This window comes from Macaca mulatta, chromosome 6 (genome assembly GCF_049350105.2).
Source record: "Macaca mulatta isolate MMU2019108-1 chromosome 6, T2T-MMU8v2.0, whole genome shotgun sequence".
Classification (NCBI taxonomy): Eukaryota; Metazoa; Chordata; class Mammalia; order Primates; family Cercopithecidae; genus Macaca; species Macaca mulatta.
This window is the reverse complement of record NC_133411.1, coordinates 186,503,110-186,574,040: the sequence shown is the minus strand read 5'-3', so window position 1 is coordinate 186,574,040 and position 70,931 is coordinate 186,503,110. Positions and strand designations below refer to the sequence as shown.

At 48.8% G+C, this 70,931-nt stretch overlaps 1 protein-coding gene across 18 annotated transcripts; it reads left to right on the top strand.

Annotated features, from left to right (window-relative positions):
• The first annotated feature begins 33,890 nt into the window (after positions 1-33,890).
• FAM193B (family with sequence similarity 193 member B) lies at positions 33,891-69,401 on the top strand. 18 transcript variants are annotated; one of them, XM_015141472.3, is made up of 12 exons: positions 34,012-34,198; positions 35,101-35,283; positions 41,481-41,541; positions 50,095-50,337; positions 51,136-51,370; positions 52,492-52,879; positions 56,545-56,743; positions 57,666-57,905; positions 63,962-64,982; positions 65,134-65,209; positions 67,080-67,177; positions 69,010-69,398. In XM_015141472.3, exons 4-11 carry the CDS (start codon positions 50,224-50,226, stop codon positions 67,174-67,176), a joined length of 2,370 nt encoding a protein of 789 aa, XP_014996958.1. In that variant the 5' UTR covers positions 34,012-34,198; positions 35,101-35,283; positions 41,481-41,541; positions 50,095-50,223; the 3' UTR covers position 67,177; positions 69,010-69,398.
• The last annotated feature ends 1,530 nt before the right edge of the window (positions 69,402-70,931 follow it).

Here is a 70,931-nt window from a genome sequence, read left to right as displayed (position 1 = left end):
AAATTATGGACCAGGCGCAGTGGCTCATGCCTGTAATCCCAACACTTTGGGAGGCCAAGGTGGGTGGATCATCTGAGATCAGGAGTTCGAAACCAGGCTGGCCAACATGGTAAAACCCAGTCTCTACTACAAATGCAAAAAGAAAATTAGCCAGGCATGGTGGCACACACCTGCAATCCCAGCTACTTGGGAGCCTGAGGCAGGAGAATCGCTTGAACCTGGGAGGCGGAGGTTGCAGTGAGCTGAGATTGTGCCACTGCACTCCAACCTGGGCAACAGAGTGAGACTCTGTCCCAAAAAAATAAAATAAAATAAATTATGGCACACTTCTATAATTAAATATCTTATAGTCATGAAAAAAGAATGGGCAGGTTTATAGGTGCTAATTTGGCAGATCTCCATAATAAATTATTACATTAAAAAATAATATAAATGCAAACGTATGTAATTGTGCATAATGCAGTGTTCCATTTATGGAGTAAACAAAGGGGCAGATATATGCATATGCACATACTTGTATAGACAGAATATTTCTGATTAGCAGCAAGAACTGGTGACTGTGCTTGCCTATATAAAAGAGGAACATGGGTTTGGGGATTTATAGTGGGAGAGGAACCTGCTTTGTAAATGTTTTACTGAAGCATAAAACAAATGCAGAAAAGTGCATAAGCTAAATGTTTACATCTCAGTGCATTTTCATAAACTGAATACAATTTGTGAAAATACCAGTACCAATACCAGATGCCATGAATTTTTTTTCTTTTTTCTTTTTTTTTTTTTTGAGACGGAGTCTCGCTCTGTCGCCCAGGCTGGAGTGCAGTGGCGCGATCTCGGCTCACTGCAAGCTCTGCCTCCCGGGTTCACGCCATTCTCCCGCCTCAGCCTCCGAGTAGCTGGGACTACAGGCGCCCGCCACCACGCCCGGCTAGTTTTTTGTATTTTTAGTAGAGACGGGGTTTCACTGTGTTAGCCAGGATGGTCTCGATCTCCTGACCTCGTGATCCACCCGTCTCGGCCTCCCAAAGTGCTGGGATTACAGGCTTGAGCCACCGCGCCCGGCCATGAATTTGTTCAGTTGCTGCCTCTGCATCTATTTTTAGGTCTGACATAAGTTGTCTGAAACCCAGCCATACTCTTTCACCTTTGGCCTAGTTAAAACTTCCTGTCCCCATGTAGTTGCTTGTGATATAATTCACTCATTCCTCTTCCCACTGACTCAAAACCCAACACACCCATAGCTGCTGACCATGATAAAACCTAATGGTCATCACCAGGGTCATGTAAATGTTTCCCCTTTCATGCATGCTTTCTTTAAAATGCTCAACATCACTAATGATCAGGGAACTGCAAATCTTAACCACAATGCAATACTATCTTACTCCTGCAAGGATGGCCACGATCAAAAAATAATAGATGTTGGGAGGATGCAGTGAACAGGGAACACCTCTACACTACTGGTGGAAATGTAAACTAGTACAACCACTATGGAAAACAGTGTGGAGATTCCTTAAAGAACTACAAGTAGAACTACCATTTGATCCAGAAATCCCACTACTGGGTATCTACCTAGAGGAAAAGAAGTCATAATACCAAAAAGATACTTGCACATGCATGTTTACAGCAGTACAATTCACAGTTCCAAAAATGTGGAACCAACTCAAATGCCCATCAATAAAAGAGAGGATAGAGAAACTGTGATTGATATATATATATACACACACACACACACACATACACACACACACACACACACGATGGAATACTACTCAGCCATAAAAAGGAATGAATTCATGGCATTTGCAGCATCCTGGATGGAACTGGAGACTATTATTCTAAGTGAAGTAACTCGGGAAGGGAAAACCAAACGTCATATGTTCTCACTTATAAGTGGGAGCTGGCCGGGCGCGGTGGCTCAAGCCTGTAATCCCAGTACTTTGGGAGGCCGAGACGGGTGGATCACGAGGTCAGGAGATCGAGACCATCCTGGCTAACACAGTGAAACCCCGTCTCTACTAAAAAAAATACAAAAAACTAGCCGGGCGTGGTGGCGGGTGCCTGTAGTCCCAGCTACTCGGGAGGCTGAGGCAGGAGAATGGCATAAACCCGGGAGGCAAAGCCTGCAGTGAGCTGAGATCCAGCCACTGCACTCCAGCCTAGGCGACAGAGCGAGACTCCGTCTCAAAAAAAAAAAAAAAAAAAAAAAGTGGGAGCTAGGCTATGAGGCTGCAAAGGTGTAAGAACGACACAATAGACTCTAGGGACTCAAGGGGAAAGGGTCCGAAGGGGGTGAGGAATAAGAGTCTACAAATTGGGTTCAATGTATACTGCTTGGGTGATGGGTGCACCAAAACCAAAATCTCACAAATCACCACTAAAGAACTTACTCATGTAACCACCTGTTCCCCAAAATCTTATGGAAATTTTAAAAAAAAGAAACTTTTTAAAAATAGCCAATTCACACTGCCTGCAGGAAAGCCTAAAGAATAAAGTCCAGGCCGGGCGCGGTGGCTCAAGCCTGTAATCCCAGCACTTTGGGAGGCCGAGACGGGCGAATCACGAGTTCAGGAGATCGAGACCATCCTGGCTAACACGGTGAAACCCCGTCTCTACTAAAATACAAAAAAAAATTAGCCGGGCGAGGTGGCAGGCGCCTGTACTCCCAGCTACTCGGGAGGCTGAGGCAGGAGAATGGCGTGAACCCGGGAGGCGGAGCTTGCAGTGAGCTGAGATCCGGCCACTGCACTCCAGCCTGGGCAACAGAGCCAGACTCCGTCTCAAAAAAAAAAAAAAAAAAAAAAAAGAATAAAGTCCATTTACTTAATAAAGGCAGGTCCACAAGTCCTGTCTCATGCACCCCCACCCCACCCACTGGGTGCGTTCTCCACTGTCTCTGGACTTCCCAAAGGACTTCATGGCACCCCTCTTCTCTCTGGGGTCTGTGAGTAATCAGGTGCCACTGCTATTTCATGTGTTTCATTGTGCTGTCCCTGCTGTGTCTCATCCGACTGACACACCCAAACCCAACTCTCCTGACTAACTTGCTAGGAATAAGCTGGACACAGTTCAGACAAGAGCCACAAGGGTGTGTGCCAGTATAGACAAGTTTCCTGTGACAGGGACACCAGTCGCAGGCTGGACACTTGAGTGTCCATCTGCCAGGATAAAAAAAAGTACCCTGGCTGGGCACAGTGGCTCACGCCTGTAATCCCAGCACTTTGGGAGGCCGAGGTGGGCGGATCATGAGGTCAGGAGATCGAGACCATCCTGGCTAACACGGTGAAACTTCATCTCTACTAAAAATACAAAAAACTAGCCAGATGTGGTGGTGGGCGCCTGTAGTCCCAGCTACTCGGGAGCCTGAGGCAGGAGAATGGCGTGAACCCCAGAGGCAGAGCTTGCAGTGAGCCGAGATCATGCCACTGCACTCCAGCCTGGGCAACAGAGTGAGACTCCATCTCAAAAATAAAAATAAAAATAAAAAATAAAGTGTCCTGTGAGTCTGGCTGCAGTGGTTCATGCCTGTAATCCCACCACTTTGGGAGGCAAAGGCAGGAGGATTGCTTGAGATCAGGAGTTTGAGACCAGCCTGGGCAACACAGTGAGACCCTATCTGTACAAAAAATAAAATTAGCTGGGCATGGTGGAATGCACCTGTGGTCCCATCTGCTTGGGAGGCTGAGATGGGAGGAGGGCTTGAGCCCAGTAGGTTGAAGCTGCAGTGAATTGTGATCATGCCACTGGGCAACAGAGCAGACCTTGCCAGAAAGAAAAGAAAGAAAGGAAGGAAGGGAGGGAGGGAAAGGAGGGAGGGGAGGGAGGGAGGGAGGGAGAGAGAATCTTGTGAAAGGTACACTGTAAACAGCTCCCCCAGATTCCCATCAGGGCAGGGCTAGAACTTACAGCCACTTCCCAGAGAGAGACCTCAAGACCAAATTCCAAATTGGAAGAAAATATAACATCAGATCAGGAGAGATCTTTGTTTTTAAGCACATACTCTTTTTTGCTGTGTAAGGATTTTTTTTTTTTTTTTTTTTTTTTGCCATGGGCATCTTTTCTCTCTTTTCTCTACTAGGGTCTTGCTGTATCACCCAGGCTGGAATCCAGTGGCTCAATCATCACTCACTGCTGTCTCAACCTCCCAAGTTCAAGCAATCCTTCCCCCTCCGCCTCCCAAGCAACTGGGACTACAGGCATGCACCACCATGCCCAGCTAATTTTTGTATTTTTTTTAGAGATGGAGCCTCGCTATGTTGCCCAGGCTGGTCTTGAACTCCTGGGCTCAAGCAATCCTCCCACCTCGGCCTCCCAAAATGCTGGGATTACAGGCGTGAGCCACTGCACCTGGCCATCTTTCACATTTTCGATGAAAAAAGAAGTTAATTTTTAAAAATCAAAGTTATCAGTGGCTATTGTAAAAAATATAGACAAGTTGGCTCATGCCTGTAACCCCAACACTTTGGGAGGCCAAGGCAGGCAGATCACGAGGTCAGGAGATTGAGACCATCCTGGCTAACATGGTGAAATCTCGTCTCTACTAAAAACACATACACAAAAAATTAGCCAGCCTTGGTGGTGGGCGCCTGTAGTCCCAGCTACTCGGGAGGCTGAGGCAGGAGAATGGCGTGAACCCGGGAGGTGCAGCTTGCAGTGTGCCAAGATCGCACCTCTGCACTCCAGCCTAGGCAACAGAGCGAGACTCCGTCTTTGAAAAAAAAAAAAACACGTATAGACCAGTCTTTGAATATCCCAAACCTCAGAGACAGACATTGTTTATAGAATTATGTCAGAAAGACAGGTCCTAACTTGAGTTTCTGGCCTTCGTATCTCAAGCATGTCCCTGCAGAGACTTGGTATAATACGTGCAAAGGCAGACTTCCTGGCTGTGCATGGAACTCTCTGTTGGTCCTTTCAGAAACCTCTCTCCTTTCTTTGGTCAGGATGATTTTCAGTGAAGAACTTCTGACCTCCAGGTGGCTGCCCCCCAGATTGGTCAGGAGACAGTAACCCTTCCTGTACTCACCCTCAACTATGAAGAGCAGGAATCAAAAGGGTTTGTGGTTTCTGGGATACAGTACAATGCATGCATGAACGTGGGCTACAAGGCTGAATGTCCCGACTTGCCCTACTACACAACAGGTTGATGTCTTAGCAATAGTAACATTTAACTGTGACTTTTTGAGCTCAGATACGAGATTGAACTTGTTATCATTGAGAAGAACTGTCCTCAAGCACTGTTACTGAAAACGGAATGGCTTTTGAAATTAGCTTTTGCTGAAGACTTGATCATGTTTCCTTTTTTGACATAGGGTCTGGCTCTGTCACCCAGGCTGGAGTGCAGCGGTGTGATCACAGCTCATTGCAGCCTCAACTTAAGGAGTTCAAGCAATCCTCCCACCTCAGCCTCCTGAGTAGCTGAAACTACAGGTATGCAACACGATGCCCAGCTAATATTTTTGAAAATATTTTGTAGAGATAGGGTCTCACTATGTCACCCGGGCTTGTCTCAACTCCTGGACTCAAAAGATCCTTCCACGGCAGCCTCCCAAAGTGTTAGGATTACAGGCATGAGCCACCACACCTGGCCATATTTCTTTATCGATTCAACCTAAACTGACAAGGCAAAACAGATCTTCCATTTGAAACTGTGTTGGGGGTCCCCGAGACCACTCTCAAGTTCAGTGATTCACTAGAAGTATTCATAGAATTCAGAAAAGTTGTGGTACTCATGGCTATGGTTTATCACAGCAAAAGGATACAGATGAAGATCGGGAAGAAGGGCAGAGATCAGGAGAGACTGCGTGCAAGCTTCTCGTGGGCCTCTCCCACTGGCGTTACATAGACAGCACTAGTTCACTTAGTAATGATGTCTGACATGTATGAGTATTGTCAGCCAGGGAAGCTCGCTTGAGCCTTGGTGTCCAAGGATTTGACCTCATGGGCAATGTGGCTAATTCCCCAGAGGTCAAAACTGATACAGGCCAGGTGCAGTCGCTCATACCTGTAATTCCAGCACTTTGGGAGGCCAAGGCAGGCAGATCACTTGAGACCAGGAGTTCAAGACCAGCCTGGCCACCATGGTGAAACCCCATCTCTATTAAAAATATAAAAATTGACTGGGCGCGGTGGCTTATGCCTGTAATCCCAGCACTTTGGCAGGCCGACGCGGGCGGATCACAAGGTCAGGAGATCAAGACCATCCTGGCTAACACGGTGAAATCCCGTCTCTACTAAAAATACAAAAAAAAGGTAGCCAGGCGAGGTGGGGGGTGCCTGTAGTCCCAGCTACTTGGGAGGCTGAGAATGGCGTGAACCTGGCAGGCGGGGCTTGCAGTGAGCTGAGATCATGCCACTGCACTCCAGCCTGGGCGACAGAGTGAGACTCCATCTCAAAAAAAAATTAAATTAAAAAAAAGAAAAAATTAGCCAGGCATGGCCAGGTGCAGTGGCTCACGCCTGTAATCCCAACATTTTGGGAGGCCAAGGTGAGCTGATCACTTGAGGTCAAGAGTTCAAGACCAGCCTGGCCAACATGGTGAAACCCTGTCTCTACCAAAAAATACAAAAATTAGGCAGACGTGGTAGCTACTTGGGAGACTGAGACAGTAGAATCACTTGAACCCGGGAGGCGGAGGGTGCATTGAGCTGAGCTCATGCCAGTGCACTCCAGCCTGGAGAAAGAGTGAGACCCTGTCTCAAAAAAAAAAAAAATAAATTTAATTAAATTTAAAAGAAAACCTGATCATGTGCTTGGATGTCATACCAATGTCAAATGTCTATAAAAATTTCCTAAACAATTACTTCCAACCTCCCCTCCCCTTCCCTTCCATTCCCTTTCTTGAGTCAAGGTGCCGCTCTGTTGCCCAGGCTGGAGTGCAGTGGCACAATCATGGCTTTCTGCAGCTTCGATCTCCCAGGCTCAGGAGATCCTCCCATCTCAGCCTCCTGAGTAGCTGGGACTACAGGCACATGCCACCATGCCCGGATATTATTATTATTATTATTATTATTATTATTATTATTATTGTTATTATTTGTAGAGATGGAATTTTTCTGTATTGCCCAGGCTGCTCTCAAGCTTCCGGGCTCAAGCAATTTTCCTCAACCTCCTGAAGTGCTGTACTGCAGGCGTGAGCCACTGAACCTGGCTCAAATTTCTATACTTAGCTTGTTGCAGACCTGTAACAAACTTGAGAGACCAGGGCTGGCCTGCAGATCACACTGTGTTTTGCACAGTGCCATGGCAGTGGTCCAGTGGTCAGACTGCCCATAGAAATACCCTAAAGGGATAAAAAAGAAAAATTCTTTTTTTTTTTTTTTTTTTTTTGAGACGGAGTCTCGCTCTGTCGCCCAGGCTGGAGTGCAGTGGCCGGATCTCAGCTCACTGCAAGCTCCGCCTCGCGGGTTCACGCCATTCTCCTGCCTCAGCCTCTCCAGTAGCTGGGACTACAGGCGCCCGCCACCTTGCCCGGCTAGTTTTTTTTTGTATTTTTTAGTAGAGACGGGGTTTCACTGTGTTAGCCAGGATGGTCTCGATCTCCTGACCTCGTGATCCACACGCCTCGGCCTCCCAAAGTGCTGGGATTACAGGCGTGAGCCACCGCGCCCAGCTGGCATTTTTTTTTTAAATTTAATTTCAGGGATACATATGCAGGATTATTCTGATTTGTTACATAGGTGAACATGTCCCATGGCGGTTTGCTGCACCTATTAACCCTAGGTATTAAGCCGTGCATACATTAGTTACCTTTCCTGAAGCTCTCTCTCCCCACTCCCCTGCCCCGATCAGTTTTATTTTTTATTAGATTTTACAAAAATACTCGTTTGTGAGGGGTTGGGAATTTAAACAACCATGGCTGGGCGCCGTGGCTCACTAAAAAGACAAAAATTAGCTGGGCGTGTTTACAGATGCCTGTAATCCCAGCCCCTCAGGAGGCTGAGGCAGAAGAATCTCTGGAACCCGGGAGGCAGAGGTTGCAGTGAGCTGAGATCACGCTACCGTGTTCCAGCCTAGGTGACAGCGAGACGCCGTCTCAAAAAAGAAAGAAAGAAAGAAAGAGAGAGAGAGAGAGAGAGAGAGAGAGAGAGAGAGAGAGAGAGAGAGAGAGAAAGAAAGAAAGAAAGAAAGAAAGAAAGAAAGAAAGAAAGAAAGAAAGAAAGAAAGAAAGAAAGAAAGAAAACAAAAAACACGCCACCCCACCCCCCACCCCCCACCCCCACACACAGGTTTTTTATACAGTTGATAGTACCAGTTTAGAATGATTCAGAACCATGGACAGCGCCTCATTCTCCCTCCCAAACCCTATCGTCATTGCCTCTGCTGTTTCCAGCTCCAGTGAATACCACTGGTGAGCTCCTAGCTACCAAATCCTATGGGTGCTTTTCAGCACGTGCCTTAATTGACGTTTCTAAAGCGTTTGACTTTTAACAACATCTGCATCTGTCATTTTTGTTTAACAATAATTCCCAATGAAATAATAGAAAACGTTCCCCTAGGATTATCAAGATGCCATGCCGCTAGAATGAGCAGACAGGTTTTGTAGCTGAAACATATTATTAATCTTAAGACACCGTATTAACAGTTTCCATGTACTTTTTAGCGGGTTCTTGGAGGCGGGAGACAGATTTTATTCAATATTGTATTCAACATGTATCATAAGGCCTGGCCCAGAGTTTGTGTGAGCAAATGCCTGCCACTTATCAGCGGGATGACCTTGGACAAAATATTACTAAACTTCTTTTTGATGCTGTTTGCCCCGTTATAAAATTATTATGATAATAAAGTCTATCTCATGGCATTGTATTTAAGATTAAATTAGTTAATACCCTTAAAAGTGCTTAGAACGGTGACTGAAACAGAAAGATAAAAGATATTATAATTTTAAGCCAGCCACGGTGGCTCATGCCTGTAATCCCAGCACTTTGGGAGGCCGAGGTGGGCAGATCACCTGAGGTCAGGAGTTCAAGACCAGCCCGGCCAACATGGTGAAACCCCAACTCTAATAAAAACACAAAAATTAACCGGACGTGCTGATAGGCACCTGTAATCCCAGCTACTCGGGAGGCTGAGGCAGGAGAATCACTTGAACCCAGGAAGCAGAGGTTGCAGTGAGCAGAGATGGTACCACTGCACTCCAGCCTGGGTGATACAGTGAGACTCTGTCTCAAAAATAAATAAATAAATAAACAAATAAAATAAAATAAAACCTGGGAAATTTGACTCAACTTTTGGCATTCTTTTCTATCCTCCAAATACTTTTCTCCAGGTAAAGGAAAGGCCGCATACAAAGAGGTAAGACTCACTGCCTCTGTCTTTAAAGAGCTGGCCATATCAGGGGGAGTATGTTCATTCTTATGGCTTCTGTAACAAATTGCCACAAACTCTATGGCTTTTCCATTATTCTCTCACAGTTCCGGAGGTCAGAAGTCCAAAATCAAGGTGACAGCAGGGCTGTGCTCCCTCCAGAGGTTCTAGGGGAGAATCCTTCCTTGCTTCTCCCAGCTTCTGGTGGCTCCAGGCACTCCTTGGCTTGTGGTTGCATCACTCTCGTCAGTCTCTGTCTCCATCTTCACACGGATTTCTCTTCTGATGTCTCTTCTACTCTTCTGACTCTTATGAAGATTCATGTCACCTGGATTTAGGGGCCACCCAGGTAATCCCGGGTAATTCACCCAGAATGATCTCATCTCAAAATCTTTATATTAGTCATATTTGCATCTAGGTGCAGTGGCTCATGTCTGTAATCCCAGAACTTTTGGGAGGCTGAGGTGGGAGGATCACTTGAACCCAGGAGTTGGAGATCAGCCTGGGCAACACAGTGAGATCAAATCTCTACAAAAAAAATTTAAAAATTGGCTAGGCATGGTGATGCATACCTGTACTCCCAGCTACTTAGAGGCTGAGGTGGGAGGATCACTTGAGCCCAGGGGGTCAAAGCTGCAGTGAGCTGTGATCTTGCCACTGCACTCCAGCCTGGGTGACAGAGAGGGACCCTGTCTCAAGAAAAAATTATTATTATATTTGTAAAGACTCTTTTTCCAAATAAGGTCATATTCAAAGGTTCTGGGGGTTGAAGCATGGCCATATCTTTTTTGTAATCACTAGTCAACCCATTACGGAGAGCAAGAAGTATACACACGATAAGGTACCCAGTGACATTAAAAAATGGAACAATTGGCTGGGCGCAGTGGCTCATGCCTGTAATTCCAGCACTTTGGGAGGCTGAGGCAGGTGGATCATTTGAGGTCAGAAGTTCAAGACCAGCCTGACCAACATAGTGAAACCCCATTCTACTAAAAATACAAAAAAAAAAAAAAAATTAGCTGGGCATGGTGACGCATGCCTGTAGTCCCAGCTACTCGGGAGGCTGAGGCAGAAGAATCACTTGAACCCGGGAGGGAGAGGCTGCAGTGAGCCGAGTTTGCGTCACTGCACTCCAGCCTGGGTGTCAGAGCGAGATTCTGTCTCAAAAAAAAAAAAAAAAAAAAAAAAAGCAGGGCAGGGGGGCAGCAATAAGAACTCACAGAATTCAGGATGGGGTGAGACTCAGATGGATGGATGGATGGATGGATGGATGGATGGATGGATGGATGGATGGAAAACGAATGTGAGTAGAGCACTGAAACTTGGGAGGGTTTGAATCTGAAGAGAGGGAAAGGAATTCCAGGTGGGGATAAAGAAGCCTGCAGAGACACAAAGGCAGGAAGGATCTTAAGAGCACTTGAAGTGGCTTAACCCTTAATTACATAACATGTTAAGGTTAGAGGCTTTTTCTGAGACAATTGCAGCCTCAGCCTCCCAGGCTCAAGCCGTCCTCCCACCTTAGCCTCCAGAGTAGCTGGGACTATAGGTGCATGCCACCACATTCTGGCCAATTTTTCATACTTTTTTTGTAGGGACAGGGTTTCCCTATGTTGCCCAGGCTGGCCTCCAACTCCTAGACTCAAGCGATCCTCCCACCTTGGCGTCCTAAAGAGCTGGGATTACAGGTGAGGGCTATCATGCCTGGCCAAGATAGAGGCTTTTTATTTTTCTTTTTTTCTTTCTTTTTTTTTTTTTTTTTTGGAGAGTCTCTCTGTCATCCAGGCTGGAGTGAGGTGGCATGATCTTGGCTCACTGCAACCTCTACCACCCAGGTTCAAGCGATTTCCTGCATCAGCCTCCTGAGTAGCTGGGACTACAGCCACCTGCCACCACTCCTGACTAATTTTTGTGCTTTTAGCAGAAATGGGGTTTCACCACGTTGGCCACGCTGGTCTCGAACTCCTGACCTCAGCTGATCCACCTGCCTTGGCCTCCCAAAGCGCTGGGATTACAGGAGTGAGCCACCGCGCCTGGCCAATAGAGGCTTTGAAAAGGAATGGTTCAGCCAGGCGTGGTGAATCCTAGCACTTTGGGAGGCCAAGGCGGGCAGATCACGAGGTCAGGAGATCAAGACCATCCTGGCCAACATGGTGAAACCCCATCTCTACTAAAAATACAAAAATTTATCTGGGTGTGGTGGCACGCACCTGTAGTCCCAGCTACTCAGAAGGCTGAGGCACAAGAATCACTTGAGCCCAGGAGACGGAGGTTGCAGTGAGTCAAGATCACGCCACTGCACTCCAGCCTAGCGACAGAGTGAGACCCTGTCTCAAAACAAAACAAAACAAAAAGTAAAATTAGCTGGGTGTGGTGTCACATGCCTGTAAGCCTGTAGTCCCAGCTACTTGGGAGGCTGAGGCAGGAGGATCACTTGAGCCCAGGAGGTCAAGGCTGCAATGAGCTATGATTGTGCCACTGCACTCCAGCCTGGGTGACAGAGCAAAACCTGTCTTTAAAGAGAAAAGTACACGTGGCCGGGCGCAGTGGCTCACACCTGTAATCCCAACACTTTGGGAGGCTGAGGTGGGTGGATCACCTGAGGTCAGGAGTTCGAGACCAGCCTGGCCAACATGGTAAAACTCCGTTTCTACTGAAAATACAAAAAATTAGCCGGGGATGGTGGCAGGCTCCTGCAATCCCAGCTACTTGGCAGGCTAATGGAGGAGAATCACTTGAACCCGGGAGGCGGAGGTTGAACTAAGACTGCACCACTGCACTCCAGCCTGGGCAACAAGAGTGAAACTCTGTCTCAAAAACAAAAAAATAAATACAATAAAATACCACATGTTGAAATGATAATATTTGGAATACATTTAGATAAATAAATTATATTAATAAAATTAACTTCACCTGTTTCTTTATATTTTTTTAATGTGGCTACTGGAAAATCTTAAATTAATATATACATCTTATTCTGTTCGAGTTGAATAGTGTTGCTCTAGCTCTCCAGCCATCTCCTGAGGTCTCTCCTCTGAGCTTTGGGAGCTAGAAAGTTGACAACATGATTAAAATGAGCCTTAAGGCAGCTGGGATAGGGAACAGAGTAAGGGTTTGGATCAGACCCTGGACTGACTTCCAGGCTCTGCAAGTCTCTAGCAGCATGCCTTCCAGTGAGACACTTACCATTCCTGACCTCGTAAATATAGTCTAAAGGTTCCATGGGACACGAAAGGCAAAGCACCGGGCACAAGACCTGGCACGTAGTAGGGACTCAATCAGCAGGAGCTACTTTCCATCACAGAGGGCACTGCTCCAGTATCCGTTACTGTGCAAATATAACTAGACTGCAAATACAGGTCTAGACATGCAAATTTAACGGGGATCTGAGACTTAAGAAATCCATTCCCTGGCCGGGCACGGTGGCTCACGCCTGTAATCCCAGCACCTTGGGAGGCTGAGGCAGGCAGATCGCCTGAGGTCAGGAGTTTGAGACCAGCCTGGTCAACATGGCGAAATCCCATCTCTACTAAAAAATACAAAAATTAGCTGGGAGTGGTGGCAGACACCTGTAATCCCAGCTACTTGGGATGCTGAGGCAGGATAATTGCTTGTACCCAGGAAGTGGAGGTTGCAGTGAGCCGAGATCACGCCATTGCACTGGAGCCTGGGTGACAGAGTGAGACTCCATCTCAAAAAGGAAGAAAAAAGGCCGGGCGCGGTGGCTCACGTCTGTAATCCCAGCACTTTGGGAGGCCGAGGTGGGTGGATCACGAGGTCAGGAGTTCGAGACCATCCTGGCTAACATGGTGAACCCTCGTCTCTACTAAAATTACAAAAAATTAGCCGGGCGTGGTGGCGGGTGCCTGTGGTCCCAGCTACTCGGGAGGCTGAGGCAGGAGAATGGCGTAAACCCGGGAGGCGGAGCGGAGCTTGCAGTGAGCCGAGATTGTGCCACTGCACTCCAGCCTGGGTGACAGAGCGAGACTCCGTCTCAAAAAAAAAAAAAAAAAAAAAAAAAGGAAGAAAAAAGAAAAAAAGAATTCTGTTTCCTAAACTGGGACAGCTTCCAAACCCCACTGGAGTGGGCCCGGGAACATCCTGCAGGAAATTGGGCAGCAATTCATGTTTCAAGTTTCCTGTGGCCTCAAGTGAACAAAAGATGAGTTCACAGGTGGGGCACTGGCTTTGGGCAGGTGAGAAGCAGGCAAAGATGTGTGAGGTCAGTCCGCCTTGGGAGAGGTGACATATCCCTCTGATATGGCCCGCTAAGAATAAGGGGGAGCAGTTTAGGGATCTTAGGCAGAATGATGTCTTCAAGTAGCCACTGAAGAGAATGATACCTGAGAAGAGAAAAATAGGACTGCTGGGTAGGGCTTGTAAAAAGTAAAGTAGAGGTTCCTCTTCAAAGACTTTCCTTCCCATCTAATTAGGAATAAATAGTAACTTCTCTTAGAAGCAAAATTTATTCAAAGACCTGTGCTAACATTCTTAAATATCTGCTAGCCGTAATAGAGAAATCAATGGACTTTATGTTCTTAGCTCCCACAATTTAGCCTGAATATTTGCCCTGGCATGCTTATACTAGTCCAAGCAAGCATTAGGTCATAGCCTGTTCCTCTTCCTTATCTGAAGGTATTTTTACCTTTCTCAGCATCCCACAAGTTACTTCCTCCTTCCTTTGTTCTCCTCTGTCTTTGCCTCTTTTAAAAAGTTCTAAGTTACTAGCCAATCAGGACAAATGCAAAATGTGAGGTCCCGTTTCAGCCAATAAAAACTGGACACAGTAGGAAGGTGGACGCGTCAGGTTATAAATGACCCTGTCTCCTTTGTTCAGTGTACTCTTGTGGCTAAACTGCTGGCGAGTGTACCCTTTCTGCAAAAAGTAAAAATGGCCTTGCTGAAGAAATTCAATTCATATTAAAGTGCTATTTCTTTACAGCACCAAAGGACAAGCATTTCTAACAGGCTGAAGGTCAAAGGAGAGACTGACCTTCTAGATCTCTCCTCGGAGCTAGATCTGCAATGTGGCCAACCCACAGATTGCCTGCAAAGTCAGGGGAATAGAGCAAGCGGGATGCGGAGGTGGGCAGAATCCTGGGGAATAGAGCGAGCTGGGTGAGGAAGTGGGCAGAATCCTGGGGAGGAAGGATGATTAGGGAGAGCTCAAAAGAGGAATGGCAATCAGGAGAGTGGTGCCATGGCCTCCAGGAGATGTGGGTACATGAAGGCAGCATGTGTCAGCCTTGGTGCCATTGAGAGGGCTGATCCAGTGAAGGCTGAAGTTTCCAAGGCCCCCAAGACCTTACTGTCATGCTGATCCAGAGTAACTTCTTGGTGTGAGGAAAACCGGAGCCAAGAGTGAAAGGGAAGTGAAAATGCGTCTTCTGCTTTTTGGAAGGCAGGGAGAAACGAAGGGCTATCCCTAGAGGATGGCCACATAGTCCATCCTCATTGTTGTCATTGTTAAAAATAGGATTAATAGGCCAGGCGCGGTGGCTTACACCTGTAATCCCAGCACTTTGGGAGGTCAAGGTGGTGGATCACCTGAGGTCAGGAGTTCGAGATCAGCCTGGCCAACATGGTGAAATCCCGTCTCTACTAAAAATACAAAAATTAGCCGGGTGTGGTGGCGCACGCCTGTAGTCCCAGCTACTCAGGAGGCTGAGGCAGGAGAATCACTTGAACCTGGGAGGTGGAGCTTGCAGCGAGCCGAGATCTCGCCACTGAACTTCAGCCTGGGCGACAAGAGTGGAACTCTGTCTAAAAAAAAAAAAAAAAAAGTTGATAGGTCGTTTATATTCTTAGGAAGAAAATGTAGCAGAAACAGGATTTAAGATAACAGAAGAGAAAATAGAAGAAGCCAGGTCCTCAGAAAGGCAGGAGGAAGTGGAATGAGAACCCAGGTGGAGAGATTTATCTAGGATGGAAGGGAGTCGTTGACACCTGGGACAGAAGGGCCACAGAAAGAGAGCAGTTTTATGTCTTCTATTCATGGCTCCACAGACATACTGTGAAGAATCTGCTATATTGAGGAAGTCTGTAGGCAGGGATCGGGGTGTCCCACCTCTATTCTTGCCACTTGAGGAAAGAACGAGGATAGGGAACTTTTTTTTTTTTTGAGACAGAGTCTTGCTCTGTCACCCAGGCTGGAGTGCAGTGGCGAGATTTCGGCTCCCTGCAACTTCTGCCTCCAAAGCTCAAGCGGTTCTTATGCCTCAGCCTCCTGAGTAGCTGGAAAAATAGGCATGAACCACCATGCCTGGCTAATTTTTGTATTTCTTGTAGAAATGGGGTTTAGCCATGTCGCCTAGGCTGGTGTCAAACTCCTGGGCTCAAATGATCTCCCCATCTCAGCCTCCCAAAGTGTTGGGATTACAAGCATGAGCCACTGTTCCCAGCTGGATGGGGAAAACTAAGAACCTGAAGGGGATCAGAACATGCCACCTAAAATATGCCACTTTGACATATCAATTATTTTAAGCTAAAGGTAACTGAGACACAGCAGATGCAGGAAGAGCTCTTTGACCTCCCCCTTTCTACCTAAAAGAAGAGTATACATTTCCCAAGAGAAAGGTGCCCTTCTAATAACAGGAAGTGAAGAACATTATAATCACTGGAGATGAGGAGTCAATGCTGAGATGAATCTGGACAAAACAAGCCTTATTCAAATAGCCCTTATCAAGCTGAGCACAGTAGCTCACACCTGTAATCCCAGCACTTTGGGAGGCTGAGGTGGGTGGACTGCTTGATGCCAGGAGTTTGACACCAACCCGGGCAACATGGCAAAACCCCATCTCTACAAAAAATTAGCCAGGTGTTCTGGCATGCACCTGTAGTCCCAGGTACCCGGGAGGCTGAGGTGGAAGGATCACTTGAGCCCAGGAAGTCAAGGCCGTAGTGGGCCATAATCACACCACTGCACTCCAGCCTGGACAACAGAGTGAGACTCTGTCTCAAAAAATAATAATAATAGCCCTATTAGCTGGGCATAGTGGCACACATCTATAGTCCTAGCTACACAGAAGACAGAGGTGGGAGGATCACTTGAGTCTAGGAGTTCAAGACCAGCCTGAGCAACATAGAAAGACCCCGTCTCTTAAAAAGAAAAGAATTCATCTTTAATTAGCTTCCCCCATATATTTCCTAGTCACTTTCCCACAATTTTTCAGTCCCAGCTCAACCGCCCTTTTCCCTTTGTCTTGTCATGTGTCCACAATTTATAATTCATTGTTAAAATGGTTTATAAGCTGTTTCTTTGGATCTTTATTTCTTTTTAAATTTACTTTTCTTTTTAATTTAATTAGAGACAGGGTCTCACTGTGTTGGCCAGGCTGGTACCAAACTCCTGGGCTCGAGTGATCTTCCTGCCCTGGCCTCCCAAAGTGCTAGGATTACAGGCATAAGCCACTGCACATGGCCTGGGTCTTCATTTCTTTTCTAGGAAGGTCTCCATGTACACATAAAAATTAAAATTTTAACATCAAAATTTGCATGCTTTCCTCCTGCTAATCTTCTTAGATCCGTTCAATTCACAGAACCTAAGACGGGAGAAGAAAAGTCTTTCCTCCCATCCAAGCCTATTACCTCATGGGGTTGCTGTGCCGAGATCAGAATCTCCTCAAAACCTTCACATCTTCATTTCCTTGTAATCACCCTGGTTGTCCAGCATCAATGCTCCGTGTCATAAAGGAATCTAGGGAAGCGCAGAGAGCGTCCATGTTCTCAGCTTGAAGCTCCTTCCACTCCCCTATTTGGCTTCCATCCTTCACTGTTCACAGCCCCTCCCACTGTGGAGGCAAGGGAGATCAGACTGCAAAAGCCACAGTGTGGGCAGAGACCCACATCAGGTTCTTGGGGCAAATTCCTCCCCTCAGGTTAGATGGTGGCTTTCCAAAATTCTCAAATTCCCAAAACCTAGCGTATCTTAGTCCATCCAGGCTGCTATAACAGAATACCATAGACTGCACGGCTTACAAAGAGCATACATTGGTCGGATGTGGTGGCTCACACCTGTAATCCCAGCACTTTGGGAGGCCAAGGCAGGTGGATCACCTGAGGTCAGGAGTTCGAGACCAGCCTGGCCAACACTGTGAAACCCTGCCTCTACTAAAAATACAAAAAATTAGCCAGGTGTGGTGGTGGGCGCCTATAATCCCAGCTACTCGGGAGGCTGAGGCAGGAGAATTGCTTGAACATGGGAGGCAGAGGTTGCAGTAAGCTGAGATCACACCAGCCTGGGTGACAGAGCGAGACTGCCTCAAACAAACAAACAAAATACATTGATTTCTCACTGTTCTAGAGGCTAGGAAGTTCAACATCAATGTGCTGCCAAACTTGTTGTCAATTGAGAACCTACTTCCTGGTTCAAAAACGGCCTTCTATTTTTTTTTTTCACCCGGCCTGGTCTCGGACTCCTGGGCTCACATGACCCATCTGCCTCAGCAATTACAGGTGTGAGCCACTGCACCCCAGGATTTTTTTTTTTTTTTTTTACTTCTTTTTACTACAACCTCACATGGTAGAAGGGGCAAGACGTCTGTCTCAGGCCTCTTTTCTTTTTTTGAGACAGAGTCTTGCTCTGTCGCCCAGGCTGGAGTACAGTGGCACGATCTCGGCTCACTGCAAGCTCCGCCTCCCGGGTTCATGCCATTCTCCTGCCTCAGCCTCCCGAGTAGCTGGGACTACAGGCGCCTGCCACCACGCCCGGCTAATTTTTTGTATTTTTAGTAGAGATGGGGTTTCACCGTGTTAGCCAGGATGATCTCCATCTCCTGACCTCGTGATCCACCCACCTCAGCCTCCCAAAGTGCTGAGATTACAGGCGTGAGCCACCGCGCCCGACCTCAGGCCTCTTTTCTAAGGGCACTAATCCCATTCATAAGGGCTCTGCCCACATGACCTAATCACCTCCCAAAGGCATCATCTCAGGGCCAGGCCAGCTTCAGGTGTCAGGGGCTGCTTTTGCTCTTTCTCACAGTCTGATGTTAACACTATCGTACGTAAATAAATTGTCCAATAACTAATAAGTGAATTTTAATAAAACCAACCCATCTGTTGTATGATTGCTTTTGCATGAGGTTCCTAGAATAGCCGAATTCATAGCGACAGAAAGTAGAAGAGTGACTGCCAGGGGCTGGGGGAGGAGGAACAGGGAGCTGGTGTTTAATGGGTACAGAGTATCCATTTGGGAAGATGGAAAAGTTCTGGAGATGGATGGTGGTGATGGTTGTGCAACGGTATGAATATACTTAATGTCAATGAACTGTGCACTTAAAAATAATTAACATGGTTAAATCTTTTTTTTTTTTTTTTGAGACAGAGTCTCACTCTTGTTGTCCAGGCTGGGGTGCAATGGTGCGATCTCAGCTCACCGAAACCTCCACCTCCCAGGTTCAAGAGATTGTCCTGCCTCAGCCTCCCGAGTAGCTGGGATTACAGGCACCCACCACCACAGCTGGGTAATTTTTTGTATTTTCAGTAGAGATGGGGTTTCACTATGCTGGCCAGGCTGGTCTCAAACTCCTGACCTTGTTATCCACCCGCCTTGGCTTCCCAAAGTGCTGGGCTTACAGGCATGAGCCACCACACCCGACCAAGATGGTAAATCTTAAGTATATTTTACCACAACTTATAAAAGGGAAGTATCTACGAGAAGTACCACTGCGGCGACTACCGAAGTGCACCCCACTAATTTAATGTGTTTTTTATTATTTTTTTACTTTTAAAACAATAAACAATTTTAAAACAAAGATCAATTTTAAAAGATACTATTGAAATTCAATAAAACCACTTCATATATCAATTAAAATCTGCACTTTCCCACTGTTTTACATGCTAAATATAAATAAATGTGGTCACATACGGGATTACAGAAATGAAATAAATTCTGTTTCTTTGTCTTTAAAATCATTATACAGGCCAGGAGTGGTGGCTCTTGCCTCTAATCCCAGCACTTTGGAAGGCCGAGGCAGGAGGACTGCTTGAGCCCAGGAGTTCGAGTTCAGCCTGGGCAACAAAGAGAGACCCTGGCTCTACAAAAAATTAAAAAAAAATAGCCAGGCATGGTAATACACACCTGTAGTCTCAGCTCCTTAGAGGCTGAAGTGGGAGGATCGCTTGAGCCTAGGAGGTCAAGGCTGCAGTGCGTGGTGATCATGCCACTGCACTCCAGCCTGGGTGACAGAGTGAGACCCTGTCTCAAAAAATAAAAAATTAAAAATTGGCCAGGCGCGGTGGCTCAAGCCTGTAATCCCAGCACTTTGGGAGGCCGAGACGGGCGGATCACGAGGTCAGGAGATCGAGACCATCCTGGCGAACACGGTGAAACCCCGTCTCTACTAAAAAAATACAAAAAACTAGCCAGGCGAGGTGGCGGGCGCCTGTAGTCCCAGCTACACAGGAGGCTGAGGCAGGAGAATGGCGTAAACCCGGGAGGCGGAGCTTGCAGTGAGCTGAGATCCGGCCACTGCGCTCCAGCCCCGGCGACAGAGCGAGACTCCGTCTCAAAAAAAAAAAAAATTAAAAATTAACAAAAACATAATTTAAAAAGGAAAAATCATTATACTATCATTTTTTATTTTGAATCTTTAAACACAAGAATATGTACTATCAGGGGGTTGGAGCCACAAACTGCCCTTGACTATAACTCAAACAATTCCAAACAGCAACAATTTTACTTTTTTTTTTTGAGATCGAATTTCGCTCTGTCGTCCAGGCTGGAGTACAGGGGTATAGTCTTGGCTGACTGCAACCTCCACCTCCGGGTTCAAGCAATTCTCCTGCCTCAGCCTCCTAAGGAGCTGGAATTACAGACCCATGCCACCATGCCTGGCTAATTTTCGTGTTTTTAGTAGACATGGGTTTTCACCATCTTGGCCAGGCTGGTCTTGAACTCCTAACCTCGTTATCTACCCTCCTCAGCCTCCCAAAGTACTGGGATTACAAGTGTGAGCCACCACACCTGGCCTTTTTTTTGAGACGGAGTCTCTTGTCTCGCTCTGTCACCCAGGCTGGAGTGCAGTGGCACGATCTCAGCTCACTGCAACCTCCGCCTCCCAGGTTCCAGCGATTCTCCTGCCTCAGCCTCCCAGGTAGCTGGGATTACAGGTGCCCACCACCACTCCCGGCTAATTTTGTATTTTTAATAGAGACAGAGTTTCACCATGTCACCCGCCCCAGCCTCCCAAAGTGCTGGGATTACAGGTGTGAGCCACCCTGCCCAGCCAATTTTACTCTCGAAATGAATGCTTCTCTGCTTTCATTTCAGAAAGCAGTTGCGGGGAGTTGGGGAGGAGATAACTGTATGACTGGAAGTTTTCACAATTAGTTTCCACACAAAACACAATGTTTATTAAAGGGTAAGTAGAAAAAAATAATGATTTGAAGCATACATATATATTATTAAAACTTATCGGCCAGGCATGGTGACTTACACCTGTAATCCCAGCACTTTGGGAGGCCTAGGCGGAAGGATCACCTGAAGTCAGGAGTTCAAGACCAGACTGGCCAACACAGTGAAACTGCATCCCTACTAAAAATACAAAAATTAGCCAGGCATGGTGGTGTGTGCCTGTAGTCCCAGCTACTTGGGAGGCTAAAACAGGAGTATTGCTTGAACCCGGGAGGTGGAGTTTGCAGTGAACTGAGATCGTGCCACTGCACTCCAGCCTGGGTGATACAGTGAGACTCAGTCTCAAATATAAAACAAACAAACAAATAAAAACTTATCAGTAACTCCAGCAACTGTTTATACTAATAACTTAGACCAACAGAAGCTGGTAAAATACTTTCCTGGGGAGAGTATTTCATCAGTGACACTGCTTAGAACTGCCAGCGCTTGGTGATGATAAAAAGAATGCAAACCAAATTTTAGTCAGGGTTCTAATTGTTACGAAATTCTCTGCAGACACATCTCCGACTGCCTGTATGCTGCACAGAAGCCTCACTGCCTGTCCTTGGTCAGCTGCCGCCATCTTTGCAGAGCAAAGAGTACATGCAAAGACCCTGAGGTGGGAGTATGGAGAGCAAGGAAGGCAGGTGCCTGGGATGCAGCGAGAAAGCGGAAAGGAAGAGCTCAGGAGGAGGAGGGCATCCGGTTAGGATTCTGGCTTTCACTCTAGGTGATATGCAGGTCTAGCTAACTCCAATTCTCACAGTCCGATGAATAATTGTCCAACAACTAATAATTGTCCAATAATGATAATATGATTGGCATGTTCCTGGGTGCATCCAAGTAGCTGGAGAGCCAGAGGACTCGCCCCTGGGAGATAAAGGTATCACTGATATAAGGGAGGAATTTGCCAGATGAGACAGTGAGAAAATGCTTCCTCCAAGATCCAGGCTCTCTGAAGAACTATCTTATCTGTGAAAATCCTCAGCACTACAAGGTGCCCTCCAAGCAAGGATTTTTAGAGGGAGGTTGTCACTTTGTAAATAGCTGTGAAGATTTATCTGCAGAGGAAAAGGTAACCAGGTTAGTTTCTTCCCATCTCCCCAAGCAATGCCCCTCTTCTGGGACAGGAAATGAGGGAAGGCTTTGAAATAGGGGAAAGGAAGCTACTCCCAAACTCAAGGCTGCAAATGCGGTCCAGCCCAGCAGCAGAGAACCTCCGGAGGCTGTCACAGAGAAGAACTGCTTTTCCTTTCAAGTAGACAGCCAGGGCAAACCAGATCCTGGGCCCTACTACTGTTTTCTTCCTTCCCAGAGGCACTGACAGTAGCAGAAATGAAGAGGACAGAGCCCCAGCTTCCCAAGGGCACTCCAGCTGCACCAGAAAAGCACCCCCGCCACCCCACTCCACTGTCCTGCTGGACCTCTGACCGCACCGTGGGGCCCCCGCAGCAAAAGCAGCCAGAGAAAAACAGAGTGCTTCCAGAGCTTCTCCAAGCTTTCCGGGGTTCTATCCTGCAAAAGCCTCACCCAACTGGCTGGGCACCTGAGTTGTAGAGAGCACAGGGAGGTGAGGAAAAAAAGACATTCTCGGAATGGTAAGTAGGACTCCAGGCCAATTAATATGAACTTTTTTTTTTTAAAGAGACAAGAAGCCAGGCGCGGTGGCTCACACCTGTAATCCTAGCACTGTGGGAGGCTGAGGCAGGCGGATTGCCTGAGCTTAGGAGTTCGAGACCACCCTGGGCAACATGGTGAAATCCTGTCTCTATTAAAATACAAAAATTACCCAGGCATGGTGATGGGTGTCTGCAATCCCAGCTACTGGGGAGGCTGGGACAGGAGAATCACTTGAACCTAGGAAGTGGAGGTTGTAGTGAGCCAAAATAGTGCCACTGCACTCCAGCATGGACAACAGAGCAAGATACTGTCTCAAAAAAAAAAAAAAAAAAAAGAGAGAGAGAGAGAGACAAGGTCTCACTGTCTTGCCCAGGCTGGTCTTCAACGCCTGGGCTCAAGCGATCCTCCTGCCTCAGTATAGCTTGGACAATAGGCATGAGCCTCTGTGCTCAGCATTAATATGAATGTTAAAAAATACATAACTTTCTCTGTGTGTGTAGGGGGAATCCAAGCTATTCCTGTCAGCATGATGTCATTTGAATAGCAGACCAGCCTGTTATCTGTGGTCAAGATCACTGTACACTGACTTATTGCCCAGAGCCAGAAAATGATACACCCTAGGGCAATGGGCAGTCAGGTGCAAAGCCTGACCCTTGAAGCTCCCTAAATCAAGGTCTGCCACAGGCCTTCAGGGCTTGCTGAAATTATGTGCCTCTTTTTTTTTTTTTTTTTGAGACGAGTCTCGCTCTGTTGCCCAGGCTGGAGTGCAGTGGCACGATCTCAGCTCACTGCGAGCTCTGCCTCTCGGGTTCATGCCATTCTCCTGCCTCAGCCTCCCGAGTAGCTGGGATTGCAGGCACCCGCCACCACGCGCAGCTAATTTTTTGTATCTTTAGCAGAGATGGCATTTCACCACGTTAGCCAGGATGGTCTCTATCTCCTGACCTCATGATCCGCCCGCCTCGGCCTCCCAAAATGCTGGGATTACAGGCGTGAGCCACCGCGCCCGGCCTGATACGCCGCTTTCTCCTGACCCTGAAGATGTCCCTTACTTCTTTTGAAGGTGAACAATGCATCTACATTTTGTATCATATTTTGTGTCTGGAGTGGGGGACTCCTCTTCCCCTCTGTCCTGGCTGAAGACAACCTCCCTTGGGTAACCAGCCTCCGAGGTGGCCCCAATGACTCATATTTCCTGGTGTTCACGCTTCTGTGTTGTCCTCCCTCACACTGAAGAGGGTCAGTCTGTGTAACCAATAGGATGCGGAGAGGCCCACACGGTGAGGACAGGGGCCTCCCACTGACAGCCTGAGTGCACCCTCATGGGCATGGCTCCTCCAGCCCCATCGAGCCTGCAGATAGCTGCAGCCCCGAGTGAAATCTTCCTTTTTATTTTTATTTTATTTTTATTTTTTATTTTTATTTTTATTTATCTATTTTTTTTTTGAGACGGAGTCTTGCTCATTCGCCCAGGCTGGAGTGCGGTGGCGCGATCTCGGCTCACTGCAAGTTCCACCTCCTGAGTTCATGCCATTCTTCTGCCTCAGCCTCCCGAGTAGCTGGGACTACAGGCGCCCGCCACTATGCCCGGCTAGTTTTTTTGTATTTTTAGTAGAGACGGGGTTTCACCGTGTTAGCCAGGATGGTCTCGATCTCCTGACCTCGTGATCCGCACGCCTCGGCCTCCCAAAGTGCTGGGATTACAGGCGTGAGCCACCGTGCCCGGCTATTTTTATTTTTGAGATGGAGTTTCCGCTCTGTCGCCCAGGCTGTAGTGCAGTGATGCAATCTCGGCTCACTGCAACCTCTGTTTCCTGGGTTCGTGTAATTCTTCTGCCTCAGCCTCCCGAGTAGCTGGGATTATAGGTACCTACCACCACGCCCAGGTAATTTTTGTATTTTTAGTAGAGATGGGGTTTCACCATATTGGCTAGGCTGGTTTCAAACTCCTGCCCTCAAGTGATCCACCTGCCTTGGCTTCCCAAAGTGCTGGAATTACAGGCGTGAGCCACCGCACCCAACCTTCGAGCGACATCTTGCCCTCACCTTTCATGAGAGATCCTGAGTCAGATCCACCACCCAGCTAGGCCACTCCCAAATTCCCAGCCCGAAGAAACTACATGAAATAATAAATGCTTATTTTTGTTTTAAGCCACACTACATTTTGGTGTAATCTGTTACTTACACACCCCTTCTCTCCAATTAAGCATCCTTCAAGAAACCACCCCCTCACCTTTTTCCAGACCCCCCTGTCATGGGCACTCTGGGTGTGAGATCCTATGCGGGATCCCCATTCCCTGCAGAATGGGTATGGATTTCAAGCCCATTGGAGTTCATGTCCCTTGCAGACCATGAGAGCTCTTGTCTCCTGGCCCGACTGTAAGCCAAGAGGTATCAGTGGGACCAGGAAGTGAACAGAGGGAGACCACCAGCAGATTTCCTGTCTGCACTCTGCCCTAATCAGAATGACTTCCTGCTGGACCATGCATTTTCAGATGTGTAGGTGAGACCCTTCCTAATGTCCAGTGATGAAGACTAATTGTTCCTATTACTTTGGTTTGCCTATTTCAGTAGGAGCTCAGAAAAGGCTATGCGTCAGAAGCACAGATGTGGAGAGCCACTTCAGAACGGAAACTACTGAAACCCTCGGTTACATTATTACACCTATCAGAAAATTCACTCTGGGGCAGTGCATGGCAGGGCTGGAAGGTATAAATGTCTGGAGACAGGGGGCCCTGAGATGGGGCTGTTATTGTCCAACACAGCGGTGACGACTTCACTATCATTTCCATGATAAGTCATTTTGTTAGCTGACCTTTTTCCTTTCTTTCTTTTCTTTTTTTTTTTTTAAATGGAGTGTTGCTCTTGTCGCCCAGGCTGGAGTGCAATGGCACGATTTCAGCTCACTACAACCTCCACCTCCTGGGTTCAAGCAATTCTCCTGCCTCAGCCTGCCAAAATGCTGGGATTACAGGCATGAGCCACCACTCACACAGCCTTGTTAGCTGACTTCTGACGGGCAGGCTGCATTAGTTATCAGAGGCACTGAGAACCACACACCACATTTCTATTTTTTGAGAGGGAGTCTCACTCTGTCGCCCAGCCTGGAGTGCAGTGGTGGGATCTCGGCGCACTGTAACCTCCACCTCCTAGGTTCAAGCCATTCTCCTGCCTCGGCCTCCTGAGTAGCTGGGATTACAGGCATGAGCCACTGTGCCTGGCTGCACACCACATTTCAAGATGCCTTGGCCTTTAACTCTGTCTGTGTCAGGCTCTTGTTAGGGTGCTCTTGTTTTTGTACACCCTACTGTATGTGCCAGACACTCTGCTAACGTCTCCATTTATATCTCACAATGCCATAAGACACTCTGTTTGTTTTTCAGACAGATTCTCACTCTGTTGCCCAGGCAGGAGTGCAGTGAAGAATTCTTGGCTCACTGCACCCTCCGCCTCCCAGGTTCAAACCATTCTCCTGCCTTAGCCTCCCAGGTAGCTGGGATTACAGGTGCACGCCACCACGCCCAGCTAATTTTTGCATTTTTACTAGAGACAGGGTTTTACCATGTTGGCCAGGCTGGTCTGGAGCTCCCGGCCTCAAGTGATCCACTCACCTCAGCCTCCTCAAGTACTAGGATTATAGGCGTGAGGCATCCCACCTGGCCAAGACACTACTTTTACCCCTATTCTCTAAATGGTGAGACTGAGACCCAGAGAAACTGAGGACTTTCCTGGAGTCATGCAGCTAGCAAGCGGCAGAGCTTTTAACTTAACTGTCTGACTCCCAAGCCTTTCCACTACAATGTACAGCAGAGTGAGTCCACAGATGGTTTCAAAGAAGAAGGCACCCTTGACCTGGTCCTTGAAGGATCAGTATAAGTTTATCAGCCCTGGGAGGCGTAAGGGAGAGAATCCAGAGAGTTGAGCACATCAAAGTTGTAAGATGTGGCTAAAATCCAGGGTTCAAGGTGGAGAGGGATGGGGAAAGACGCTGCTGTCAGACAAAGTCCAGAAGGAAATACCAGGCCTGGGCTGATCATGGTGGCTCATGCCCATAATCCCAGCACTTTGGGAGGCTAGAGGCAAGCGGATCACTGGAGGTCAGGAGTTTGAGACCAGCATGGCAAACATGGCAAAACTCCATCCCTATTAAAAATACAAAAATTAACCGGGTATGGTGGCACATGCCTGTAGTCCCAGCTACTCAGGAGGCTGAGGCAGGAGAATCGCTTGAACCCAGAAGGCGGAGGTTGCAGTGAGCCAAGATCCCGCCATTGCACTCCAGCCTGGGCGAAGAGCGAGACTCTGACTTAAAAAAGAAAAAAAAAAAAAAAAAAAGGCTGGGCGCAGTGGCTCACGCCTATAATCCCAGCATTTTGGGAGGCCGAGGCGGGCAGATCACGAGGTCAGGAGATGGAGACCAGCCTGGCTAACAAGGTGAAATCCTGTCTCTACTAAAAATACAAAAAAAAATTAGCCGGGCGTGGTGGCGGGTGCCTGTAGTCCCAGCTACTCGGGAGGCTGAGGCAGGAGAATGGCGTGAACCCGGGAGGCAGAGCTTGCAGCGAGCCGAGATAGGGCCACTGCACTCCAGCCTGGGCGACAGAGCAAGATTCTGTCTCAAAAAAAAATTCTGGATTTGGTTTCAAAAGGACTTAGGGAAAAGAAGTCTCAGACATAGCTGAAAAGTTCCAAGAAACATCAAGAGCAAGAGGAGGGGGAGGAAAGATTAGGGGAGATGTCTATTCCTCGCTGTTTCCAGGTGGTAGGCCCCACAGGCCTGCTACTTCTGCACCGAGGGGAGAGAATGCGTCCTCTGATCCGTGAGTCTGGAGAGTCAGGCGCATGGTCTGCTCTGTTCTGCCCTTCTTCCTCTTGGGATCTCCCTGCTTGCAAGGGGTCCACACCCACTGCCCCCACAGGGAATCTGAGAGGAAGGCCTACCCAGTCCAGTACTGCCATGACTCAGGGGTCTGGGAGGGTGTCTGCCTAACTTAGGGCTCGGTCATCGGCCCACACCGAACAACATACTCTGACCTGGGGCATGACTAAGTTGGTAATAAGGTGAACATTGAGACTCCATCTGCCTTTCCTTTGCTTCATTTCCCGGTGTGTTTAGAACCCTGGTCAGGGAGACACAGCCATTTCTTGAGGGTCTTCCAGAGACCCCAAAACAGAGGTTGCTGGAGTCTAGAGAAAAGGAAGGAAGGAAGTGAATAAGAGAATGGAGGGAAGTGACAAGAGCATCTGAGGGGCCCAAAGAGGGGGCACAAAATCCAAGAGCAGAGAGAACTTATCCCAGGAAGCAGCAACGGTCAGCATGGAAATGGCTACGAGGTGTGTCCAGGAGAAGACCTTAGATAGCCTCACCCAGATTCCCACAGGCAAGAATGGCTGGAGGAGGAAAGCCAGCTGTGGGGAAAGAACGAGCCAGGTCTCAGCACCAACCAGTGGGGACCCATGACCTCTCCATGAACGCCTGTGGGGACAGATGACACTAAGAACTAGATCCCCCCAACACGCACACACTCACCCCCGACACGCACACACTCATAAGGCTCTGAGCCCTTATGCCCAGAGAACCCTAAGTTAGCGGAGATTAAATTTCTGTCACTCCAGCAGAGTGCAAAGTAGAAAGTAGGTGGAGTTACAGAAAACTTTGTATTTCTTGCACACTTGGGTTTATGAACAGAGATTCATCGTAGCCGGAGTAAATATTTTGGAAGCAGAATCAAGACTCAGAGGTCAGATGATGATGGAGTGGTGAGCAAGAGGAGGTCTCTCCTCCCTTATTTGGGAGGTTTGTTTCCCAAACACCCCAGGCCAATCCAGGTTCCTCGACACTGTCCGTGATGTTTTATTGGTCCCCTGGTGGTGTTCCCTCACAGGGCGTCTAGTATAGGTTTCATTGTTCTTGCCCAGTTAAGTAATGATCAGGAGTAATTACCATTTACCTTAATGATGCAATCTACTTTACTAGCAATTTACTATATACTTCGTAGAAAAACATTATCTGTTAAAAAATATACCATTAAAACTTTCAATAATAGTTACTATAACGTTTAGGCCTGTAGGGCTTGGAGAAGATCAAGGCAAAGTCCAGCATGCTTCACCTCCCCAGAGGGCCTTATCAGGATTTCCCTATTTCCTTCTTCTTCTGTGCCCCAGCTCCATCACCCGTGAGGAAGGTCCAGTCTCATCCTGGGATTCAAGATCCCCGACACCCGACCCCATCCCTCACCCTCTGCAGTCATATTTCCTCTCCTCTAAACTCCTTCTCCCTCTCCATGGAGGTGGGGAAAGTCCACCTCAGGCCTTCCTGCCCAAAGGTACAAGCCCATTCTCAACGTTAGAAGGAGGAGGACTGAGGAAGAGGGGATCAGATCTGGTTTCTTCCCTCAAAAAGTGCTAAGAAATCCCTCTGACTGAGGTCCAACTCCAGAACTCAAGGAGAGGAAGGGGCTTGGATCTGCTTTCCTCTGGGATGAGGGGGATTGGGCAGATGGTGCTCAATGACTTCCCTGGAGCTGGATGAAGCACACACCTGTGAGGCTCATCAGCACGGAACATTACCTGTGCAGATGGAAAACAATGCTGAGATGGTAATCTAGTTCGCATTGCCCTTGCAATTTCCCCTTCCTTCCTCTCCACGCAAGCAACTAGGGATTCCGTGCCTGTTGCCTTGGGAGGGGAGACTAAGTCACAGGGTGGAAAGGAGGAGGCCTTGCAAACCATCCTGGATGTGGGGTTCCAAAAGCCCAAGCGCTTAGTGGCTTTCAAAACTTTAACTTGCACTGGCGCAGTAGCTCACACCTGTAATCCCAGCACTTTGGGAGGCCAAGGTGGGTGGATCACGTGAGGTCAGGAGTTCAAGACCAGCCCAGCAAACATTTTTTCTGCCTTGGCTTCCCAAAGTGCTGAGATTACAGGCATGAGCCACTGCACCCATCCTTTATTTATTTCTTACAGATACAGGGTCTTGCTTTATCATCCAGACTGGACTGCAGTGGCAGTGATCACAGCTCACTACAGCTTTGAATTCCTGGCCTCAAGCAAGCCTCCCAGCTTAGCCTCCTAAGTAGCTGGGACTACAGGCATATACCACCTGCCAGCTTTTTTTTCTTTCTTTCTTTTTTGGAGAGACAGGGTCTTGCTTTGTTGCCCAGGCTGGTCTCAAACTCCTGGCTTTAAGTGGTCCTCCCACAGTGTTGGCAATACAGGCATGAGCCACTGCGCGTTAAATATATTTTCTTCCAGTTCTCAGAGCAGCATAATAAGCTAATTTAATACATGAGAAATGTTTGTCATGACCGCTCATCAGCACTGAATGGATACAAAATGTGATACTTCCGTACAACGGAATACTACTCAGCAGTATAAAGGAATGAGCTATCTAAACACGCTACGGTGTGGGTGAATCAAAATAATTATACTGCAGGAAAGATGCCTGGCAAAGCAGAATACATACTGTATGAAAATGCAAAATATTCTGCAGAAACAGAAAGCAGATCAGTGCTGCCTGGGGAGAGAGGAAAAAGTAAGAGGGAAGGATTATCCTCTGGGGGAACCATGCGGTGGAATTCTCTCCCGATGGCGTGTGAGTAAAAGTGATGTATATTCATTTCTGGGTACAGCTCATAGAAATGTCCCATGCGTGGGAGGCTGAGGCAGGAGAACGGCGTGAACCCAAGAGGCGGAGCTTGCAGTGAGCCAAGATCAAGCCACTGCACTCCAGCCTGGGTGACACAGTGAGACTCCGTCTCAAAAAAAAGAAAGAAAGAAAAGAAAGAAAAGAAAGGAAAGAAAATAAAGAAAGGAAAGAAAGGAAGGAAGAAAGGAAGAAAGAAAGAAAGGAAGAAAGGGGCCGGGCGCGGTGGCTCAAGCCTGTAATCCCAGCACTTTGGGAGGCCGAGACGGGCGGATCACGAGGTCAGGAGATCGAGACCATCCTGGCGAACACGGTGAAACCCCGTCTCTACTAAAAAAATACAAAAAACTAGCCGGGCGAGGCGGCAGGCGCCTGTAGTCCCAGCTACTCGGGAGGCTGAGGCAGGAGAATGGCGTAAACCCAGGGGGGCGGAGCTTGCAGTGAGCTGAGATCCGGCCACTGCACTCCAGCCCGGGCGACAGAGCCAGACTCCGTCTCAAAAAAAAAAAAAAAGAAAGGAAGAAAGGAAGAAAGCAAGCAGGGAGGGAGGGAGGGAGGGAAGGAAGGAAGGAAGGAAGGAAGAAAGAAAGAAAGAAATGTCCCAGGCAACCCTCACTCTATCACCTTTCCTATCCTCTAGATGAATGGAGAGGACTTTGAGAGCCCAGGTGAAGGCAGAACCACAGGATCAAAGGAGACTGGATCCCTGAGTGACTGCAAAGTCCTCTTCAATAGGCATTGGCCTGCGACACGAATAAGACAAGATCTAAGGTGTTAAAACTCTTGCTATGTGAGGTTGGTTTGTTACAGCAGCTAACTAGCCCTAATACATAGTCCAAAGTAATCACCCTGCTAGAAGAGAGCTGGGTGTGCCCCTCAGAGTAAGGTTCCACACAGGGGCTCTGGCTGGTTCCTGCAAATTGGACTCAACACTGAGAGTAGATAGGTCAGCCAGCCTTGGGGAGGAGACAGTCCAAATTGCTGGGCCAGTTTTCTCATGGAGCCATTGAATAAGTTCTTAAATAGTTGGGAAGAGACAATCTGACAGCCACGGAAACGGCCATACTGCCCATTGGGCTTTTAAGAGGTTCTTTTGATGAACGTTCATCTGGGACACAAATAGCCTTATGTTCTTAAGCCATTCTGGGCAATCTTTCCACATCTGTCATCCTCAAAACTTCCTGTCACTAAGGCTGCAGGCTTTTTTTTCCCCCAAGTCCCTCAACAACAGAGTAAATCATGATCCAATGGCCAGGAATTGATGTGTCTTTATTTCAAGGTCTTTGCATGGATTTCCCTTTTCTATGCCCTTGGGCCCTGTCTGAGGAAGGCTAGAACACGCTAGCAATTTGCTTCTGGCTGGAGCCAGCACACCACACAGAGCCATCTGCAAACTGGGCTTTGGATTTTTCTTCCTTGGTCAACTCATCATTAAACTGTTCATGAAACCATTGATCCAGGTTGAGGGATGGAATGGAGAAGAGTGTGGCACCAGAGGAATGTAAGTAACTTGCTCTGGCAACCTACTTGTGCTTTAGGACTTGCGTGGACCCAACCCACACATGTCACTTCTTCATGACAGGGTGTTGCTGAGCACCCCTGATTTTATGGCTGAGTAGATCAGATAACACTCAGTTCAGGTCACGTAGTCACGTGGTATGCCAGGATCAGGCATCCAATTTCACCGGACCCCTGAAGCAAGCCAGGAGCTATTTCTAAAATGGAGTATAACTATTTGCTAAAAGAAAGCGTAACTTTGCTCCAAAATCCAATGTCTAAGTATTAAGGCCAAAGCCAGAACTATTTACTCTGCAGCCTGGTCCAGTAGGAAAACTTTCTCTTTTTGTATGATCCTGCCTTAAAGTTGGCAGCTTTCAAGTGACCCAGTAACTGGTCAAAATAATGTACCTAAATACATCTATGTTTCCCACCAAGTCTAAGGAAGCCCAAGCCCAAGTACTGAATCTCTTCCTTAGCAGGGAGTGTGACCTACTCTTTTCCTTCACTTTACAGGAAATATCTCGACATATCCCAGACTCCTAGATGGCTTACTGACAGGCCCCTATATATTTGTGAGATTTATTATCCATCCTCTGGCACACACATCATGCTTTACCAAATCATCCAGGATATCTGTTATTCCCTTTTCTTAAGGTCCATCAAGATGATGTCATCAGTGCCTTGGTAGATTAGCCTGATATCCATTAGAATGGAGATTTAGTAAAAAAAAAAAAAAAAATCCCTGTAAACTGGCAGGGTGCAGTGGCTCATGCCTGTAATCCTGGCACTTTGGGAGGCTGAGGCAGGCAGATCACCCAAGGTCAAGAATTCGAGACCAGCCAGGGCAACATGGCAAAACCCTTTCTCTACTAAAAATACAAAAAATTAGGGGGCGTGGTAGCATGCGCCTCAAATCCCAGCTACTCTCGAGGCTGAGGCACAAGAATCCCTTGAACCCAGGAGGCAGAGGTTGCAGTGACCTGAGATTTCGCCACTGCACTCCAGCCTGGGAGATAGAGTGAGGCTCTGTCATAAAAAAAAAAAAAAAAAAAAAAAAAAAAAAAAAAAATCCCTGTAAACTAAGTGGCTGGGTCCAGAGAGTGACATACCCTGAAGCCAGACAGTGAGGGTTTACTGCTGCCTCTGCCAGATCAATGCAAGGGAATCCTTGTGTTTGGTACAGAAGAATAACCATTGACCAGACCTCTTGCTGCCTATTAGAGGCCAACAAATGTGCTGATCTCTCCCAAGAAGGACCACATCTGGAAGAGCGCCTGAAGTTGGGGTTCTTACCAGAATAAGTAAGTTTATCATAATGCTCTATTGTTCTTCAAGGCCATCTCTCTCCTATTCTGGACAAACTGAAGAGGTAATGGTGATGTGATGGGACTCACCCTACATCTTTCAAATCTTTGAGAGTGGTATTAATCCCTGGGTAAGATAAGGTACTATTTTTGATTTATTTTCTTGGTAGTTAAGGAGAGCTCTAGGGCCTTCCATGTAGCTCTTCCTTTCAAAATAGCCCTTGCCCCATGGGTTAGGAAGCCAATGTCAGGATTCTGCCCTTCTTGATACCAATAGCAACTCTCCATATAACCACAGTTTCAGAGTACATAGCCCAGGCATGAGACAGACTTCACTCACAACTTTTTTTTAAATCTGTGCCATGTGCATGTATTATACAGTATATTCACAAAAATAAAAGAGGGGGGAAATCCCATTTTTAACAATTAAATACATAATTATTAAGTTTTAAAAATTCTCCTTTGTGTACCATTCCAAAATCCTCTCCTGCATATACTATTTTTTTGGAAACACCTAGTCGTCTCATCGTTATCACACCGGTTGTAACTATGTACCGACGTGTCTACCTTCTCCATCAGACTCTAGAACAAGGAGTCGGATCTGAGTCCCATGCCCCAAGCACAGAACGCTGGACTCCCAGTAGACCGTATGTTGCAAATAAAGACCGTCCCTTTCAACTTAGGCCGTCCACGAGCCCAGCAGTTCCAACAAAATGATGTACAGCAGCCTTTTGCAAGCCTTTATGTTGCCTCAGTATTTCTCCCCTGCAAAATGGGAATGATCCGTATCTGCCTTGCTGTGCTGTTGGAAGGAGTCAGACGACGGGTGTGAAAGTATTATTGTAACACTATAGAAATTAATTCACTCATCCATTTAACAGGCAATTATTAAGTGCTAGGGTGCTGCACCGCGATTACCACCGCGTTACACGCGTTCCTCCAGCAGGTAGCATCCTTCCCGTCCCGCGTAGGGGGAAGGGCGTCTCCCCACCAGGCTTTTCTCCCACGGAACTCCGGGTGGTGACCTTATTCAAAATGGCGCAGGCTGCCTCGGGGGCTAGTGCGGCGGCGCGGACTCCGCGTGCCCTCTGACCTGCTGGCAGCAGGCGGAGGGGGGAGCCGGGCGCCGCCATATTGGCTGTTGTCCTGTGAGGGGAGCGGTAGCGGCGGCGGCGGCGGCGGCGGCGGCGGCGCGGCGTGTGGAGCGAGGGAGCGGCGCGAGCGGCAGCATGACTCGGAGGCGGAGCAGGCCGAGCGGCGGCGCGGGTAGGCGCGAGCGGGCTCGGGCCGCGGGGCCGCAGAAGCCCCAGGCGCCCGAGCCCCCGCCGCCGCCAAGCCTGGAGGCGGGAGCGGGTGCAGGCCCCCCGGAGGCGCCGGCGGAGCCCGATCGCGACGGCTCCAGGGAGGACGACGAACCCAACCTGGTGCCCGGCCCGCAGGTAGGAGCGAGCGAGGCGACTTCGGCGGCCCGGGCGCTTTCACCTCCCCCGAGCGGGAGCGGGAGTGGGGCGGGGTTGGGGATGGGCCATCCTGCCGCGGCTGGGGCAGCAGCCTTCCCCCGGGTCCGGCGCCGAAGCTTTCTCCCCCGGGGCGGGAATGGAGGCCGGACCCCTCTCCCCAAAGCCGAGGCTCGGTACGCGCTCCTGCGACTAGGCTGAAGCTGCTCCCCTCTCCCCGCCGCCTCCGGCCTGGAGCAGAGGCTAACGTCCGGCCGTACACCCACACTGGGACTGGGCTGTGATCCCGAGGCCGCAGCTCCTCTCTCGGCCCGCCACCTCCCCCTGGGCCCACCTGCTCCCTCAGCCACAGGCCATCTCGGGGCTCTGGGACTGGACGGCTGCAGCCTCTTCCCTCTCCCCTCGGGAACGGCTCCACTCCGTCCCCTGCACCGCCTGCAGCCGCGGCCCCTCAGCAGCTGTGTCTCCTGGCACCTCCTCGCCATACCCAGCAGAGCAGTCGGAGCAGACAGCCAGGCTGGCCGGAAGAGTTTTTGGTGGGGTTTCTGCACTGAGGTGGAAACCCAGCAGAACCTGCCCTTTCTCCCTTCCCCTGCCCCGCAAGGCGGCCCACCCCGACCCTGAGATCCCGGGTTTGGAGACTCCTGCTGAGAGTGAACAGTAGGAGGATTCTCCAAAGCTTCCAGCTTGCCACCTGGAAGAAGGTCACTTTCTTTTGAGCAAAGGAGATAATGGGGGGTACCCTGCCAATGTTCACTGAGAGGCGGGGGTGACATGGGCCACGGTTGCTCTGGGAGGGTTGTGGCACTCGGGGCTGGGTGGCTCTCCCTAAGCTTGCTCTGACAAAAGAGTTTTGAGTTGGTCTTTTGGCTGAGCCTGCCCAGGAAGGCAGGCTCCTGCAGGAGTCTTGGAGGGTCGGATGCGGCGCCGGATGAGGATGAGGCGTGGCGGAAGATGCGTTTGGCTCTGCAGACACTGCATCGGGCAGCAGGGGACTCTGGGAGGCTGGTGCAGCCAGAAGGCATGGCTCTTGACAGCCTTCTAGTAGAATCTCTGGAATTGTGCATGTGAGTGGGGTTGCCATTTGGGGTACCTTCCTACAAAGCCTCCCCTGACCTCCCCAGTTGCGTCAGGTGCCCTCTCTGTGCCCACAGCCCTCTGTGCCTCCCTCTGGTAGCACTCCCCTTTCTGTGATGAAACGTTCTGTTGATATGTCTGTTGCCTGCCCTGGACTGTGAACTCCGCAGGGACACAGGCCGTGCCATCTATCTCTGATCCTCCACGCCTGGCCCAGGGCCTTGCTAACACAGAGTAAAAATAACTAGGTGAATGAGAGAGAAAATGAATCAGTCCAGAACCCGTGCTTATTGTAACCCAGTTTTCATGCTGATTTCCTTGTGTCTCAGATCACAATAAGGTTTTTAATTAATGAAAATGTCACCACTTATTGAGTGTCAGAAGCTCCACCTTCATCCCCATCCCCATCTCCTATCCTAGGCTGACACTGCTTCCAGGAGACTCCCCAGGTGGGACCCCAGACCCCTACTGGGTCTAGCTGCCAACCCTGAGGCTGCTTCCCCCACCAGCCTACTCTGGGAACCCCCTGGGAGTGCTGTTACCCAAAAAGGGAGAGTGGGAGAAGGGAGAGCCGGGAAGCTGTTGTCTTCTCTTCTTCTCATTCAGCAGACCATAGAATACTTTAGGGTCTCTGCCACATAGAGATGCCAGAAAGCTTGGATGATGGCTCAACCATTCAGTTTTTATTGAGGATATAACTTTGCCAAGAGCTCTAAGCTTCATCAATTGCTTTGACATCTAGTTTCCTACCATGTTCTTATCTACTCCACTGCTTGACCTACTGATTCATTTATTTGTGCCGGGCACTTTACATACCTTACTTATAATCTTCCCCCCTCCGCTGTATTTCTCCGCAGCATTTAGCACACATATGATGAATTGACCATTGATTTGATTATCTGTTTTTATTTGTGAACTCTGTGAGTTCAGGAGCCATGTCAGTCACCATTGTACCCTTGTGCCTGGTGGTTAACAAATGTTGATCAACAAACTAGAGGATATAAATATTATTACCCCATTTTTCAGATGAAGAAACAGAAACTCAGAGCAACTAAACATTTGCCCAAATGACTCCAGCTATAGGTGTTAGACAAAAGAAAAGAAAAGGACTCTTAGGTAGTTTGGGGGATTTTTAACAAGTCTTTTTTTTTTTTTTTTTAAACTACAGCCCCAAAGAAGGGAAACAAACTGGTAAATTCGGTTCTGATTATGCCCCACTTTGACCGGGGGTGGGGTCTGGAAGCAGGCTTTTGTGCCCTGGTGCAAAGCACCTAGTAGAAAGGTAGGGTTCAGTCATTGCTCTGCGTGCAAGCGTGTCTTTGTTGAGGTTCTCTGGCTCTCACTGCCACTCATAGCCCTGTCTTACATATACAGAGTGGATAAGGAAGATGAAACTCAGTGTCATACACCAAACTGAATCCCAAGGTGGCAAATGAGACCACTCCCAGTCCACAGGCTTGTTGGAATGCCCCAGCTCACACATTGTTTTGTTTCTGTTTGTATTTTCATTTGAGACCATATTTTAAAGATCAAAAGGTTTCCCACACATTTGGATTTGGGGCTCTTTTTAAACTAAAGATATGGTGATGCTGGGTCCACTTTTCCACAAGGCAGTAATCAGTAGTCTCTGAGTAGCATTTGGCCCTTTTAGACAACATGTGCTCCTTAGGCCTCTTCTGGTTTTTCCCAGGCCCCTTCACTCATTTGCATAACCTGTACACATTTAAAGCAGGACCTTGAGTTTAACTGGGATCCCAAATGGCTTAACTCTCAATTGTTTCAGGCCACTAAACCACATTGATCTGTTTCCTAACAACCCAAATCCTTGTTTACAGCACAAGAAGGCTGAAACAGTTACTACCTTATTAGCAAAGGAAAAAACAAACAAACAAGGAACAACTGAAAAAGCAATTGTGGGAGGCAGTGGGGAGTGGTGTTTAGAGACTTGAATTCCCAGCTTAGCCTCCTAGCTTTGTGACTCCGCAAGTTGCTTCTCTCTGACCCCATCAGGAACTTCACAAGAGGCCTTGGTGGCTCACGCCTGTAATCCCAGCACTTTGGGAGGCTGAGGCAGGAGGATCCCTTGAGGCCAGAAGTTTGAGACCAGCCTTGGTGACATAGTAAGCTCTCTGGTTCTACAAAAAAAAGGAAACCAAAACTTAGCTGGGCATGGGTGCACACCTATAATCTCAGCTACTTGGGATGCTGAGGCGGGAGGATTGCTTGAAACCAGAAGTTCAAGTTACCCAGGACTTCAAGTGCACGCCACTGCACCCCAGCCTGGGGGACAGAGGGAAACCCCATCTCCTTCTTCTTAAAAAATAAAAAATAAATAATAGTTCACAAGAGAAGCAACCTATGTAGCAGCTAGTACATAGAGGCGCCTCACCTAAGAGAGGTGGCAGGAGCTGTGCCAGGTGGCCATACAAAGCCTGAGTGTTCTGGCCTATTAGTTCTGCTAGCTGTCTTTCGTCTCTCTTGGACCACTCAGTTTGTAATCCAGGTACACTCAGTAAGCCCCCAGGAGACTTGCTAGGATGTAAACCAGCAGTTGGTGAGGAGAGGTGAGCTCATCCTACCCTTGTCCACCTCTTGTTCCCCTCCACATCGTCCTCTGGGCCTTTGCCCAGTCTAGTTTAAAGGGACTCTAGAGATCCGATTCTCCCACTGCTCCCTCAAGAAATTGATTAGTCAGTATCTTATAGCAGATGATTAGTCAGTATCTTTAATAAAACCATCTCATTATGTTTAGTTCACTCAGCAGATATCAAAACAACCTCTGTGCCAGGACCTTTATTTGGGGTGCACAGATGGATAAGACAGTTCCTATCTTTGGGGACCTCCCCCTTAGAATCACTGCCTGCCCAGCCTGCACAACTTCCATTGTCAGTAGGAGGAAATGATACTGAGGGGATCCCTGCCACCTCTAGTTCTTCTTTGTAAGCCAGTAGAGACTCACTCAGTAAAAATGTCAAAAGACCGGGCCGGGCGTGGTGGCTCACGCCTGTAATCCCAGCACTTTGGGAGGCCGAGGTGGGCGGATCACAAGGTCAGGAGATCGAGACCATGGTGAAACCCCGTCTCTACTAAAAATAGAAAAAATTAGCCGGGCGCAGGGGCGGGCGCCTGTAGTCCCAGCTACTCGGGAGGCTGAGGCAGGAGAATGGCGTGAACCCGGGAGGCGGAGCTTGCAGTGAGCCGAGATTGTGCCACTGCACTCCAGCCTGGGCGACAGAGCGAGACTCCGTCTCAAAAAAAAAAAAAAAAAAAAAAAAAATGTCAAAAGACCTTTGAAAATGAAGACTTACCGACTTAGGATTTTATTTATTTATTTTTATTTAGAGATAGGATCTTGCTATGTTGCTCAGGCTATCCTCAAACTCCTGGACTCAAGTGATACTTCTCCTTAAGCCTCCCAAATAGCTGGGACTACATGTGCATGCCACTGCACCCAGCTGAGTTTTAAATTTTAATTTCTGATATCAGATAGATGATCCTAACACCTTTACTTACCTCATCTAGAAGTTTTTAGAGCAGGGTCTATGTTTTAATTTATTTGGGGGGTATATACTGTGTGTGGTCCTGTGGTCCTTATATACTCAATGCCTGGCTGTTAAACTAAATTCTAATAAGTGAGGATTCTACCACTTCGTTCTTATCTACCCCCAAACTGGGCCAGGTTGGCAGTTATTCGTTCATTTAGGCCAGCCATTCGCATGCTGTGATGCCCAGTCTTATCTCACATGGCATTTATTGTGCAAATATTAACCGATCCCAGCTCTGTGCCAGGCCTGGGCTAGCTGCGCATGCAGAAGTGAATCAGACATAGTCCCTTCCCACAAGGGGCTCATAGTCTAGAGAACGTGTGTATAGTAATTGCAGTGATGCTAGGAGATATAGCATCGGCTTCTTCTGAATAAAGGTTCAAATCCTGGACACTTTTTTTTTTGAGATGGAGTCTCCGTCGCCCAGGCTGGAGCACAGTGGTGCGATCTTGGCTCACTGCAAGCTCCGCCTCCCGGGTTCACACCATTCTGCCTCAGCCTCCTGAGTAGCTGGGACTACAGGTGCCCGCCACCGCTCCCAGCTAATTTTTTGTATTTTTAGTAGAGACGGGGTTTCACTGTGGTCTCGATCTCCTGACCTTGTGATCCATCCGCCTCGGCTTCCCAAAGTGCTGAGGTTACAGGTGTGAGCCACCGTGCCCGGCCATCCTGGACCCTATTAAGTGGCCTTTGGAAGTGTTTCAGCCTCTTGGTTTGTTTTCTTATGTATAAAATGACAATCCAGGCCAGGCGTGGTGGCTCACGCCTGTAATCCCAGCACTTTGGGAGGCTGAGGTGGGCGGATCACAAGGTCAGGAGATGGAGACCATCCTGGCTAACACAGTGAAACCCGTCTCTACTAACAATACAAAAAAATTAGCCGGGCGTGGTGGCGGGCACCTGTAGTCCCAACTACTTGGGAGGCTGAGGCAGGAGAATAGCGTGAACCTGGGAGGTGGAGCTTGCACTGAGCCGAGATCGTGCCACTGCACTCCAGCCTGGGCGACAGAGTGAGACTCCATCTCAAAAGAAAAAACAAGACAATCCAGTTGTACAAGGTTAATGTTAGTGTCCAACAAGTGCTGTGTGCTTAACACGAGAGGCAGCTGGTGTCGGGGTTGCCCAAGACGTAACCTAGAGGAAGATGGGTCAGAGAATGCTTCTCAGAGCTAAGTCTTCAAGGTTCTCCAGAGAACAAGGTGGGAGAAAAGAGTCCAAACAAAGGAAGGAACTTGTACAAAGACCCAGGGCGAACCCCACTCACTTGGAGAGTCGAGAGAGATCTGGCTGAAGGGGCTAGCAGGGTTCTTGAAAACCACACCAAGAGGTTTGGGCTTTATCCTCTAGGTGGTGAGGAATCAATGAAAGGTTTTAAGCAGGAAAGAGAACGTCATGGGCTTCAATACATTCTCTGATAGCACGTGAAGAAGTAATTCTCAGTGGGAGAGACAGCTGTGATTGCTTGATTCCACCTCTCCCTTGCCCCAACCTAATAATCATCAGATCCCCTGTGCTTTGCTGGACCCTATCCCAGACTTACAGAATCAGCCTCCAGGTCTGGATCCCAGGTGTCTATTGTTGAATTGTCCCCAAGTGACTCCGACATGTGGCTGGGTCTGGGAGCTGCTGAATCGAGGGTGCCAGGGGGATCTTTGAGAAGACCTAGGGTATTCAAACAATGAGCTTCCCAGGGAGGAGCTTTTCCATAAGCAAGAATAGAAACCACCTTAGTTCAAAACAGAACAAAAAACCTTCCCCCAGTTCTGATCTATTAATGATATTTGCCAACTGCTAATCTTCCATTGTGTATCCAAACACTTACCTGTGCCTACTCTGTGCTACAGGCTCTGCTGAATGACTGCAATACAGTGACTTGTGGGACACAGGCTGTGCCCTTGAAAAGCTCACAGTATTGTGGAAAGGACAGATTTCAACCAGTAGAATATATTTGATAAGCTCTATTCCTGAGATATGTTTTTAAACAAAAAAGTGTTAGGGTATCCCAGAGCAAAGCCAAGTTCATTCTTCCTGTGGACTTAAGAGGATGTAACACCCAGATCGAGCCTAAAAAAAAAGAGAGAAAAAAGGCAGAAGGAACAGCATGTGTGAAGGTGTGACTACTGTATGTATTTGGTCCTTCTTGGCAGGATGTGCAGAAACAGAGAAGGACTGAGGAGAGGCATGCTATGTCTTGAGAAGGGCCCTGTGTTTGTGCCTTCAGTTCTGTGCCTGTGAGCCTGCCTTCGTCCTTCAAACTCTGGGTGGCTCCCAGCACAGCAGCTGCATGGTTGCGCAGCCTGTGGGCCAACATGCTGCCGTCCATCTCCCCTTCATTCTCCACCAAAGGCCCTTAGCTCCCTTTATTATTTCCCGCTCCATTCTTAGCATGCTTAGCACAAGTGGTAGCTACAAGTAGATCTATCTACTGTGAAAAATGATGTAGGGAAACTAAGGCAGAAAGAAGGGGCTGGTGGAACTGCAAACACTGAAGGTTTTATTAGGAAGTTATAGCCAGAAAACAAGGAGCTGGGGGTTCAAAGAGGCCTTGAAGTCACTTGTCTAGTCCTTCTGTCCTTTGCTTCAAGAAATAAATTTGGTTTGGGCAAGTCTCACTTAGTAAGTTTCCCTGTCATTTCTTCCAGGGCAGAAGAGGAAAGAAACTAACGGGTATTGAGCACCTACTTTGTGCCAGGCCCAGGCCAGGTACTTTACATAATTTATTTCCTTCTGTCCTCACAACTCTGTAAAATATGGTTTTATTCCCATTTCATAAATGAGGAAATTGAGGCTCAAAGAAATTGAGTAATATTCCAAGATCATATTGAAAACGACAATTGGGATTTGAACTCAAAACTGTGTGTCTCATCCCCAAAGTTCATGCTCTTCCTCCTCCATGAGTAACGTGTGCTGGGATTACAGTAGCAGAGTAGCAGTTTGACCTGAGGATTCAGGTAAATCTGCGGCTTTGGCCCTCCTTGTGGCTGATTGCACCCAGGAGGCAGTTCAGCAGATGAGCTAGCCTTGTGGGGATATTAAAACTGAGAAAGTTTTAGGGTTAAGGTCACTAGGATCAGAGAGACTCACTCCCAACCGAGCTTGTACAACCAGAAAGGATTCTCCACTGACTAGTCTTACAGTGTGAAACAGCTGTTCTACCTCCTGGAAGGGCCTGAGCCCACAGCCTGCATGGAAGTTTGGGTAACAGCTCCAGGGCACTGAGGTAGGGTTGTGTCAGCTCTCTTAAGAATTAACTGCAGCTCTGATTGTCAGCATTAGAATGGTCTGAGATTCTTCTCACTGATTGCCCTCTCATCAGTGGCTCAGAGTGACTTATAGCATGTTGGGAAATGCACTGGTTTGACTCTGTTTTACATTCTGCCTTTGTGTTGAAAAGCTGAGACATGAGCCAGGTGGGCTTTATGCTTTCATTTGTTTATTCAGTGAATGCCTGCAATGTGCCAGGCCCAAGCCAAGTTAGGTTCCTGGGCATACTTAAATGACCAAGGTCCACACCCTGCCCCCAGAGAGCTTACATTCTACCAGGAATTTAGGAACAGACAGAATACATCTATGGCACATTTTGATGATGCTGTATTAAATAGAATCAGTTGTGCTTAGCTTGACCAGCAAAAGCTTCACTGACCTTTGACCAGAATCTTAGGGAATGAATAGGAATTGTCAAGGATAGATGTTTCCCAGCACTTAGCACAATTGGCAGGAGATACGGAATTTGAGAATGTTGAATGAGGGAATGAATGGGTGAATGGAAGAGTGAGTGATGTTAACTATGACAATGAGTTTTTCTAGGCTGAGGATTGATCATTTTCTCTGCTTCTGAAAGGGAATTTTAGCTGCTGGTGTTGTCCTCTGCCTGCCTTGGTGACAGAGAGGCTCTTGGAGTTGGGTGCCTCGAGAGTAGAGTGCTCCAGTGGGCCATTTCAAAATAGAATTTGGGATCTGTTGCAGGGCAGCTGGTTAGATACAGCATGTGTCTTGGGGAAATCCTGTACAAACATATACAAACCCTGGAGATGAAAAAGAATCCATGGATGAATGAGGCCAAGTTGAGTGCTGGAAATTCAATCCAGCTTCAGAGTAGTCCTTGACAGCTGTCTGGTCTGGCAATGGGTTATTCCCAAATTGGGGATAGAAAGGCCAAGCCAGAAAACTGAGTCATGCCCCCAAAGAGCTTTTTTTTTTTTTTTTTTTTTTTTTTTTTTTTTGAGACAGGCTCTCACTGTTACCCAGTTTGAAGTACAGTGGTGCAGTCTTGGCTCACTGCAACGTCCGTCACTTGGGCTTGAGCAGTTCTCCAACCTCAGGAGACCCTTATGTATTCCTAAAAATGATTGAGGAACCCAAAGAGCCTTTTTTTTTTTTTTTTTTTTTTTTTTTTGAGAGGATTCTCGCTCTGTCGCCCAGGCTGGAGTGCAGTGGCCGGATCTCAGCTCACTGCAAGCTCCGCCTCCCGGGTTTACACCATTCTCCTGCCTCAGCCTCCCAAGTAGCTGGGACTACAGGCGCCTGCCACCACGCCCGGCTAGTTTTTTGTATTTTTTTAGTAGAGACGGGGTTTCACTGTGTTAGCCAGGATGGTCTCGATCTCCTGACCTCATGATCCGCCTGTCTCGGCCTCCCAAAGTGCTGGGATTACAGGCTTGAGCCACCGTGCCCGGCCTTTGAGCCTTTGTTTATGTTGTTGATATCTATTGATATTTACCAAATTAAATATTAAAGCTGAGAAAGTTTTAAAAGATTTTGTCACTAATTCATTTAAGAAAGACAGTATTGAAGCTATCATGTTAACATAACAATTTTTAATGAAAGCTATATTTTCCAAAACAAAATTAGGAGAATGGCCAGGCGTGGTGGCTCATGCTGTAATGCCAGCACTTTGAGAGGCTAAGGCAGGCGGATCACTTGAGGTCAGGAATTCGAGACCAGCATGGCCAACATGGTGAAACCCTGTCTCTACTGAAAATACAAAAATTAGCCAGGCGCCGGGCGCAGTGGCTCACGCCTGTAATCCCAGCACTCTGGAAGGCTGAGGCAGGCAGATCACAAGGTCAGGAGATCAAGACCATCCTGGCTAACACAGTGAAACCCCATCTCTACTAAAAAATCCAAAAAATTAGCCGGGCGTAGTGGCAGGCACCTGTAGTCCCAGCTACTTGGGAGGCTGAGGCAGGAGAATGGCGTGAACCCAGGAGGCGGAGCTTGCAGTGAGCGGAGATCGCGCGCCACTGCACTCCAGCCTGGGCGACAGAGCGAGGCTCCGTCTCAAAAAAAAAAAAAAAAAATTAGCCAGGCGTATTGGCAGGTGCCTGTAATCCTAGCCACTTGGGAGGCCGAGGCAGGATAATCGCTTGAACCCAGGAGGTGGTGGTTACAGTGAGCTGAGATCATACCACTGCACTCCAGCCTGGGTGACAGAGCGAGATTTCATCTTTAAAAAAAAAAATTAGAAGAATGGTCTTCTTTTCATTTTTGCAAATTACTTTCCATCTGGCTTAATAGACTAAAGCTGGCTTCTCATATATGCTTCTGTATTCAGTCTGTTGCAATACATTGTTTTGGTTGAAGTATATGAAAAAATATCCAACCTCACACAAATATGTAAGTGAAAAAAAGAGGAGTGTTTCAGTAGCCTTGCCAGATAATTTCCAGTATTAAATTTGAGCCCTTATCAATGAAGTCTTCATACTCATTTACACTAAAATCTATTGGTCAAACCAGTGCTTTGAATCCATCATGCTTTGGTCATTTGGAAAATAGGCTCACTGGATTTTGCAGATCTTCCAAATGTTTTCCATTTCATTTTACAGTACCAAAAGATAACATTTGTTAATATCATCACCAATTTCATCAGAAAAGTCTTCAAGTATTTAGCAGCTGTGAAACTCATGGTGGTGGACAAAAGTTTCAGAATTCTAATCTTCACTTGAAAGCTTGCGTTTTATATCATTGACTATAAATACTGTCAGTTGTTTTCCTTGAAATGACAGGCTAATTTTATTCATTGTTCATTTTTTTGAGAAAATGTCTGCCAATTCCCAAGTCTAAATAGTAAGTCATTCTTTCAGTTAAAAAATGGTGTTCCATGAAAAAAAGTGGCTTCCTCTTCCTTGGATTTTATCTCTCTTTTATCCAGGAAAAACTAGAATGCCCTAAGTTAATGCTTCTCAGGTCAAGGCAAAAAAGTCTTGGGCCTGATCTGGTAAGGAAGCAGAGATAATGGTTTTAATGGCTACAGATGCCAGCCCCCTAGGCCCTGGAGTGTACCTAGAGCTCACTTGGCCCCTTCACTGCTCTGGGGCAGTGCATGCTACAGCATGGATCTCCTGTGAGTAATCTCACACTCTCCAGAGATTCTGGTTTTGCTTAGAGTGAAGAAAAATTATCTTGGAGCTTTTTTGAGGAGATCCAAAATCAGTAGAACCCCCAGAATTTTTCTTACCTCATCTTTTGCCTAAGGCTAGACCTGCATCCTCAGAGTCTCTGAAATTTAAACTGAGGTGAGCAAGAACAACGGGCTGCTGGATTCAAGAATCAGTTCCATCAGCCTTTGTGATGAAGAAAAATGGTTGGAGTTTTCATTCATTCGATGAACATTTGCTGATTATGTTCTTTGTGTAGGAATACTGTGCCAGGTGCTAAAAATACAGCTTGGGAGCAGCTGATTGAAAGTCTGGGTTGACTGACTTTTCAGGGCATAAGGGTTCATGAATGCCAGAATTTGGAAAATGGCAGCAGATCACAGTCAAAGGGAACTCTGAACCAAGAGCCATTCTCTGCCAAAGCAAAAATTTGAAGGAACCAGTGGCATTACTGACTAAATATAACATCTCTAGGGCTTGGGATTCTTATCACCCTCTAGCAATTAAAGCGGAAATGAAAATAGCAGAAAAAAGTTCCCAGTTCCACAAGGCATCATACCCAGGGGCAGGCACCAGGCCCTAGAGTTAAGACATCAGCTTTAGGAGTGGCCTTCTCAAACTGCCTGGGCCTGAAAGAAGGACTCAAGTGTACCAAACTCAGAGAGGACAGTGGATAAACTAGTCTTCAATGTAGACTTAGAACAGAACAGCCAAGGGGCTTAGATAGTAGATTGAGTGCCTACTGCCTGGATCCCTTGAGCTAAGTGCTTTGTATCTCTAATGTCCTGGGGGCAGCTTCAATTAGAGCTTAATTAGCTTTTCAGGCCCTGTGTTTCTTGCTTTAACTGGGAAGACAACCTGTCCTGTAAGGTCACTTCCAGTGATGGCTAATCTCATTTATTTTGTGTACCATTTTGGCTCTAGGGAGAGTCACATTATTTCGGTTAACTGGGGGCATCTCATAATCCCTAAAGAATGCAGTCTTTTACTCTAACGCGGTTAAGATTGGAACCATTCTGGAGGTCAGGTGGACAGATGGGCCTTTCTCTGTAGGAAGCAGTAATTTCAAGCAGTGTCTCATTGGACTGCCTGATGGCTGCATTGCCATGGGGACACCTAGCAAACCTGAGTTCTCTACCACATGCCCAGCTGAGCCCATGCCTCAAGCCAGGCCCTGTGCTGCTCCATGAGGGATCCAGACAGGAATCAGGCCTGGCACCTGCCTCTTGTAGAAGGGACAGAAGATACAGGTAAATAAATTAAATAGAAGGCACAACTACTGTAACCAAGGCACAGTGTACGAGGAGGAGATGGGAGAGGAGAAGTGAATTACAAGAGGGACTCTGTAGGAGAAAGCCTGGAGGAGGTTGGACTTAAATTGGGCCTTTCATCTCAGCTACTCATTGGTAAACATGAGAAGAAAGTGGATTTTAAGCAAGGGATCCCCTTTAGCAAAAGCATGACATAGAAAAAGGCAGAGATTATTTTGGGAATTTAGGGAATGACTTCATGGGGTTGAGGGGAGAGATTAAGATTTCTAACAAGTCAGCTTAGATTCATATATGAGAGACTCATGTTCGTGTAAAATACAGTGACCATTTATTGTTTCCTATTGTTCCTGTCGTGTTAATGATTAATACCATATGTTGAGCAACATCTGTGTGCCTAGCAGTGGACTAGGTGCTTTATCACATTTATTTCTCACAGCTGACCCTACAAATTGAAACTTAATCCCATTTTACAGATGAGCAAACAGAGAGGGTAAGTAGAACTAGCACAGCATCATACAGCTGGTAAGTGATAGAGGTCAGGATTAATGCCAAAGCCAGTGTTTCCACTGCGCCCCAGTGCCTTCCACAAGTACTTTGGCACTAAATGCAGTCACATTAATTACATGCTTAATTTATAAGAATTGTGTATTTGCTTTTAAAAACAGAAAACACACGTATCATACTTTTTATTATACATTTGAATTATTGGTTATAACTACAAAACCATATACAGTCATTCCTCCGCATCTGTGGATTCAACCAATTGTAGATAGAAGATATTCAAGGAAAAAAAAAGGATGATTGTGTCTATACTGAACACGTGTAGACTGTTTGCCTCGTCATTATTCCCTAAACAATATGGTATAGCAACTATTTACATAGCATTTACATTGTATTAAATATTATAAGTAATCTGGAGATTGTGGGAGTATGTGCATTGGTTATATACAAATATGACACCATTTTATGTCAGAGATTTGAGCATCTGCAGATTCCGGTATCTGTGGGGTGTCCTGGAACTGATCCCCCATGAGTACTATGGGATGACTGTATAGTGTGGTTTATATGCCATATAAAGAATTTCAGGCCAGGCGCAGTGGCTCACACCTGTAATCCCAGCACTTTGGGAGGCCGAGGCAGGTGGATCACGAGGTCAGGAGATCGAGACCATTCTGGCTAACACGGTGAAACCCCGTCTCCACTAAAAATACAAAAAGTTAGCCGGGCGTGGTGGCGGGCGCCTGTAGTCCCAGCTACTCGGGAGGCTGAGGCAGGAGAATGGCATGAACCCAGGAGGCGGAGCTTGCAGTGAGCCAAGATCGTGCCACTGCACTCCAGCCTGGGCGACAGAGCGAGACTCCATCTCAAAAAAAAAAAAAAAAAAAAAATTTTTTTTCAAGAATAACTATACAACATTTTAATTATATGTACTGGCTTTTGAACCTAGCATGCAAATGAAATGAAACTTGTAGTAAAAGTATATGTCCTGGTGCTCACCTTGTGGTCATCATCATGGCAGGAAAAGGGACTCTATCTAGAGTTACTGTGGCACTTTGTAGCTATGGAAAGTTTCTTCTTTGCCTTAATTTCTCTGAATACCATCCTTCTCTATCAACCTTCCACTCCTGCAGTTGCCATTAAACAACTGTCTTGCTCATTGAAATGTTCCCTTGGCAGAGACTGATTTAGGCTGTATCTTTTGTGAGTTCCACATGTAAAATTTCTGTCTAAGTTCCTTGTACTTCCCGAAATGTTTCATTATGCTTCTGGTACTATTGTTTGGTTCTCTTCTTTTTTGAGAAACCAAGGACCTAAGTCAGTGTAATTGGTAACATTACAGGTTTAAGGATACCCTGATGCTAACTCATTATGAGAAAGTAATTTCATGGGAGAAAAATGATGGCATTATCTTATTGGTAGGATGAGGGTGATACCCTTATTATTCCCATAGGCCTCTGCAGATACGTCAGTTAACTACCATTGCATAACAAACCACCTCCAAAACCTAGTGGTTTAAAACAATACCACTTTCTATCTCTCACGAGTCTGCTCTCAACTGGGCTCACTCATGTTTCTCTGATCAGCTGGCCAATCAGCTGGGAAGGCTTCGCTTTCTCCACAAGTCTTTCACATCCCTCCAGCAGCTAGCCTCGTCTCACTCTCAGGCCATGGCAGAGGTACAGGAGCGAGCAAGCCCAGCCATGCATGGAAACAAGTGGAAATGCATACATACTTTTCAAGTTTATGGCTGGCAGCCTGTTTGCTAACATCCCATTGGCCAAAGTGACATAGCCAAGCCCAGTGTCAGAATGGGGGCAGATACAAAGTTGCAGGATATAGGAAGCTATTAATTGGAGGCATTAAATGCAGTCAGTCTCCCAGTCAGGACCCCTCAGTGTGAAAGCAAACCTATAGACTTATATTTATTTTTCTTTTTTTTTTTTTTTTTTTGAGACGGAGTCTCGCTCTATTGCCCAGGCTGGAGTATAGTTGCGCGATCTTGGCTCACTGCAAGCCCCACCTCCTGGGTTCACGCCATTCTCCTGCCTCAGCCTCCCGAGTAGCTGGGGCTACAGGCGCCCGCCACCACACCCGGCTAATTTTTTGTATTTTTAGTGGAGACGGGGTTTCACCGTGTTAGCCAGGATGGTCTCGATCTCCTGACCTCAAGATCCTCCCGCCTCGACCTCCCAAAGTGCTGGAATTACAGGCGTGAGCCACCACGCCCGGCCTGACTTACATTTCTAAGTCAAGTTTATCATAGAAGGGAAAAAAAAGTCCAAATAATGACTGTATTGGGCCTATGTGATGGGCATACACAGGGTAGACACTTCACATGCTACGCAGTGATGATCCTTACAACAACTCTGCAAGGTAGGTAGGAATTGGAGCCCAGAGAAGTTAAATAACTTGCTCAAGGTCACCCAGCCAGTATGTGTTCAGGCAGGGATTAGAATGCCTGTTTGATTTCAAAGCCCAGATTGTTTTCACCATACTCACTACCTCTCAGGAGTACCAACCAAAGCCTTACCTTCCCTCTGACACAATTTCCCACTGAGTTGATACTTTCTGACTAGCTGTACAAACGCCTCCTCCAAAATGTTGCTGCGATCCTAAGGGAATTGTGCAATTCTTCAGAAAACCCACACATTCTCCTAAACTGTCCATTGACTAAAAGCATTATTTCCTTCCAGATGGGCATTGGTCCCTGGGCTGCACAGGCAGCCCAAGAATTGTAGCCACTCCCAGCCATGCCAGAGAAGGAAGGGCCTTTAACCTTTAAGATGAAAGGTTGTTTGGGGGATGTCAGAGAATTAGGACATTTGAGCATGAGCTTTGGAGTCAGACTCACTAGGGTTCAACCACTCGCTAGCTTTATAACCTTGGGCAACTCATTTAACTTCTTGAAATCTGTTTCTTCATCTTAAAAAATGGGAATAAGAACACCTCATTTGCAGAGCTGTTACAAGGACTAAATTTAAATTATGCCTATAAACTGCCTAACCCAGTGCCTGGCACGTAATAAGTGGCATTACTAACATTGTTACCATTATTTTGAAGGAGAGCCTTTCCCCTCCTGGGAAACCCTGTTTCTGTCTGTTGGACAGGTTCCCCCCGCCTCCAGCCAGCCTGTGCAGACTTGCTGCCTTCTGTGTCACCGGGAACGCAAAGGCTGGGAAGAAGGCCCTTCTCAAAATGGACTGGTGTTGCAGGGTGAGAAGCTGCCCCCTGACTTCATGCCAAAGCTCGTCAAGAATCTCCTAGGCGAGATGCCTCTGTGGGTCTGCCAGAGTTGCCGAAAGAGCATGGAGGAAGATGAAAGGCAGACAGGTCGAGAACATGCAGTGGCGGTAGGTAACCACTGACAGGGGTCCCTGAATGCAGGAGGGCTGCCTTCCCAAGGAAGTCAGGCTGTTCCCTGTCCTCAGGTGGCTCTCCTTGGGCAGCTCCCATGCCCAGACACTGAGAGACTTCTGGGCTGCACTGGCACAGCATTGGCAGCTCAAGTTCAGATTTGGGGGAAGAAGAGAAACTTCTGGCAGCCCACCGGTCAGTCCCTCAGGGTGGTCTGCGCACAGGATGAGGGCCCACTCATAAGTACTGGTAGATCACGAGCCTGCTGTCTTTGGCTCTGTGGCAGCTTGAAAGACAACCAGTAAGACGTGGAAGACAGAGATGAGTTTGAGGGTCTGAAATGTGCCCTAGTTAGAAGGACAGACACCAGGGAGCCATCTAAGTCTGCTGTCTCATGAATCACGATGACCAGACTTTCCTTATTTCTCACGTCGCTGCAGATCTTCCCTTTTACCCAGGATCAGTTTAGCTTCAGGACTCCTGGCCAAAAGGCCCTTCCTGTCATTGGCAGCTCTCTACTCCCCAAAGGCCCGCAGTTCACAGGCAGGCTCTGCCCCTACCAGAGTCTCTCTCCCCAGTCTCCACACATTGCATGTAAGTGGGACCACCACAGCCCTTTCCCAGCAAAGGCCTGGCCCTCATTTGTTCTTATAGCTGGAGTTGTATTCATTGTGTTTTTGCTATGGCACATGGCCTGGAAGAGAAGGGGCTCCCTCAGCAAAAGCCGAGGCAGCAGAGGGTCAGCTCCGATGTTTGCTGTTTGACCATGAGCCTTTTTCCTCCCCCTTCTCCAGATCTCCTTGTCACACACATCCTGCAAATCACAGTCTTGTGGAGATGACTCTCATTCGTCCTCGTCTTCCTCTTCATCATCCTCATCCTCGTCCTCTTCTTCCTGCCCTGGGAACTCAGGAGACTGGGATCCTAGCTCATTCCTGTCGGCACATAAGCTCTCGGGCCTCTGGAATTCCCCACATTCCAGTGAGGCCATGCCAGGCAGCTCTCTTGGGAGTCCTCCTACCATTCCCGGTGAGTCTCCAGGCTCGGGAGAGAGCCAGGCCCTATACAGGTGGATAGCTGTGTTTTCCTGTCTACTTTGTTCAAACAAATCATAAGACTGGTTACTAAAATAAGTAAAAGTGGAACTGTTCTGGGGGAAGCAGGGGCAGCTTAGACCTTGACTATCTCTGGAACTCCTTTCCCCACAACTCTGAACTTGAAAAATACTGCTAGTAGAAAACCGTTTGCCTCTCAAAGTTGTCATTGGCTCTGGTAGTTCACATTGGATCAAGACGGCACCCAGTGAGGTCTGAGTAGAAAGTGGAGTCGTAGGACTTAGATCACCTGACCCCTGCAGCACCACAGAGGATCTGGGTAACTGTGTCTTCCTAGGCCTTGATTTCCCCACCTAAGGGATGGGTATAAAAGCATTGCATTTAAATGCCCAAGAGATTGGCAGTATAAGCCGTAATGGTTATTAGCTAATTTAGCAGCTGTGTAAGTCTTCTTTGACTCTGAAATAACTCTCAGAGACCCAGAGACAAAACTCTTGGGTTATTGGTTTATTAGGTAAATATGATTTACTGTCATACTTCTAAATGAAAGAGCTGAGTTCTTCAAAGTGGTACTGCCCCCAGAATTATGAGTGTTGAGCAGTATATAATTCCATTAGTTTTTGTACATAAGCTAGAGAGTCATCAGAACCTTTTTCCCACTTCTATGAAATCTGGGGCCCTCAGGGGTCTGGCGTGCCCTTTTGCTTTGCTGCACGTGGCACAGAGGCAGAGCCTGGGCCTGCTGCTCCACTGGCTTCTGCAGATCATCCTCCAGGCCTGAGGAGCACCTGTGTACAAGCAGATCCTAGAGAGACCCTGAGAGACAGAATATACATCCCCTGCTCATGCTACAGAAAAGGCATGGGGCCTTCTGTGGAATCAGCATTCCTAGTACCTTCTTGCTTGGGCCTGGGCTCCTTGAGCCCACTCAGCTGTGTTGCTGCCCACAGAATCTTCTCCAGCTCCAGGGTCCCCTGTGCTGAGAGGCTGTGCCCTCTGGTCACAGAAGCAGGATGCTGTGGCACTGAGCCTGTGGGCTTTCCTTCCCAGGTCTGGGCTCCTATTCTGACCCCTTTCTCCTTCCTCTGCCCACAGGTGAGGCTTTCCCCATCTCGGAGCACCACCAGCACTCAGACCTCACTGCTCCCCCTAACAGCCCCACCGGCCACCACCCCCAGCCAGCATCTCTAATCCCGTCTCACCCCAGCTCCTTTGGCTCCCCGCCCCACCCACACCTGCTGCCCACCACCCCGGCAGCACCTTTCCCTGCCCAGGCTTCAGAGTGCCCTGTTGCTGCTGCCACCGCCCCCCACACTCCAGGGCCATGTCAGAGCTCCCATCTGCCCTCCACCAGCATGCCACTCCTGAAGATGCCCCCACCATTCTCGGGGTGCAGCCACCCCTGCAGCGGGCACTGTGGTGAGCACTGCAGCGGGCCTCTCCTCCCACCCCCGAGCTCTCAGCCACCCCCTAGCACTCACAGGTAAGTGCGCTGCATGAAGGGCACACTCTCTACCCACTTGAACTTAGAATTGTGGACAATTTGGGGGTAACTTTGAGGTGGAAATTAAAGAGTAGACTATGTCTTTCCTTTCATTATTTTTCCAATTGTAAAGAAGTATGTATTTTGGCCTGGCACAGTGGCTCACACCTATACTCCCAGCGCTTTGGGAGTCCTAGACAGGAAGATCACTTGAGCCTAGGAGTTTGAGACCAGCCTGGGCAACGTGGCAAGACCCCCTTCTCTATAAAAAAATTTTGAAAATTAGCTAGGCGTGGTGGCATGCAACTGTAGTCCTAGCTACTCAGGAGGCTGAGGCAGGAGGATTGCTTGAACCCAAGAGTTTGGGGTTGCTGTGAGCATTGATCATGCCACTGCACTCCAGCCCGGGTGACAGAGTTTAAAAAAAAAAACTACTACGTGGGGTTTTTTTGTTTTGTATTTTGTTTTGTCTTTAACTTGGAACAATTCAGAAATGTATAAGGAAAAAAATGTCTTCACAACCTAAGCTTCTACCACTGTGGTATATTTTCACCGTGTTTCTGTATATAAATAACATAATTAGATATCTGATATACCTTTCGTGTAGTAGTAATTTTTTAACATCATGTCATGATCATTTCCCCAGTTAAAATTCTTCAAGAAACTTTTCAATGGCCATATAATGTCTTACTGTATAGCTCAAGCATACTTTATCATTCCCCTGTTCCTGGACATGTAGGCATTTCCAGTTTAACCATGATGAATGAGACTGTAGTAAGCATCCCTGCACCTAAATCTGTTTGAATGAGAAATCATGTCCTTTGGGGAGATTCCTAGAAGTAACTCTAAGTACTGAGAAAGGTTATACTAACATATATTTGAAAGATAATTCTTTGGAGAAGATAGAGGTATATTTTTATGTTAGAAATCAGATCTGTGTTTATCATGCGTTTCTATTTTCCTATTGGAAAGTCTCCTGTGTCTTGCACATGCTGGATTGACAGTGTCTGTAGTCTGCCACCCGCCGGTTTTCACTTAGTGTTGCCTCCTCAGCATATTTGTGTTCTGGTGTGGTGTTCTTAGCCCCAGCTTCAAAGGCTGGAGAACATTGACCGCAGTTCATGTTATTGTTCTCCTCTTGCTGAGCATTTGGGTTTTTCCGACATTTTAACATTACCAACAGTGTCTTTAAATACGTCTTTGCTTAAAGCCTTTTCCCTCCTTTGGATTTTTCTTGTTGGAATCAAGTTCTCAGAATGAAAAAAGTTACTAGTTAAAGGCTGTTTAGGTGTTTTTTGTTCTTTTTGAGGGTTCTTAATACACATTGAAAAACTGCTATCCAAAGGGGTCTCCAAATTGATGTAACCACCAATGAGTGCTGGTTTCCCATATTTGCAGGCACACTATTTTAATTTTTCTAAGATCAATTTTGTGGCCTGGTGCAACAGCTCATGCCTGTAATCCCAGCAGTTTGGGAGGCCAAGGCAGAAAGATTGCTTGAGCCCAGGAGTTGGAGACTAGCAAGGGCAACATAATGAGACCCTGTCTCTACAAAAAATTTAAAAACTAGTGGGGCATAATATGCATGCCTCTAGTTCCAGCTACTCAGGTTGTGGGGGCTGAAGTGGGACAGGACCGCTTGAGCTGAGAGATATAGGCTGCAGTGAGCTGACATCGTGCCACTGAACTCTACCCTGGGCAACAAAGTGAGAGCCAGTCTCAAAATAAAAAATAAAATCAGTTTTGCTGGCCAGGCACAGTGGCTCCTGCCTGTAATCCCAGCACTTTGGGAGGCTGAGGCGGGCAGATCACGAGGTCAGGAATTCCAGACCAGCCTGGCCAGCATGGTGAAACCTTGTCTTTATTAAAAATACAAAAAAAAAAATTAGCCGGGCATGGTGGCGTGTGCCTGTAGTCCCAGCTACTTGGGAGGCTGAGGTAGGAGAATCGCATGAACTCAGGAGGCAGAGGTTGCAGTGAGCCGAGATTGTACCACTGCACTCCGTCCAGCCTGGGCAACAGAGTGAGACTCCGTCTCAAAAAAAAAAAAAAAAATCAATTTTGCTAATGCAATAGATAATGAATGGTTGATTTAGAATAAACTTCTGTAACCACCACTGATAATGATTCCTGCCACCATGTTTTTTAATCCATGTCACATGCTTAGCATCCTTTCTAGTAGAGGGCTGCTTTGGACTGCCCTGGAAGCTGGGCTTCCACACAGCTCCTTCGAGCGCCGTCCTTGCTCTCGGTTCCCTTGCCACCTCAGCCGCAGCCTAGCACTGGGACCAGCCCAATGGGTGCTTCAGCTGCTCATGGCCCAGCCTAAGGCTTCAGCTCTTCCTGGCTCAAATTATGGGATGTTTCAGGCATATGCCTCATTCTTACCCTGGGAAAATATTCTGTATTACAAGATATCCCAGTGCTTCCTGAAATCCAGAGGCAGAACAGTACAGTGGAGAGAGTAGAGTTTTGCATAGAGAGAAACGTGGGCTTGAGTTCCCCACGTCTCCCCTGCCTGCACCCACCATGCACGCCTTCTCAGGGCACTATGCATACCTCACTTTATCCTCCTGTTTATCATGCATTATTGTCATGGTCTGTTTGTATCCTTGAGTCCTGGCCACTTGTTGGGCAAAGCAGTCAAGTACTCAGCTTCACTCTCCACCACTGCAAAGTGGGAATAATGACACTTATTTTGCAGGACTTGGGGGATGGTTAGACATAATATGCCAAGGCTGGGCACGGTGGCTCACATCTGTAATCCCAGCACTTTGGGAGGCCAAGGCAAGTGGATCATGAGGTCAGGAGATCGAGACCATCCTAGCTAACACAGTGAAACCCTGTCTCTACTAAAAATACCAAAAAATTAGCCAGGCGTGGTGGTGGGCACCTGTAGTCCCAGCTACTCGGGAGGCTGAGGCAGGAGAATGGCATGAACCTGGGAGGTCGAGCTTGCACTGAGCCGAGATTGTGCCACTGCATTCTAGCCTTGGGCAACAGAGCGAGACTCCGTCTCAAAAAGAAAAAATAAGATGCCGAATCCAGAACCTAGCACAAACAGTGACTCTTATAGTTGGTGTCCCAGAAGTCACTCGCTTGTTCTCAACTCCATGCCCTGTGGTTAAGGCAGCTCCACCTACTGCTCCAGAGCACCAGAGTCTGCTCAGAAGCACCTTAGAAAGTGAAAGGAGACTGACCTCATGGATAGCCCTGAGTGTTCCAGAGGAGCCATCAGCCCACCAATGGGTTCAGGCCTATTTACTGAGCAGCTGCTGTGTGCCAGGTTGTTATGCTACACACTGGGACCCAAAACTGAAGCAATACAGCCCCCGCCCTTGAGGCGCACAGTCCAGTTTAAGAGACACATGCGCAGACAGACCATGACTGTGAAGCACAGTAAGCAGAGGATGGAGTGAGGGTGCAGGCAGGGGAGGTGTGGGGAAACCTTTCCAGAAGAGCCACATTTGTGTTTGGGATGGGCCTTGAGGGACAGTGCAGGTGTTCGCCCTGTTCTGGTGAGAGATGCAATGTAGTTGGACTGCCTGGGACCTCTGTGGAGTGGGGCAAGTGAAGGGCGGTCAGGACGGCAGGTGGTGGTTGGGATGCTTCCTGGGCTCCTGCATCACCCTCCCTCACCTCTGGGCCTTCCTCCCCATCATCAGGGATCCCGGGTGCAAGGGGCACAAGTTTGCACACAGTGGCCTGGCTTGCCAGCTGCCCCAGCCCTGCGAGGCAGATGAGGGGCTGGGTGAGGAAGAGGATAGCAGCTCTGAGCGAAGCTCCTGCACCTCGTCCTCTACCCACCAGAGAGATGGGAAGTTCTGTGACTGCTGCTACTGTGAGTTCTTCGGCCACAATGCGGTGAGTGAGCCTGCCCAGGCCAGAGAGGGCTGGGGGCCAGCCCAGGTGAGCAAAAGGAGCACACTGCTCTCCCCAGAGAGACCCCTTTGCTCACGGTGGCGATTACCGCGCTGGGGCCATGAGTCCTTGCACCTGCGTCCGCTCGCTTGATCCTCACAGCACATTCGTGAGATCGGGGTTTTTAAACATTTTGCTACCTTTGCTCTTCTCGTGGTTTCTCTTAAGATTGACTTTTTTTCCTTAGGCAAAAGGAAAGGAAATGGCAGAGAGAAAGCTATGATTCTGATGAGTATGTATACGTGTGTAATCCCAGAGAAGTGAACGCTTGGGCGTGATGAAGGCAGAGTGGAAGCAAAAAGGCTCTCAGTCCCCCAAGTGTGACAGCCAGCCGAGGGACAGGCCGTGAGCACAGACGGCGCCAGGAAGGAGGCTCAGATCAGAGGGCATGCTGGCTCTGGCCAGGGGGAGGAAGCAGTGCAGAAGTCTCATAAGGTGAAGAGGAGAGGGCCACTGGTTAGGGTAGAGCAGTTGAGGATAGAAGAAATGAAAGTAATTAAATTGCTAGTCACCTTTGAGCTAGGGGTTATTATCCTCATTTTAGAGATGACAAAATTGAGGCTCACAAAGACTCGGTGACTCGCCCAAGGTCATACAGCTTCCCGGTGACGAAGCCCGGGCTCCAACTTGCTTTCCTGGCTCCCCAGTCAGTGTTTGCCCAGCTCTGCCCTGTTCCCTCCTAGTCCCTTCACCCACTGCCACCTGGGTTCAGCCTGGCTGACAGGGTGAAGCCATGTGGCCTTGGTGGCTAATGGTAGAGAGAACAGTTGTCTTGCTTCTCATCACATACTTGGTGCCAGCGGGTGGGAGTGCTATGGGCCTCCCAGGCCCAGGGTGTAATGTCAGCACCTCCCCCCCCCACCAGCCGCCCGCTGCCCCGACGAGTCGGAACTATACCGAGATCCGGGAGAAGCTCCGCTCGAGGCTGACCAGGCGGAAAGAGGAGCTGCCCATGAAGGGGGGCGCCCTGGGCGGGATCCCTGGGGAGCCCGCCGTGGACCACCGAGATGTGGATGAGCTGCTGGAATTCATCAACAGCACGGAGCCCAAAGTCCCCAACAGCGCCAGGGCCGCCAAGCGGGCCCGGCACAAGCTGAAAAAGAAGGTGGGTGTAGGGAGAGCCCAGCTCTGCCATCTCTCCTCCCTGAGGACCTTCGCCCCAACCCCCAGGACTTCTGGGGCGTGAATGATGCTGGCTGCCAAAAGCCTCAGCTTGGCTCACTGTTCTGGGAAGGTCTGAATGAGTTGGGGAGGCATCAGGGTCAGGGAGCCTGGGGGCAAATAACTGGAGGAAAAAACGTGTCGTGGCCTGAGAAGCTGCTTGCTGGATTCCTCCAAGCTGAGGACTTGCTTCAGTCATGTATTCATTCAGCAAACACTTCTACAAATACTGGCAGCCAAAGTGTGACACAGTTAAGTTCTCACCCAGGAGAAGCTGCCCAGTGGGGAGACTGACACAAAACTGGACAAGCATATTAGCATGTGACAAGTACTGGGATGAGGGAAGTCCCCCATCCTGCCTGGAAATGGCTTTACAAGAGGCTGACTGTGAGTACAGACTCCTCAGGAGGGCCGTCCTGGCAGCAGGCATGGCACATTCCACAGCAGCTTGACAGCCAAAACTGAGCAGAAGAGAGGCGGGATGGACACTGTTGTTGAGGGAGGGCCCTCGAGGCCCTGCGGAAGAGCTTTGGCTTTATCCTACCAGTGAGAGAAGTCACTGAGGGTTTTAATCAGAGAATGCAGTTGGTCACACCTGCATCCTAAGATTATGGCATGGCCAAATGGAAGGTAGCTTGGAGGGTTCCAGGCAGGAAGACCTCGAGTTCGATGCCTCAGGCAGGAAATGCAGGCCAAGGGAGTGATGATTGATGGTGGGGCCAGAGAAGAAGAGAGGGATTTTCAGAGAAAGCCGAAGTGATGGGCCTTTGATCTGATGGCAGGAGAGGGAGATGGAGGCAGGGATGTCTCCCAGGTGTTTGCTTGGTGACCAGCAAGATGGTGGCACCTTTCACTGAGCCAGGATGGGATTTGCAGAAGACAGTGAATTCAGTTGAGGCATGTTGACTTGAAGGTTCCCGTGAGACATCTCAGAGGAGAAGTGCAGGGCTAGCATTTACCAGCACAGAGATGTATTTGAAGCCAGGGGAATGAACCAGTCCTCGGGACTGAGGACAGAACCTGGTGAACCATTCCTGGGCAGCCTTCCTGCCAGATGAGCCCCGGAGCTTGATGGCTTGTCCTTTGTGGCTTCATTACCTGTTCACCTGCCAACTCCCAACTGCATCTGCACAGTGACACGCTTGGGAGCCCAGCATCCGAAGAGATTTGGGTGTAACAACCAGCTAGTTCCAGTTCCTGGGTGGTCAAACAGCCCTAGTGCTTTGGAAAGCAGAAGTGATTCACCATCCTTTTTCAGCCCCAAGGACAACCAGGATCCTGCTCCTGCCGCCTGAAGTAGTGAGCCAAGGGGTCCCACCGCTGCCTTCTGAAAGGGGTCAGCACTATCTTTCTCCCATGCAGAATCACCCAGCCAGAAAGGTTCAGTGGGCTGCAGCAGTCTCTGGCCTTTCCTGGCTTCTTAGGGCAGTGCTTCCCAGTTAAGTCCCCAGAGAGCACACCTGGCAGTTCCCACGTCTGGTGTGCTTTTCATAAATATGTGTGCCCACATGTCTCTTCCCCTTTACTGATAATGCTATCTTCTCTCACCTTTTCTTCTGACAAACTTTCCTTCCAAGTTGAGTTCAGCTGTTTCCTCCTTCATAGCCATCCTTGGGTAACTTCCACTGTACTCCCATCCCACTTCACATATCTGGAGGCTCTGCTCACTCATCCCACACTGCACAGCTCCCGTCTGGCAGGCCCAGGTGGAACCAGGCAGCCCTCCCTTTCCAGACTTAGTCGTGGGGCTGCAGGCAGGGACAGACACGCAGTGGCAGTGGCATGCATTAAGTGATTATGGTCATTATCTCTGTAGACAGCAGCCTTCTCCCTTGTCTCCCTCCACCTCCTGGACTTCACAGTCTGGCTCTCCACAAAAGCCCAGCTGCTCCTTCTCTCCTGCCTCAGGAGATGGACAGAGCTCAGTGTCTCTCTGCTCCCTTCTCCCACTGCCAGCCCGTGACTCTCTCACCTTGTCTATGTGTCTTCTGTCTACACAAAGGTGAGAGAGTCACGGGCTGGCAGTGGGAGAAGGGAGCAGAGAGACGCTCACCCTGCTTCTTAAAAACTGCACCCCTGGCTCTGTCATCTGTGACCTCCTGGCCACTCCTCCACATCCACTGAAGACTCTCCTCCCCCTTTCTCTTCTTCCCAGGCCAGTCCGTTCCTCACTCACTCGAATGGAGTAAGTATTGTAAGTATTGGTAGGAGGGCAGGCAAATTACCCATCTCTCACTCACTCACCAGTACTCAGTTCCTTGTCCCGCGATCTTTTTTTCAGACCCACTCAAACACCACAGCCCTGGGTTCCACCCCAGCCTGGCTCTCCCTTTCTACAGCTCAAGAAAAGCATGTGCGTGAATCTGTGGCAGGCGGCCATGTGCGCTTCTGCTTGCTGAGCTCCCGTGTCACAGGCGGGCCTCTCATGGTTCCCTGGGCTTCCTGTGCCTCAGCACGTCCATTCCCCACAGTCCTTCTGTCAGGCCTCCAGTCTTCTCAAACCACTAGACCTTCCCAGCCCACACCTTATTTTTTGTCAAATAACCTCACTTTCGATTTCAATGAGGAAAAAAGCCATTGTACAGGGATTCTCCCACTGTTTTGCCATTCCCACCTGCAAACATACTTTCTTCCTTGTCATGAGAGTCACCCTTTTCCTGCCTAAGGCCCGTGCAGTACTTTCTTGACCCCTCAGCCCAGCAGTAGGCTCCTGGTCTAGCTTAGCCTCTCCTCTGTGCTGTTCCCATCCACATTTCATTGTGCCCATCACTCTCTTTTTTGGAAGCAAACTGCTCCCTGAGACTGTTACCTCTCTCTCAACCCCTCTCCAGCCTCTTTCCTCTCATCACAGCCACATTGCTTGAAAAATGATGTCTGCATTCACTGTCTTCACTTCCACCCATTAGCTCACTGCAGACTGTTTTCTACCCACACCCTCTCCAGAGTCACTGGTGACTTTTTTGTTGCCAAATCCATCCTGCTCTCCTGTTCCTGTCGTATTCGTCCACTAGAGAATAGCTGGCATTTTGTGTTTGTTCTCCTTTTCACGCATTGTCTTTGGCACCTCTGACCTCAGCCAGGCAGGAAAGGGAAGGGGGAGTATCATGTTCTCCAGATGTCTTGCCTGCCTCTGACATCCTTTCTGTCTCCGTTGTGAGCTCCTCTTCCTCCACTTGACCCTCCTTCATGGGGACATCTCCCTGGGAAAGAGAGATGCCATCTAGAAAGAGCCAAATAGTGTTTCCTTCCCGCCCTGCATATCCACGTCTCCAACTGCTACTGGACACCTCCTCATGGATGTCCCACAGGTATCTCAGACTCCACACATACAAATTTCAGCTTGTTGTCTTTCTCCAAACAGGCCTGCTATCCCTTCTCTGTTGTCTCTCTAGTCAGTGGCACCGCCTCCCACCCTGTTGCCTGAGCCGGAGTTCTGGGCGCCAGCCTGGGGAGTGCATTATAGCAACCCGGAGCAGCGTGCCTGGAACTGGATCTCAGTTTGACACTTGGCTCAGCCACACTTGCTGTATGACATTGGGCAAATCACTTAACCTCTAAGCCTCAGTTTCTTCATCCATAAAATGAGAATAACAGAACCTAAGTCATAGATTATTGCGAGGATGAAATGGAGCAATGCATGGAAAATTGGGCAGAGTGCCTGGCACATGTGAGTGCTCAGGCAGTGGGGCTGCTGTGGCAGCCATAGTGGCCGTCAATGTTTCTCTGACTTTTCTCATTCTGTCTCCCTACCCATCACCAAAAGCCCTATCCATGCCACGTCGCTGATAGCTCAGACCAGTCCACTGCTCTCCACCCTACTGCCACTACCTTAAAAGCCATTAGTAGCTGGACACTGCCCTCGGGCACAAACCCTGTAGGGCCTGCAGGGCTCTTCACGATCAGCCCCTGCCAGCTTGCCAGCTTTATCTCTCAGCCTCTCCTTTCTGACCTTCCTACCCACCTGCCCCACCCAACCCCCACATCCCCCAAAAAATCTGGGCTACAGCTGTACTTTTAAATGATTTGCATTCCCAGAAGATACTGAGCTTTCCCATTTCCGGCCTTTCCGCTTGCTATTCCTTCTCTCTAGAAAATGCTTGTCCCACTGCCTCCAGGATGATCCCACTCCCCCTTCAGTGCTCAGTGCAGATCCTGCTGCCTCCAGGAAGCACTCCCTGGTGACCCAGTCTAGGTTGGGAGCATCTCTAGGTTCCCAGATCACCCTGTGCTTCCTTCCATGCAGCATTTGTCACTGTCACTCTGAATTCAACAGGCTGTTTGCTGTTGTCTCCCTCAGCAGACTAGAGTCAGCGAGGCAGAGAATGTCTCACATACGCTAAACTCACAGGGCCTGGCCTGCTGCCTCACAGCCTCAATGGTCAGTAAATGGTCATCAGATGGAATTGAGAAACATAGGAACTTCTGAAGATCAGGCCTGGGTGTATTGTCCTGGCTCTGCCACTTCCTAGCCGCCGCCGCCTCCTGTTCTTTCCAAAGTCGAGGTTTCTCACCTATAAGCAGAGGGTCATGATGCAGCAAAGACAGTGGCGAGGATTAAAGGAGACATCTATGGGAAGTGCTCACGGTACAAAGCAGAAAGTGTGTGTTTCTGTGCTTTCTCCTCTTGATACCAGAGTGTATATGGTTCCATGTCATTCCCTCCACACCAGTAGTCAGACTTTTTGTTTTAGCAGCAAAACTTTTCTGTGAAATCTGTGTGGTGCTGGGGGAGCGAGGTGAAGGGCCCTTGGTCCTCGTTGGTCTAACCCAGGGCCTCTGAGCCCTACCCACAGCTAGAAAAGCTGCTCCCTGCGGGCCATGAAGCCCAGCCCCACCTTTGCACATGGGAAAGGACCCCACACAGACTCTCAGCTGTCCTCATTGTGACCCTGGAATATAGAGTACCTCTTCCTCCTAACTTACAAATAGGGAAAGTAAGGTTCAGAGAGAATAAGTGATTTGTCCAAGGTCCCACAGAACAATCGACTGTAGTCCATTGTGGAGCCAGGATTCACAAAAGATAAGTGCCTGCCTGGTGGGACGCAGGGCCACCCTCTTTACATTGACTCTGAGGTGGTAGCAAGCCCTGGTTTCTCTCACCAGCTGCCCTTTCATGTTCTTTTCCTCCATTCCCAAATCAGCTGGAAGTACAGGAGGCAGTGGGAATCAGTGGTGCCAGGCACACCACAGCCACCTCCTTCCCGAGGGTTTTGGTATCTGCCTCCTGTCTCCCTCTAAAGGCGTCGTTGGCCTTGAGGTGGGATGGAGAGGTTGGGGTGACTCAGATCCCATAGACTTTCATTTTGATTCCCTAGATCCAGGTCTATCAAAGCCAACCAGCAGGGCCTGGCCTCTCTGAGCCTTCCAGGCCTCACCTGGGCAAAGGAGCAGCTCTCACATCTTGGCTGTGTAGGCCAGTGTGGTTGTCCATGGCATGCCATTGGGCACACTCTAGATGTGGCCTTGATTACTTGAGACCAAGTGTGTAGCAACTGGCCTTTCTATGGGAACACTGTCCTCTTTAGTAATACCCAGATATAGTATCAGGAAGGCACATGTCCTCCCAACCAGAGCAGTCTCATCTACCCCGACACCTGCCTGCTGTAAGACCCCGTGATGGCATGGCTTTTTCCCTCCCAAGCGCAGGGGTAGAGAGAATGCCTCTCTAGTAGTGGTCTTCTTCACATGCATCCCCACTTTGGCTTTACTCCGAAATTATTGTCCCCATTTTGCAGATGAGTCCACTGAGACTGGGGCTCTGGGTAAACAAGCTGTAAAAACCCTACCCTCTGTGGGTGTGACTGTACCCCTGCCCCCAGGACATGCACCTGTCTGGCTGCAGTTTGCTGTCACTCCTGCAGGGTGTGTAAGCAGGCTAGGATTTTAAGGCTTTGCCTCCAGCAAGTTAGTGGCAAAGCTGGGCCCCAGGCTGATGGGTCAGGTATCACATTGTGCCTGGCAGTTGACAGCCCCTGCTAAAACTGCCTCTTGTCTTGGCAGGAAAAGGAGAAGGCCCAGTTGGCAGCAGAAGCTCTAAAGCAGGCGAATCGTGTTTCTGGAAGCCGGGAGCAAAGGCCTGCCAGGGAGAGGCTCTTGGAGTGGCCCGACCGGGAACTGGATCGGGTCAACAGCTTCCTGAGCAGCCGTCTGCAGGAGATCAAAAACACTGTCAAAGACTCCATCCGTGCCAGCTTCAGTGTGTGTGAGCTCAGCATGGACAGCAATGGCTTCTCTAAGGAGGGGGCTGCTGAACCCGAGCCTCAGAGTCTACCCCCATCAAACCTCAGTGGCTCCTCAGAGCAGCAGCCTGACATCAACCTTGACCTGTCCCCTTTGACTTTGGGCTCCCCTCAGAACCACACGTTACAAGCTCCAGGCGAGCCAGCCCCACCATGGGCAGAAATGAGAGGCCCCCACCCACCATGGACAGAGGTGAGGGGGCCCCCTCCTGGTATCGCTCCCGAGAACGGGCTCGTGAGGAGACTCAACACCGTGCCCAACCTGTCCCGGGTGATCTGGGTCAAGACACCCAAGCCGGGCTACCCCAGCTCCGAGGAGCCAAGCTCAAAGGAAGTTCCCAGTTGCAAGCAGGAGCTGCCTGAGCCTGTGTCCTCAGGTGGGAAGCCGCGGAAGGGCAAGAGGCAGGGCAGTCAGGCCAAGAAGAGCGAGGCAAGCCCAGCCCCCCGGCCCCCAGCCAGCCTAGAGGTTCCCAGTGCCAAGGGCCAGGTTGCTGGCCCCAAGCAGCCAGGCAAGGTCCTAGAGCCTCCCAAAGTAGGCAGCTGTTCCGAGGCTGGAGAGGGGAGCCGGGGGAGCCGGCCAGGACCAGGTTGGGCTGGCAGCCCCAAAACTGAGAAGGAGAAGGGCAGCTCCTGGCGAAACTGGCCAGGCGAGGCCAAGGCACGGCCTCAGGAGCAGGAGTCTGTGCAGCCCCCAGGCCCAGCAAGGCCACAGAGCTTGCCCCAGGGCAAGGGCCGCAGCCGCCGGAGCCGCAACAAGCAGGAGAAGCCAGCCTCCTCCTTGGGTGAGTGCACCAGGAACCGAGCGGCTGACCCCTACCCCAGCCAGGCCACGGGGTGGAGGGGCAGCCTTTGTGTGTAGGCAGTGCTGCCCCCAGAGCATAACCCCAGAGGCCTGGCCATGGGCACTGAGCCCTCCTGGCTGTGTCTTCCTAGACGATGTGTTCCTGCCCAAGGACATGGACGGGGTGGAGATGGATGAGACTGACCGAGAGGTGGAGTACTTTAAGAGGTAGGTGTGGGCTGCCTGCTCTCCCACTTGTGGAGGACTCCAGGTCCTGCCCACACTCAAGCCCCGTGTTGTGCCTCAAGCCTCAAAAAGGCCTGCTCCCTTGGCCCTGACCCCTTGGGGAGGCTCACCACCCCCCACCCCAGGCCCTCTCCCACCAGCCTGCCTGCTGAAAATCCACGGAGCAACTGGGCAGGATGGCGCATCTAGGAATGTGCAAGAGAGACAGGAGGAGGCATGTCAGGCCCCCAGAACCAGGACTTTTTCCAGCTATGTTCACTTTGTGTCTTCACTTGCACATTCTCTGCTTTGCCTGGACTGAGGTCAGTGAAGCAGTCTGGACCAGGAGTCTAGATGGCCATGAACATGCAGCCTACTGATACATGGCATAGGGTTGGGGAGGATAGAAGGGGTGGGGGCTGGCCAGGAGGCCTTCCCAGGAGAGGTGGTAACCAAGTTGAAACCTGAAGAGTAAGAATGAGTTGGCCAGACAAGATGAAAAGGTATTCATGCCAAGGGGGGCAGTGAGTACAGAAGATTAGGGTGAAAGAAACACAGCATACAGTCACCCTCCATATCTGCAATCAAAAATATTCAGGAAAAAAAAATAGCAATACATTACTAAATAATGCAAAATTTTTAAAATTAGTATTTTCGGCCAGGCACAGTGGCTCATGCTTCTTACTCTAGCACTTTGGGAGGCCGAGGCAGGCAGATCACCTGAGGTCAGGAGTTCAAGCCTGGCCAACTTGGTGAAACCCTGTCTTTACTGAAAATACAAAAATTAGGCAGGCATGGTGGCACGTGCCTGTAATCCCAGCTACTCAGGAGGCTGAGGCAGGAGAATCGCTGGAACCTGGGAGGCAGAGGCTGCAGCGAGCTGAGACTGGGCCACAGAGCAAGACTCTGTCTCAAAAAAATATGTATTTTTACAGGCGTTGGCTCATGCCTGTAATCTCAGCACTTTGGGAGGCCAAGGGGGGCGGATCACTTGAGGTACTTGAGGTCAGGAGTTTGAGACCAGCCTGGCCAAAATGGTGAAACCCTGTCTCTAATAAAAATCCAAAAATTAGCCAGGCATGGTGGCGGTGCCTGTAATCCCAGCTACTTGGGAAGCTGAGGCAAGAGAATCGCTTGAACCTGGGAGTCAGAGGTTGCAGTGAGCCAAGATTGTTCCATTGCACTTCAGCCTGGGTAACAGAGTAAGACTCTGTCTCAAAAATAAATAAAAATAAAAATGTAACTACATAGCATTTACATTGTATTAGGTATTTTAAGTAATCTAGAGATGATTTAAAGTATATGGGAAGGCCAGGCACAGTGGCTCCCGCCTGTAATCCCAGCACTTTCGAAGGCCAAGGTGGGAGGATCGCTTGACCTCAGAAGTTCAAGACCAGCCTGGGCAATATAGTGAGACCCCATCTCTTATTAAAAAATAATAATAATAATAAAAGTATATGGGAAGAGCCATGCAGGTTATATGCAAGTACTACACCATTTTTTATATAAGGGACTTGTGCATCTGCAGATTTCGACATCTGGGTAGCTAATCCCCAGCAGATTCAGAGGGACGACTGTACTTAAGGGAATGATGGAAGCCAGCCCAGCAGAGCTAGAGAGTCAAATACCAGATGAGGAAGGAAGTAGAATCCCAAGGCAGTTTCACTGTCTTCATACGTTGTCCCCTGGACCCAGTCCAGAAGCCACCAAGCCAGCAAAGCTCCTATGCCTGCTAAACACTAACACCTGAGAGCCAAAGAGGTTGTGTAGAGAACCTGGTTTCTTAGTGATGGGGACTTGGTACCTTAGGAGTCCAGTGAGGAAGAGAAGGAACCTCTGATTGTGCTTCTCCTGTGTCCCCTAAACCCAACAGGTTCTGTTTGGATTCTGCAAAGCAGACTCGTCAGAAAGTTGCTGTGAACTGGACCAACTTCAGCCTCAAGAAAACCACTCCCAGCACAGCTCAGTGAGGTACAGAGATCGCAAGAGTTACATCCACTGCCTCTCCCTGTGCTTGGCCACACTCTATACCCCCGCCAGACCATTCTGTGCTCTGGGGCATAGGGAGTTGGGCTTTGGGCGTGGGAGCCCTGGCCTCTGTCTGCACCTCCACAGCAATGGCACAGTTGGCTACAGCCTCCAAAGATCTAGGCCCCATCTCCTCCTACAGCCACTCACCTGTAGGCCTCTGTTCTCCTATTACTCCTCCCTGGGCCCTCCTGCCCATGCTCCTGAAGGTCCCCTTCCTGGACTGGCATCTCCTAGGGCATCACCAGCAGGGTCTTACCAGCTGCTTTCAAAAGTGCCCAGATAGCCATCAGACCCATGGGGGCTGTCCTCACCCCTGATGTTATCAGTCCTTGTGTCAAGTCCCACTTCCTGCCCTGGGCTCCTCAGTGTAGGCTACCAAGGTGCTTCCTAGCTGAAGCAGTGTAAGAAGGGGCCAGCCCTGAGTGAACATTGTGGGGGTGCAGATGGGCTGGGCGGAAGGCTTGTAGGTCATTTAGGCATGGAGGAGTTGATGGCAGCTCCCCAAAGCAGGACAAGTTCCATGAGGATATTGGTAGCCACACTGCCTCCTATAAAAAGAGACCTGGGTGCCAAATGGCTTTGGAATCCTCTCCCAGCCACCCACACAGGTCCTTTTGTCTGAAACAATGATGTACCAGATGATGATCTGGACTGGGAACAGAAAACTGGAGAAGGCACTGGGCCTGGAACCCTACTGATGAAGAGAAGGGCAGCTAGCAGGCAGGCCTTAGGCTGGGCTGGGGGCTGAGTGGCTCTGCAGTTTCATATCTCAATCCTCAGCTGCATCCCTGGGGTCAGGCCTTTTCTGGCTGGCAACCACATAGCTGTCCTGGAGACTATAGAAGGCTGGGGCAGGCAGACTGAGCTCACAAACAACTCGCTTCTCCTATGATGGCCCCACCTGTCTTTCTCCTCTTTCCAGTGCCAGGCCAGCTCCTCTCTGGGCCTAAGCAGCAAACTTCCTGGACCCTCAGCTCCCCAAGGGCAGCTCAGAGAGCCTGCAGCCAGGACAGCCTTCAGAGCTAGGGCTCCCTATGACCCTTGTGCCGCCCCAGAGTCCAGAGTCTTTATGCTCACTTTAGTTCTCCTCTGCTCGGAGGGGGCTGGGCTCAGTCAGCCCCCTTTGTCAAATTGAGATGCCCACAAGCCCCAGAAGCATCTTCCAGATCCAGGGTGCCATCCCGCCTCTCTTCTCCACCTCCATGGGAACCAGGAGTAGCAGGAACCCCAGGCACTTCCTCTGTTATCCCTACTGAGAGAAAAGAGATCGCGTCTCCTCCTACAAGCCCAGTTCTGTCATCCAAGAAATCAAACGCAATTGTCTCCTTCCACTCCCTCCTCTTGACCCTTTTTCACCTGGTCTGGCCTCTTTTCCAAGATAGCAGATGCCCCTCTCCCCACCCCCTAGAAAGTGCTCTCCTTTGACCTTCTTCACCCTCCCCCCGGGCTGTGTACCTGGAGTCAGAGGCAGGAGCACAGCTGCATAGCTGGCCTCCTGGCCCCTGCTGATGGACAGCAAGTGCCAAAGGCTGGATCTACTCAAGGATTGTCCCACACCTTGTCAGGATCCCAGGACTGGGGCTTTGTCTCCCAACCCATTAACCTGCCTCCTCTGCTACAGGTGATTCAGGGAATCTGTTCAACATTTTCAGCCCAGGGAACAAAAACAGCCAGCTGTTCCTGCTACCAGAGACCCATGGGTACCCAAATGGCATGGGGAGGCTGGAGCATGGGCCATCGCTGACTGATTCTGCTCTTTTTTTCTTTCTCAGGCCCTGCCCAGGCTGAGCTTCTTCAGGGCGTCCTGAGGCCCCGACTGCCAGCTGAAGGCCTACAATTTTTCCATGTGCCCCACCTATCCGCCCAAGACCTTCTCTGCTCCCCACCATCCTGGACCAACCAAAAGCTGAACGGATGCCACACTGTGCTGGGGCCCCTTGACCTCAGCAGAGCCGCTTCCTGGTGCTACGCAGCCTCCACACTCAGAGCCCGTGGACTGGGCTGGCCTAAGGGCCGGGGCTGATGGTACTGCTAGCCCAACACTGCTCTCTTTGTGTTCAGTTTTTTTGTTTTTGTTTTTATTTTATTTTTTTCCAATTCTTTACTTTTGATACTGTGAAGATCTTTCATGCCGAAAGATAAAGCAACATTTGGACACAGAGTTGGCATGTTGGTGATTTGCGGGTCTGGGCGGGGAGGGAGTCGAGGGTGTGCTCAGAAGCATGGGCTCTCCCTTAGTCACTAACCCTAGCATGTGCCATGCATCAGCAGTTTGGTACTGCTGTCCCATTTTACAGGTGAGGAAACTGAAGCCAATAGTAAAGTGACTGAGCTGAAATCAGTCTAGCCGATTAGGCTCGAGCACAGGCTGGTATGACTCTGGCATCTATGCCCTTTTCTCCTGTTGGGAGGTCTCTGGTATGTGAGCCTAGGGCGGCCCCTTCCCCACTCTTTCTTGTTTCCCTCTTTGCAAGATGGGTGAGTTGGAGGGGTTGAAGTTGGTCTCGGTGCATCTGGATGTCAGAAGAGGTCTAGGAAAGACCCTGAGGATCTGTAGCCTGGGCCATCAAGGCCCCTCACACTGACTTCACACAGTCAGGGGAAGTTGGGGGTAAATTGAGCTTTTTTTATAAATTAGATCTGATTAGGCCGGGCGTGGTGGCTCAAGCCTATAATCCCAGCACTTTCGGAGGCCGAGACGGGTGGATCACAAGGTCAGGAGATCAAGACCATCCTGGCTAACACGGTGAAACCCCGTCTCTACTAAAAAATACAAAAAACTAGCCGGGCGAGGTGGCGGGCGCCTGTAGTCCCAGCTACTCGGGAGGCTGAGGCAGGAGAATGGCGTGAACCCGGGAGGTGGAGCTTGCAGTGAGCTGAGATCCGGCCACTACAGTCCAGCCTGGGTGACAGAGCAAGACTCTGTCTCAAAAAAAAAATAAAAAATAAATAAATTAGATCTGATTTTCCAGTGGGGGTGGGACATGTAGCTGAGGACTTGAGAGTTAAGAGGATAATGAACTCTTATGTAAAGTCAAGCAAACTACCTCATCCCCTGAAATGGATCTGGTTTGTAAATTTGGATTTTAATATAATGAGTTTGCCCAAAATGCCCCTCACACACTTGTGTCCAAACTCCATGCCCCAAAATTTAGTTTCTGCTCCTACAACCAACTCAAATTTATGTGGGGAGCTAACAGGGTCACTAAGAGTCATGTATTTGGGTGTTGTGAGCAGGACCAGAAACCATGTATCCTCCTCCATCCCTCCCAGGTTGAGACCTACCAAGGGACTGGCAGTAAGCACCAGCTTCTTTATTTTTTTTTTACAGAGATGGGGGGTGTTGCTATGTTGTCGAAGCTGGCCTCGAATTCCTGGCTTCAAGTGATCCTCCTGCCTTGGCCTCCCAGAGAGCTGGGATTATAGGAACGAGCCACTGTGCCCAGCCTAAGCTTTCTTTACTAAAGAAAAGAACAGCAGTGCCCACAGACTCACAATTCCTGGTCCCTGGCCTTTCCCAATCCCCAAGGGAAATGTGGACGCTGTGAAATCCCTGTGAAACCTTTCTCTGTAAATTTATTGGCTGTGTTCCCCTCTCCCATGGGCTCTTGTACTACACTCCTGCCCTGCAGTTGAATTGGCAACACTACCTAAAATTCTGCTTCATTCAAAATTTGCAGGTCTGATCAAGCAG

What these genes read in the sequence shown, in the direction of transcription:
- FAM193B (XM_078004084.1), top strand. Translation starts at nt 33,989, where the DNA reads ATGACTCGGAGGCGGAGCAGGCCGAGCGGCGGCGCGGGTAGGCGCGAG. An exon ending in GTCGAGAACATGCAGTGGCG is followed by an intron (nt 50,338 to 51,135) that starts GTAGGTAACCAC and finishes CCCCTTCTCCAG; the next exon opens with ATCTCCTTGTCACACACATC. An exon ending in CCACCCCCTAGCACTCACAG is followed by an intron (nt 52,880 to 56,544) that starts GTAAGTGCGCTG and finishes CCCCATCATCAG; the next exon opens with GGATCCCGGGTGCAAGGGGC.